Here is a 51,818-nt window from a genome sequence, read left to right as displayed (position 1 = left end):
GTTTGCTCCCTCCCTCCCAGTTCTTGGGCCTGGTCCCACAACCCAACCCCCCACCAAGGCCCCTCCTTTACATCTGAAGGAGTTAGGGGATGGAGGCCAACGTTGGCTCTGCAAACACCACCTCCACAGGCCCAAATACTGCAGGTCACGAGAGGCACTGATGGCAGCTCCTTCTGTGACGGGCTCAGGAACACCTGGTTGCTGCTCTCCATGAGCTGTTCCAACTGTGAAGCAAAAGCTTCATGCATAAAGGCATCCCAACGCAGTCAATGACGCACAGGAGAAAGAGGACAGAGATAAGCTTCTTGCCTGTTCCAGACACTGAGGATCAGGCAGAGAGAGAGGCTCCTGCCAGGCTGAGCTGTGAGTAGAATGGGGTGTGTGTGTGTGTGTGTGTGTGTGTGTGTGTGTGTGTGTGTGTGTAGAGTCACTGCCCTTCGTTGGGTCTCCGTTTCCATAGCTATGAAATGGGCGAGGTGTTGATGCCCTCTAGGGTTTCATCCTCTCCAAGGATCTTCCAATGTGCCCTTTCCAGGACAGGGCCTGGGGAGCAGGGGTAGGGGTCGGGGGAGTGTGAAGGGCCTCCCCGCTCAGGAGGCCTGGTACTTTGATTATCCAGGCTTCTGCCCAGAGCCTCCAGGAGGGTGCAAGCTGGTGTTTACACTCAGCAGGCAGGCCCTGGGTGGTGATAATAAGGTCACCCAAAGTAAACTTGTCTTGTTTGCCTGGGTTGTAAAGGGAAAAATGCTTTGGCACACTCTAACAGGAACTTCTGAGAAATGAAAACATATTCATCCTGGAGATTAGACTGACTTCCGGGGTGCAGACGGGGCCCTCTGTTCTCTAGCAGCTCCCTAAATTGGGCTGCATGGCTGCTTTCCCTGTGCCCCCCACTGGGGCTGGACATGGAGCCTGAGGTGGCACTCTACCAGGAGCAGGGTGGGTTTCAGAACCCCAGCTCTCACTTAGTTTAGGGCTCTCCTTTCCACCCCTTTGGCCTGTGATCCCTTTCCACCCAACCCTGAACCATAAAAATACCGGACATTTATTAGTACTTGCTTTGTGCCAGGCACTAAATACTTTTTATCATCTTGTTTAATTCTTGGAACAAGCTTGTGAGATAAGTATCGTCTTTCACTGATTCTGAGATGCACATTTCCTCAATGTTTTAACATCTCTGAAATCAGAATGTGTCTTATGATCGATGGTCTGTCATAGTTTAATGGATGATGTTTTTTCCTTCCTGAAGTACATAAAATAGTGGTGCATCATGTAATTGATGACACCTTAGAATCAACATGATATTATTATCATCCCTAATCTGCAGATGAGAAAACCAAGGCTCAGAGAGTTTATATGACTTGCCTCTTCTCGTTTTATAGAAAACCAAGGCCTGGGGCCATCAGAGGCTTGCCTTAAGTCACCCAGCCTCATGAGGCAGATAGGACTGAAACCAGGGCCTCCCGGCTCCGCACCCAGAGCCCTTTCCACTCACCCCAGTTGAACTGAATTTGCTCACTGGGCAGAGGCAGGACTGGAGGGGAGGGCCTTTCTCCAGGGCCTTCCACAGCAGCGGGTGAATCACCAACCACCCTGCCTTGGAGAAAGGCCTTAAGATAGATTTTTTTTTCCTCTTTAAATTCTCTGAAGACTGAAGTTCCTTAAAGACTAAGAAAACACTTGCCTCCCTTCCAGCTCCTTTTCCTGGTAATTATTTTTGCTTCTTTTTCCCTGAATTTCTGCTCTGCCGTCCCATCTTTGGACTGGAAGCAGGCCCGCCCCTTGGCCCTCTGTCTGCCTGCCATCTGGGAAACAGCTCCACCCGCTTCCTGCTTTGCTCTCCTCCTGTTCTCAAGTCACCCTTCTCCCCTCCAGCCTGAATCACCTGCTCCAACTCCGCTTCTAGACATCTCTAGAACGCAGCCACCTGGCTCCCTCCCCAGAAGACACGCACTCAGGCATACCACCACCCTCCATCTCCTCGCTCTTGAAGTCTCCAGTAATAGGAGAGAAACCAACAAAGCCACTTGTTTCCTCCTGCCTTGAGTCCTCATATTGTTGGGGACACTCCCCTGCAAATCCTGCCCCACCTAGGGCTGGCAGAGCTGGAACTATGGGGCTAAGAGGAAGGGCAGGGGCACGGAAAGTTGGAGGCCTGACTCTGCCTACGACCTCCTGCTCTTGCCAAGCCCTTATCCCCCCAACCCACCGTGAGCCTCAGATTCCCCAACCTCCAAGGCTGGTGAGACTGAAGTAGCTTGTCCCCAGGAAGGAGGGAGGCAGCATCAGGCATTTAAATCAAAGGCTTTGCTAAAATGCATCCAGTCACCATGTGCTTCACTGGGGACTGATAACAGTCAAGGTTAAGCCAGGGCCTCAGATTCTTCCCTGGAAAATGAGGGTCTTAGCTTGGTCTCTGAAATCCCATCCTCCCAGCTCTGAAATGCTATGATTCTGTCTCCCTCTGCCCAGAAAGCAAATACGGCCTTTGTGTGTGAGGAGTCTGAGTGTCCCCTGGGCAGTGATTGGCTGGGAGCTAGGTGTGCATACAGCTCCTCCCTCCCCGAGGATGTCTGGAGGTGTGAATCTAAGTGTGGGGCTTCCACATTTGCACATGTGTATGTGCCAGCTCACACCTAGGGGCGGGCTGCCTCTCTGTGTGCATCCATGCCAGCGCGTGCGGCTGCAAATCTGGTTTCCATCTTCTCCCGGTAGGCAGCAGGGCTCGGGGAGACTGAGTGGAATATTAATTGTGCTCTTGCACGTGGCCCAGCTCCATGAATGTGGTGGTCGAAGGGAGCAGCCTGGAGCTATGCGGGGAATGAGGGAGAAGCCACAGGAGCAGGGCTCCCTGGGGCTTAAAGCCATGCTGGGAAGGAGGCAGGGGCTGAGACCCAGAAGGGTGGGTGGCAGTGGGAGGGGGAGAGCTTCTGAGGCCAAGGATTTGGGGACAGCAGGGAAGATACCAGCTAGGTTGAGGAGGATTCCCACCTTTGCCTAACCCAGGTGTTCGATAAATGTTTGCTGAATGACTGAAGAGCTGAATCCTCCCATGCCTGTGAGATCAATGGATATCCCTTCCCTGGGAGCAGACAGAGTAGGAAGAAGGATGGAAATGGGCACATATTAAGCACCTACTGTATGCCAGCCACTCTAGGTGACACTGTCAAGCATTTCATTTTATTTCAGACTCACAAAGACCCTGGGAGATTGTATTACCCCCACATGGGGAGGGGCCCACTATACACATATCCTTCACCTCTACCTGCCACCTTGTCCCTTTAGGAAGGTCTGGGGAAGCATCTTTTCTTTTACTTCAGGGCCCATCAAAGCTGGCTGCTTCTGAGCAGCAGGCCTATTTTTAACTTGAGGGACACTCCGGGTTTTGTAGTTCATTGCATTACTTTCTTTACTTGAGCTGTGAGGAAGCTCAGAGATCAATTTGCTGAGGTCCACCTCTTGCAGCAGGAAGAGGAGGTTCATTCCACACACTCACTGCAGCCCGCCTTCATCTTGTGTTTGTTCTCCTTTCCTCCATATCTTTTTCCTCCATTAACAACCATCGAATTCCATTGTCTGTAGGGTTTCTCAAATGCCTTTAGAAGGGAGACAGAAATACACACATATTTTTGCCTTTATAGGTGAAGTGAGTGAGGCTCAGAGAGGTTATGTTATTTGTCTAAGGATTACACAGCCATTAAGCGGGAGTATTGGAAAGTTGATCTGGCCTCCGACTTCATCTTTCTGCTGCGTCAGACTCTGGGATTGGATAAATTGCATAGTAACCGGGGGGGTTTCCAGAGAGTTGGGAGGAGGCTGAGGCCTTTTCAGACTCAGCCTTTACCTCCCATTGGCCCTAACCCAGGTTCCTCTTTTTGAGGAGCAGGTCCAGGTGGGGACTTCCATCCTTTTCATGCACAGAAAGGGGGCCCCGTGGGCCATTCTCAGGGACCAGCTCCAGCCTCTGTGGCTGAGCAGAACTAACAGAAACCCAGCAGGCTTGGCCTTGGCAATCACTAGTTAATGCAAATATCAATTCCAGGTGCTCTGAGGAACATTTCGGGAGCCTCCAGAACTGAAGAGGGGGCCAACTCTCTGGAGAAAAATGAATGGATGTAGGCCCAAAGGAGCCGAATGTTTTCCTTGGCTGAATGGCAAGCAAGCACCAAGTGTCCACAGGTCAGGGTGAGGGGCCCCAAGGGTGTGTATTCTGCAACCCAGTCCCTCAATGTGTCCCTTCAGACCAGCCCGCCAGGATTCTCTGTCTTCTGGAATGAAGACTTAGGGTTTCCTGGGGAGGCTTTACTTGAACTCATTAGTGAATTTTTTTTTGAGACGGAATCTTGCTCTGTCGCCCACACTGGAGTGCAGTGTGAGATCTCAGCTCACTGCAACCTCCACCTCCTGGGTTCAAGTGAAGCTCCTGCTTCAGCCTCCCAAGTAGCTGGGATTACAGGCATGCACCACCACACCTGGCTAATTTTTGTGTTGTTTTTTTTTTTTTTTGAGATGGAGTCTTGCTCTGTTGCCCAGGCTGGAGTGCAGTGGTGCGATCTTGGCTCACTGCAAGCTCCACCTCCCAGGTTCACACCATTCTCCTGCCTCAACCTCCCGAGTAGCTGGGACTACAGGCGCCCACCACCACGCCTGGCTAATTTTCTGCATTTTTTAGTAGAGACGGGGTTTCACTGTGTTAGCCAGGATGGTCTCGATCTCCTGACCTTATGATCCACCCGCCTCAGCCTCCCAAAGTGCTGGGATTACAGGCGTGAGCCACTGTGCCTGACCTAGTTTTCATGTTTTTAGTAGAGACAGGGTTTCACTATGTTGGCCAGGCTGGTCTTGAACTCCTGGCTTCAAGTGATCTGCCTGCCTTGGCCTCCCAAAGTGCTGGGATTACAGCACTTTCTTGTAGGAGCTGGTATTACACACATACCCCACAAACTTGGGGACCTCCAGGGAAGACACAGAGAATGAGCCTCATCTAGAGTAAAAGGGAAGGTTGTTGTTCTGAGGGCTGCAGCTGGAAGCACCTAGGAGAATGATAATCTCTGACTACCCAGAGGAGACTGGTTAAGAGACACAGAGCCAGTGACAAAAGACTCTGCTCCTTGAGGGCTGTCCAGATGAGCCCCAAGGTCTTCAATGTGGGACCCCTTCAAACATCAGCATGCATGGCTTGGAGGAGAAATAATCAGAAATATATAGTGATTTTCACAAACTGCCATTTATTGGGTCTTGTTACTTTTCAATGCTCTGCCAGTTTGCAATGCATAACTCAATCTTCTGAATCAATAGAGCGCCTATAAATCAATAAGACAAAGACCAACAATCCAATAAAAATATTGGCAAAGAATATGAACAGTAAATCTTATATATTTATACAATATAGCATTGATCAAGTCCCAGGATATATGCTAAACACATCCTATGAGTTTTCTTTTTTTTTTTTTTGAATTTTTATTGGTGCCAAGATGAGTTTCCTCATTTACATCTTACCATAACCCTTGGAGGCAGGTACTAGGATTACTCTGTTTTATTGAGGCCCAGAGAGATGAAGTAACTTGCCCAAGGTCACACATAGTCCATGATCTGGAGGCACGAGTTGAGATGGCAGGACCGTTTACTGGAATCCAGGGTCTCAGGAAAACCTGGTGGGAGCGAGGGAGGGAAAACGACAGAGGGACAGCCAGCTGAGGTAGAATCACATTTACCCAGCAACTTGTGAAGAATCCAAGAATCCCCAGTCCTAGGTGGAAGTTTGTGTGTGTGTGTCTTTTTCAATTTCTTGAATAGATAATGCATTCAGATGGTTTAAAAAATAAAAAAAGAATACAACAAAAAGTAATCCCCCCATCTCTGCATCCTATATCCTAACCACTAAGTTCCCACCCTTTAACTAACATATAATCAATTTTATTACTTGCTTGGGCATCCTTCTATGGTGTGTGTGTGTGTGTGTGTGTGTGTGTGTGTGTGTGTGTGTGTTTAGATATTTCTCTCTCTCTGTTTTTTTTTTTTTTTTTGAGATGGAGTCTCGCTCTCACCCAGGCTGGAGTGCAGTGGCGCGATCTCAGCTCACTGCAAGCTCCACCTCCCAGGTTCATGCCATTCTCTTGCCTCAGCCTCCCGAGTAGCTGGGACTACAGGCACCCGCCACCATGCCCAGCTAATGTTTTGTATTTTTAGTAGAGATGGTGTTTCACCATGTTAGCCTGGATGGTCTCGATCTCCTGACCTCGTGATCCACCCGCCTTGGCCTCCGAAAGTGCTGGGATTACAGGCGTGAGCCACTCAGGGACTCAAGCAATCCTTCTGCCTCAGCCTCCTGAGTAGCTGAGCACTACAGGTGTGCCCAGCTAACTTTTTAATTTTTTGTAGAGACAGGGTCTCACTATGTTGCCCAGGCTGGTCTTGAACCCCTGGCCCCAACTGATTGTCTTGCTTTGCCTCCCAAAGTGCTGGGATTATCAGGCATGTGCCACAATACCAGGACTCCCTCTCTCTTTCTTTTTAAATTGAAAAGTATTATACACACTGTTCTGCATCTTTTCCCCCCACTTAATCTATTTTCAAGATCTTCCTGTATTAGCACACAGAGAACTTCCTCATCCTTTTTTTTAAAATAGCTGCATAGCCACCCATTGTATGAATGTACCATCATTTATTTACCTGACCCCAATTAATGGACAATTGGATTGTTTCTAGTTTTTTTACTGTAACAAACAGTGCTGCAAAGATAGGCTTGTTCAAGCACTGCATGTAGGATAAATTCTCAGAAGTAGGATTCCTGGGTCAAAGAGAACATGCATTTGTAATGTTGTAAGTATTCTCAAATATCTTGTACCAATTTACACTCCCATCAGCAATATACGACATTGTTGGTTGTTCTACAGTCTCTCAAAGAGAGGATATTATCAAACTTTTGGAGTTTTCTTTTCTTTTTTTTTTTTGAGACGGAGTCTCGCTTTGTACCCCAGGCTGGAGTGCAGTGGCGCAGTCTCGGCTCACTGTAAGCTCTGCCTCCCGGGTTCACGCCATTCTCCTGCCTCAGCCTCCAGAGTAGCTGGGACTACAATTAATTAGCCCAGCTAATTAATTGTATTTTTAGTAGAGACGGGGTTTCACCATGTTAGCCAGGATGGTCTCGATCTTCTGACCTCGTGATCCGCCCGCCTCGGCCTCCCCAAATGCTGGGATTACAGGCATGAGCCACTGTGCCCAGCCTGGAATTTTCTAATCTGATAAATAAGAAATGATTTCCAGTGTATTTTATTTATTTTTTTGGAGACAAGGTCTTGCTCTGTCGCCCAGGATGGAGTGCGGCAGTACAGCTATGGCTCACTGTAGCCTTGACCTCCTGGGCTCAAGCAATCCTCCCACCTCAGCTATATGAGTAGCTGGGACTACAGGCATGCACCACCATGCTTAGATAATTTATTATTATTATTTGTAGAGATGGGGTCTCACTATGTTGCCCAGGCTGGTCTCAACTTCTGGCCTTAAGTGATCCTCCTGCTTCAGCCCCCGAAAGTGCTGGGAGTACACTCATTTACACCTTACCATGTTTAGCAGAGATGGGGTTTTTACCATATTGGTCAGGCTGGTCTGGAACTCCTAACCTCAGGTGAGGAGACCTGACTTGGCCTCCCAAAGTGCTAGGATTACAGGCGTGAGCCATGGTGCCCAGCCATAGCCTCCAGTATATTTTAAATTTGCATTTATCTTGAGTAGGATTGAGCATCTTTTTAGATGTGTTAGGACAATTTATGTTTCCTTTTCTGTAGACTCTATTCACGTTCTTCAACCTTTAAAAATTGGTGGTTGGTCTTACTGATTTCTAGAAGCTAAACTTTACATGTTAGAGATACTGTGATGTGATTTGCAAGGGAAGTGGGGCCAGAATTTGCATCCTCCCTGGGAAAGTCCGTAGAGGTGGATTCTTCCTCACTTCTCTCACCATCTCATGCAAGCCCAACCATCTATTCAAAGAGCATTTATTTGCTGCACGCAGTGGCTCACGCCTGTAATCCCAGCACTTTGGGAGGCCAAGGCAGGTGGATCACCTGAGGTTAGGAGTTCCAGACAAGTCTGACCAGTATGGTAAAACCCCATCTCTACTAAAAATACAAAAATTAGCCATGTATGGTAGCATGCACCTGTAATCCCAGCTACTCAGGAGGCTGAGACAGGAGAATCACTTCCACCCGGGAGGTGGAGGATGCAGTGAGCCAAGATCGCATCACTGCACTTCAGCCTGGGCGACAGAGCGAGACTCTGTCCCCCATAAAAATAAAAAGTCTTAAAAAAAAACAACCAAAGAGCATTTATTGAATACTTCTTGTGTGCCAGGCTCAGTGCTGAGGCCCACGAGACCAGAGGTGAATAGACACAGCCCTCCGGCTGCTTGCAATCTAGTTGAGAAGCCAGATCTGCAATCAGGCAGGTTGTAGTATAGCGTGAGATAAACTGTAGTTCAGGGATTCAGAATGGGTGCTCCAGGAGCATGGGGGAGGAGGCAGTAGCCTCTGCCTGTCTCAATAGCTCTGACATCCATCTCTACCTGGGGCTGGCTTTGCCCGCCTTCCGTGTCTCTGTGGGTTCAGCCCTCAGACCCTGATTGCAGAAAAGCTCTGCTCCAGGAAGATATCTCCCTTGGAACATATGTACAGAGTGCTTACCACACGCCAACCCTTCCTGCACCTATCGTGTGTACTCTGCCTCCACCCAGCTTCCTTCCCTGCCCTGCACTGGTCCTCAGCAGGTGCCACTTTCCCTTCCATTGCCTGCCACCTGTTTCGAGTGGGCATTCCCCTGCTGCTTAGAGGGATCGTCAGCTCCTTGCTGACAGGAAGGGAGATTTTCCCTTGGGTCCCCTCCCCTGGGTGCTTGACATCTGGTGGCATTCGTCAAAGGCTTGTTGGGTGATTGATTGGCTGGTGTTGAGGAAGTCTGAAACCATGGCTTACCTGAACTGGGGTGTATATGGTGGAGGTGAGAATGGCGCATGTTAGGCACAGGAATGGATGCTGTGCCAAGCTGAAACCCTGGCATCCGGGCCCAACCAGGAAAGGGTTAAGTTTGCTGGAGTTTTGTATATGAAATGGCACCAGAAAAAAAAAGTGCAGACTAGCAATTGAGCCCTGTCTCATCCTGGTTCAAATGACATTGTCTGCGCTTCCCCAGCCTCGCCTCCTGCACTAATTACAGACCTTCCCTGGGGAGGAAGACTGGGGCCAGGAGGTCTTCATTACAGGCTCCCTTGCTGGAAAGAGCAAACCCCAATGACCAAACCCAATGACCAAACCAAGTCTCTTGAAGAGAGGCCCAGGGCTTCCTATCTTGAGCTCCCTGCTGCCGCCTGGCTGGGAAAGGGTTAAGAAGCGGGCATGGAATGGAGAGATGCATCGAGATTTAATCACAAGGAGCACCCCCTTTGCTAAGGTGTCCTCCTGGCTCCCCTTGCCGAGGACTGGGCCCCCTTCTCTCCTCTTGCCCCCCAAGATGGCCACTGCCAGGGCTGTGTCGGGGCCTCTCCGCTGTGGTCGCCTGCTGGCTGCCTCTCCCTGTGGCCTTGTGGAGACTGAGCCTTCTTTAATCTTCCATTTATCCTGAGGCCTCGCCCCTCCGAGATTGGCTTTGATGTGGGGCCTGCTCTTGGGGGAAATCACGGGTTTCTGAGGCCTGGGCTGGGCTCTGCCCACTGCCCCCAGCCCAGGAAGGCCCCAGAGAGAGGTCTCCCATCATCAGGGCCAGACCCAGAGGGTGACCTTGGCAGTCCAGATAAAAGTTTCAGGCCCTGCTGTTCAGGCAGATGGAGGGGCTGCTGCCCACACCCCAAAGTGGAGCAGAGGGCTCAGGATAAGAGCTTTATTATCACAAATTACTTATTTCCACACCTGTCTCCCCGCTTTGAGATGGCAAGCACCAAAACAACAACAGCATGAACAATGACAGTAAAACAGCAACCATTATTGCGTGTCACTAAGCTCCCCTGCACCAGGCAAAGCATCTTCCACTATGACATCATTTAATTTTTTTTTAAATAACGTTTTTGTTTGTTTGTTTTTTCATTTTTTTTTTTTTTTTTTTTTTTTTGAGACGGAGTCTTGCTCTGTCACCCAGGCTGGAGTACAGTGGCGTGATCTTGGCTCATTGCAACCTCCACCTCCTAGGTTCAAGCGATTCTCCTGCTTCAGCCTCCCAAGTAGCTGGGATTACAGGTGCCCACCGCCACATCCGGCTAATTTTTGTATTTTTAGTAGAGCAGGGTTTCGCCATGTTGGCCAGGCTGGTTTCAAACTCCTAACCTCAAGTGATCCGCTCGCCTCAGACTCCCAAAGTGCTGTGATTACGGGTGTGAGCCACTGAGCCCAGCCAACATAATTTAATTCTTATAACTATGTGGCTGTATGTATCATTTTAAAGGGGAGGAAAGTGAGGGTCATTGATTTATTTGTGTAACAAAAATTTGTTGAGCTCCTACTATGTGCCAGGCACTGTTCTAGGCACAGAGGAGTAAACAAAATGGGTGTATCTGTACCCTTGTGTACTAATAGGAGGGATAGGTCATTAACAAATGGTCGAATACAGGTAGTATCAGGTTGCATAATATAGAGACAGTGTTTTGAAGAAGAGTACAGTTGATAGTGACAGGGCCACTGTTTTGGATGCCATGGTCAGGGATTGGCTTTTTTTTTCTTTCTTGAGACAGGGTCTCACTCTGTTGCCCAGGCTGGAGCGTAGTGACATGATCATAGCTCACTGCATCCTCAACATCCTGTGCTCAAGCAATTCTCACACCTCAGCCTCCTGAACAGCTGGGACTATAGGCATGTGCCACCAGCCTGGCTAATTTTTTTTATTGTTTTTTTTTTTTTGAGAGGGAGTCTCACTCTGTCTCCTAGGCTGCAGTGTAGTGGCGCGATCTCAACTCACTGCAACCTCTGCCTTCTGGGTTTAAGCAATTCTCGTGCCTCAGCCTTCTGAGTAGCTGGGACTACAGGCACGGGCCACTGTGCCCAGCTAATTTTTGTATTTTTAGTAGAGACAGGGTTTTGCCATGTTGGCCAGGCTAGTCTCAAACTCCCGACCTCAAGTGATCTGCCCACCTTGGCCTCCCAAAGTGCTGAGATTACAGGTGTGAGCCACCATCCCTGGCCCATGCCTGGCTAATTTTTGTATTTTTTATAGAGACGGGGTTTCACCATATTGCCCAGGCTGGTCTCGAACTCCTGGGCTCAAGCCATCCGCCCACCTTGGTCTCCCAAAGTGCTGGGACTACAGTTGTGAGCCACTGCATCTGGCCAGGGATGGCCTCTCTGAGAAGCTGGAGACCTGAGTGGCAGGAGGGAGTTAGCCATGTGTCCATCTGGAGAAAGTGCATCCAGGAGAGGGAAGAGAAGGGCAAAGATCAAAGGTTGGAGATGCTTGTCTTGCTTTAGGCATAGCCAGGAGCCAGGGCATCTGAGGGTGGGAAGAGAGATGAACAGAAAGAGGAAATGAACTGGATATGGGAGCAGTGACTGGGTCATATGTGGATTTTACTCTGAGCTGATGCCTTTGGAGGGTTTGAGCACGAGGCTGGTTTGATCTAGGTTATGTTTTGAATCTGAGACTCAAAATGTGAGATGTGGAGGTTAGGAACCAGTTCAGGCTCACAAGGCTAGTCAGTGGGGAAGTCGAGATTCAAACACAGGTTCTGTCTGACTTGAGAAACTGTGCTTTTGCCATTATGCAGTTGGCCACCTTGAGGGGCAGGGACTGTGTTCCATTCACCTCAGTATCCCCTGTGCCTAGCAGAAAGCCTGGCAGAAGCTACATGCACAGTGCTTGGGAAGTGATGGATTCAGTTCTGGCACTTCTACAGTCCTGGAAAGTCATTTAACTCTCTCTGAGTCTCAGTTTGTTCATCTGAAAGTGGGGGAGAAAACAACACCTGTCTTGTTTGTAGGGCCCTGCCTGGTGAGGATCATATGAGCCCTAGTGTGTAGCAGGGCTTGTGTGGTGTGAGCAGAGAAATGCTCTGCTCTCTGATTTCATCTGTCCTTACTCCCATGCAGGGCTCTTAACCTGGCTGCTTAGAGGCTCAGACACGTTCTTTCTTTCTTTATTTTTTATTTTTTTGCAGACAGAGTTTTGCTCTTGTCACCCAGGCTGGAGTGCAATGACACGATCTTGGCTCACTGCAACCTCCGCCTCCCGGGTTCAAGTGATTCTCCTGCCTCAGCCTCCTGAGTAGCTGGGATTATAGGCATGCATCACCATGCCTGGCTAATTTTTGTATTATTAGTAGAGACGGGGTTTCACCACGTTGGTGAGGCTGGTCTCGAACTCCTGACTTCAGGTGATCCACCCGCCTCGGCCTCCCAAAGTGTTGGGATTACAGGCATAAGCCACCGTATCCGGCCTAGACACGTTCTTACGGTCCCCTGCTCTACCCTATGGAGCAAGACATGCTCATGCCACCTGTCTCGTGTATGTGTGTGCATATGCCTGTTCACTTGTGTCAGTAGCACCTAGACCACAGCTGTGTTAGAGACAGGGTTTTGCCATGGTACCAAAGCGGCTCAGAGGGGGCAATGATCTACTCTGCTTTTGAGGGGAGGACAGGAAAGTTTCACAGTATAGAGGGATCTTGATGCGGTCTTGAAGGATGAACAGGTGTTTTCTAGCTGGACAAAAAGAGAAAGGGCATCCTGGGTAAAGGGAAGAACATGGCAAAAATCCTGGAGGTATGGCAGAGCTTGGCACCTTGGAGATGCTGCTAACGGGTATGGCTGAAACTTATCAAGGATGGAAGGGTGTAGTAAGATACAGGGCTGGAGAGGGTAGCCAAGAGCTAGGTGGTCAGGGCCTTTAGGCACTCTAAGAAATTCTATGAGTTATCCTGAAGGCAAATGGGAGCCACTGTTAATTTTTTTTTTTTTTTGAGACAGAGTCTCACTCTGTTGCCCAGGCTGGAGTGCAGTGGTGTGATCTCAGCTCACTGCAACCTCCGCCTCTCAGGTTCAATTCATTTTCCTGCTTCAGCCTCCCAAGTAGCTGGGATTACAGGTGCGCACCACCATGCCTGGCTAATTTTTGTATTTTTAGTAGAGACGGGACTTCACTATGTTGGCCAGGCTGGTCTTGAACTCCTGGCCTCAAGTGATTCACCTGCCTTGGCCTCCCAAAGTGCTGGGATTACAGGTGTGAACCACTGTGCCTGGCCCACTGTTCAATTTTTAAGGAGGCTAATGACATGATCAGATGCATTTTAGATCAACCACTCTGCTGTGGTGTGGACAGCAGACTGGAGGTGAGCAAGACCAGCCTGTGGTGTTATGAGGCTGTTGCTGTTCTCCAGGTGGGATATGATGAGGCCTGAAGTAAAGTTAACAATGGCAAACAGTTACCCGGCACTGACTATGTGCCAGCCAGGCTCTGCACTAAACACTTGCAGATATTATCACATTTCATCCTCAGTGCTACCATGTGAGTGGTGCTGTCATTATTATCACACCTGTATTACAGACCGAGGAATGGAGGCTCAGCCACATAGCAGATAAGTGGCAGAAGGAGGACTTAAATCCATCCACCCTGACTTCAGCACCCACTGGCCTACCCCCTATAATATTCTGCCAAATAATGAAGGCAGTGGGTGGAGACAAGGGCTTGGAGTCCAGTGCTGGTTAGGAAGTGGGTCCACCAGGATATTGGCGCGAGGGAGGGGAAGAAATCAGAGGCTTCTTCTCAATCAGTGGGATCAACAGCGAACCCAGACAAACCAGTAGGTTTTATGGCCCCTATACCTGTAAGTCTAGGATTCAGGGACAGTGTCCAAGCCACAGAAGAGGATTCCAGTGTGTCATTGTTACTGTTACTGTGGGCCTCCTTATGGGGGGATGACACAGGCCAGGGTCCATCAGAAGTCTCTACCCACTCCCCAGCAGGAGGGGCGCTACCCATAAGTTTAGGCCATGTGAGAGCATTTTTGTGGCCTTTGTTGTCTTTCCAGGACCCTCTTGCTCTCAGAGGGCCAACTGGTTTCCCCTAGGACATTAGGAAGGGCACTCCTACTGTGTCACACGGCTGGGTGGTCAGCTCCGCATGGGCCATCTCAGGGCCAGGCCTTGACCTTCACTTGCTGAGGTTGGGCTGGGGGTGCCCCATTTCCTTGGGCCCTGAGGACTCTCAGAGAGGTAGAGTCCTTTGAGTCTGGTCTTTGAGCCAAAGCTGAGAAAATGGAACCTGCTTCCTATTAAGTGGTTTCCACCCAGCAGTGTGAATTCTGTTTGTATTTTCCCTCCTGGGCCATGGTTTGCGATGCTGGCCTCCCCACCTGCCCCTGTGGGTTTTTCCAGGCTCTGTGGTGGGCTGGGCCAGCTGACGTCAGGAGGCTCAGGGGCTGTGTGCCTCGCGGCCGACGCACCTGCTGATTCACGCTGTGGCCTCCACCTGCGGCTTCACTTTGCCCTTCACAGGTCGGGGCATTGGTTTTCTTTTTTAATAAATAAAGCTGAACCTGATTCACAACTCAAGAGAGGCCTCAGCTTGTTTGGAGCCATCAGCATTACCATGGCAACCATGCCGTCCATGAGCACTTGAAAATATCATTATCCACAGTGACCCTGCATCCTCCCTCTTGCCTCACAGCAGCCTCAGGCCTCCATAGCTCCTGGCCCTTGGAGTTCAGCCCAGGTATAGGCTCTCCCAAAAGCAGGGAGTTGGAAGTATAAACCTGAGGTTCCCACTCACCCTCATCTTACCCCCCTGCCACCTGCACATCCTTCTGAAAGGAGCTGAGAAAAATCCCTTTCATTTTGGGGCAGGCACTAGGAACAGACATTAAGCCGACATTTTGGAGCCGCCCCCCCTCTTTCTTTTTTGAGCTGGATCTCACTCTATTTCCCAGGCTGGAGTGCAGTGGCGTGATCTCGGCTCACTGCAACCTCCGCCTCCTTGTTCAAGTGATTCTCCTGCCTCAGCCTCCCGAGTAGCTGGGAGTGCAGGCATGCGCCATCATGCCCGGCTAATTTTTGTATATTTTTAGTAGAGATGGGGGAGGGTCTCACCATGTTGCCCAGGCTGGTCTCAAACTCCTGACCTCAAGTGATCTGCCTGCCTTGGCCTTCAAAAGTGCTGGGATTACAGGCGTGAGCTACCGTGCCTGGCCAGAGCCCCCAAATTAACAATATCTATCTATCTATCTATCTATCTATCTATCTATCTATCTATCTATCTAATCTCTATTTAGAGACAGGGTCTTGCTCTGTTGCCAAGGCTGGAGTGCAGTGGCATGATTACAATTCACTGCAGCCTCGACCTCCTGGGCTCAAGCAATCCTCCTACCTCAGCCTCCTGAGTAGCTGGGACTACAGATGCATGCCACCATGCTCAGCTAATTTTTAAATTATTTTTTTGTAGAGACCAGATTTTGCCATGTCACCCAGGCTGGTCACAAACCCCTGGGATCAAGTGATCCTCCCACCTCAGCCTCCCAAAGTGTCAGGATTACAGGCGTAAAACACCGCATCCAGCCATAATTTCTTTCCTTTTTCTTTCTTTCTTTCTTTTTTTTTTTTTGGAGACAGTCTAGCACTGTGGCTCAGGCTGGAGTGCAGTGGCCCCATCACAGCTTACTGCAACCTCTGCCACCTGGGTTCAAGCGATTCTCCTGTCTCAGCCTCCCGAGTAGCTGGAACTACAGGTGCGAGCCACCATGCCCGGCTTATTTTTGTATTTTTAATAGAGATGAGGTTTTGCCATTTGGCCAGGCTGGTCTCGAACTCCTGACCTCAAGTGATCCACCTGCCTCTGCCTTTCAAAGTGCTGGGACTGCAGGCGTGAGCCACCGCACCTGGCCATGATTTCTATGGGGAGGATAAAATTGTGTGTTAGATACAGATGCAGAGATAATAAGGCCTAGAGTTAAAAGGTATGTGAGAGTGTTCATAATAATAATAATAAGCATTTATTGAATACCCACCACCATGAGTCAGGCAGTGTACAAGATGTGTTACATACCTTGTGTCCAGTCTTCTGCTGTAATTACTCACGTAGAGGCAATTTTAATTAACAAATTAATTTTAATTAATTTAATAATACTATCTGGCATTTATTGAGTGCCAGACACTCTGCTATGCTCTTTAACATTTAATTTCACATGTGAAACACTATGATTATCTTCATTTTACAGATGAGAAGACTGAGGTTTACAGAGTACTAATGTGCCTGAGGTCATTCAGTTACCGAAGGATGAAGCTGCGATTTAAGTTTAGGTCTGCCTGACTGGTGTCCCCATTATTCTATAATAGCCTAAGGCTTAAATGAGGTTCAAGCTATCTACTGAGCAAATGGAGATTCCATGTTTGCCTGGCTTAGGAGGTTTCTTCCAAGGGCTTTGAGTGATATTTCTCCCCCTAGAATGGTCTGTCCCTGATCACCCTCATCAGGGTCACCTGGGGATATTTGAAAGTCTAGGCCCACCAACACCTACTGCATCAGATTTTTGGATGTGGTCCCCAGGATTCTGTATTTTAGGTAACTCACCAGGTTGAACTCTAATGAGAATTTAGAATTAGCTGCCCTCCTGAAGAGCATGAAAGGGACCACGTCTTCTCTGAGACTTCCCCACGGCCAGGCACATAGGCCACAGCCCTGTGAGGGGCTCAAAAGCATTTGTTGAACCCGAATAAAGAAAGAATGGGCCCCATTGAGTCCCCCAAGACTTTCCAGGGCCAGGGACTCCCTTGGTCCTGAGAGTCTGTAGTTTCCTCTTACTGCCCCACTCCCCGCTACTTCCTGAGGCCCCTGGACTCCCCGACCTACAGTGGAACTGCCCACCAGGCCCTGCCCTGTCCTATGACTTCCCCTGCAACAGGAGCAGCAGGGTATACCAGTTGCTAAAAAACTTCATTTGTTAACAGGAAGAAAATCAGCCAGCTTTCCAGGCAGATACCACCCTGACTCCCCAGCAAAATATCTGAGGTGGGCACCCACAGAGTGGAGAGGAAAGCTTGGCATCTCTTTCTCTGACAAGTTTTAAACATAAAAGAGGCTTATTTAGCAAGAGTAATAATAGTAATCTGAGTATCTCTTGATACCCAGAGATCAAGTAATAAGATCCATAAGTGATGCTACATATATATAACAGAATATTAAGCAGCCATTAAAAATTAAGAATTTATATATTCTTAACTAATAAGTATAAATCTTAACTGAGAAAAATTAAGAATTTAAATATTCGGCTGGGCGCGGTGGCTCATGCCTGTAATCCTTGCATTTTGGGAGGCCGAGGTGGGCGGATCCCTTGAGCCCAGGAGTTTCAGACCAGCATGGGCAACATGGCAAAACCCTGTCTCTACAAAAAATACAAAAATTAATGGGGTGTGGTGGTGTGTGCCTGTAGTCCCAAGTACCCTGGAGGCTGAGGAGAGAGAACTGCTTGGGCCTGGGAGGTCAAAGCTGCAGTGAGCCATGATCATGCCACTGCACTCCAGCCTGGGTGACAGAGCAAGACCCTGTCTCATTAAAAACAAAAGGAAAAAAAAGAATTTCAAAGAATATTTAATGATATGGGGAAATGTTCAACAAAATATAAGAAAGCAGGATACAAAACTATATACACTGGAAAGATGTTTGTGATGTGTGGTAGAGATACCAGTTGCTCCCCAATATGTGTTCTCCCCTTTTGCCATAGTAACAGAACCCCTACTTAGATAAATAGCCTATTTCCCAGTGGCCATGGGACTACATTCTGGCTAGCAGGATATAAGCAGAAGAGGTGCATGTGAATTCCAGGAAGTATCTCTCTTAGACTGTTCCTGCTGCTATAACAAAATTACCTTAGAGTGAGTAATTTACGAACAATGGAAATGTATTGCTCACAGTTCTGCAGACTGGGAAGTCCAAAATCAAGGTACCAGCAGATTCAGTATCTGGTGAGGGCCTGCTCTCTGCTTCCAAGATGGCGCCTTCTTGCTGCGTCCTCATGTGGTGAAAGGGAAAACAGGTCCCTTGTGCCTTTTTGATAAGGGTACTAATCTCATTCATGAAGGCTCTGCCCTCATGACTTAATCACCTCCTAAAAGCACCACCTACTAATACTGTCACATTGGTGATTAAGTTTCAACATATGAATTTGAGGGGGATGTGTTCAGATGATAGCAGTGTCCTTGGAGAGAAAAGCTGATCTCTTCTTTGTTTCTTCCTTCTTCAGTTTCCGGAGTGTGGATATGAACAGCCGTCTTGGGTCCTGAGGTGGAAGCCATGTGTGGAAGATGGAGGGCATCGGTTAGAAGGAGTCTAGTCCCTGATGGTCACTGAGCTGCAGAACCAGCCTGGGCTGCTTCCTGCTGGATGTCACTTACTAGAGAGCGAAATTAAATGTGCTTCAGCTACTGTTACTTTGGGTTTTCTGTCATTTGTAGCTGAAATAATCCTAATCAATATGAGATATATTAAGTAAACAAAAATGCAAATGAAAACGATTATGAATTGTATGATTCCAATTTTATCTTCTTTTATGTGATTTAAGTCTTTAACTTTTAACCCAGATGATTTTATTTTAAAATGTGTGTTTATATACATCCATATGTACATAGAAAAAAGACAGGAATGTTGAAAGCTAAAGTATTAGTAGAGATTATTTCAGGATGGTAGGTTATAAGGATTTCATGTGCTTATTTATTTACCTTTTGTTTGTTCATCTGTATTTGCTAATTTTTCTATTTTTTTATTTTTATTTTTTGAGACAGGATCTCACTTTGTCACTCAGGCTGGAGTACAGTGGCACAATCATGGCTCACCACAGCCTTGACCTCCTGGGCTCAGGTGATCCTCCCACCTCAGCCTCCTGAATAGCTAGGACTTGGTACCTGCCACCACGCCTGGATAATTTTTGTATTTCTTGTTGAGACAGGGTTTCGTCATGTTGTCCAGGCTGATCTCGAACTCCTGCGCTCAAACAATCCACTGCCTCAGTCTCCCAAAGTGCTAGGATTACAGGCGTGGACCACCATGCCCGGCCTCTAATTTTTCTTCAACAAAACTGTATTACTTTTTAAATAAGAAAAAATAATAAAAGGTATAAAGTGTATGACTTAATGAGATCCATATGTATTGCAGTAATAAAAAAAACCTGAAGCCAAGGCGGGTGGATCATTTGAGGTCAGGAGTTCGAGACCAGCCTGGACAACATGGTGAAACCTCGTTTCTACTAAAAATACAAAAATTAGCCAGGAGTGGTGGTATGTGCCCGTGATCCCAGATACCTGGGAGGCTGAGGCAGGAGAATTGCTTGAAACCAGGAGGTGGAGGTTACAGTGAGCCAAGAATCCACCACTGCACTCCAGCCTGGGCGACAGAGCGAGACTGTGTCTCAAAAACAAAAAAACAAAACAAAACAAAAAAAACCTTATTCTCAGAATGAAGATCTGAAATAAGAAACAAACAAACAAACAAAAAATATTTTAAAAAGGAAATAGAAAACAAATAACTTATTCATGATTCCATGGGAAAAAAGACTGAAAATAAGTGTTCTAAAGTAAATAAGGGCATGAGAAATTGTTCAAAATATAGTGTTAAAGAGAAAAAAGGTTATTCAACAATATGATGCCATTGTTTTTGATAAAAAGAATTAAACAACATAAATGTATGCTAGAAAAAGAACTAGAAGGAAATAAGCTGATATATTGGTGGTCTGGTTCCAGAGGAGAGATTTTAGTGATTCTTATTTTCCCCTTTATACTTTTGGTATTTTCTAAATATTTCTCTAATAAACCTGTGCTAATCTTATTTATTTCAAAATGTTTCTACTTAGAGAAATTTTAACAAGACAGAAAAGCATGTTATAAAGAATAATAAAAACACACACACATCGCCACTGCTCAAAATTAAAATGATTAATTTTTGTTATATTTAATTCCTGTCTTTATTTTAAAGAAATAAACAGTAACAGTAAAGTCCCATTTATGTATATCATCATGATCATTAAAAATATTTAAATTAGGCCAGGCACAGTGGCTCATGCCTGTAATCCCAGCACTTTGAGAGGCTGAGGCCCGAGGATTGCTTGAGCCCAGGAGTTTGAGACCAGCCTGGGCAACATAGCGAGACTGTGTCTCTACAAATAATAATTTAAAAATTAAATTAAATTAGACCTTGCCCTGTCTAGGATGGCCCAGGGTGATATTTTGTGAGGGTAGGGGATACCTGCTCAGGGATTTTAAATTCCTTTCTACCTTCAGCCAGAGGTTTGGCTCTAAGTGACTATTTCCAGGACGGGGGAGACCTGGGTGCAAGGATGCCAGATTTGTCTGGCACTTCCCCTGGAACATACAGTGGCAGGCAGGGCTGGAAGGGGAGGGTCTCAGTGGAGCACTTCCCTCCTGAGGTCAGTTGGTGCCCAACTGGTGTTTACGAAGAGGGTGGGGCCTGAGCCTCCTAGCTCTGCGGCCTTTGCTCTCGGGGGTGCTGGCCCACGGCAGGCCACAAGCAAAAGACGGTGAAACTGCTGTCTCCTGCAAGGCTCAGAGGCCGGGCCGCAGCCTGCGAGGGTTCTGGGAACTGGGGGCCCTTGCAGCTAGGTGGTAAAGTGGTCAGTGGAGGTTCTGGGGATCCAGAAAAAAGAAGGAAGAAAGGGAAGAGGCAGGAACACTCACATTTACGAGGCACCTACTGATGGGAAGGTATTATGGCCATTTCCCAGATGAGGAATCCAAGGCTCAAAGGCCTAATGACATCACTCTCCTGAGGCCTCACAGCTCCTGTGGGTCCAGGTTGAGATCCACGCTGACTTCATGCCTCATGCTCCTCACACCACACCAGGCTGCGTCCCATGGGGCTATGATGAGGCGGCCATTCTGCATTGCTCAGAGCCTACAGCAAGGCCTGGGATCATTTGGAGGTTGATTTCCAGGAGGTGGTGGGATCTGGGAATGAGATGTTCTGAGGCAGCCCATCTTCACTGGGCGTGAGTCACAAGGCTGTCAATCACCTTCTGGCAAGGAGGCTCAGAGAGGCTGGTAAAGTCTGAACTGATTTCGGAAGAGTTCTCTGGTATCCTCTTTTCTAGCCTTTATGGGCAGCAAGGGTCTCAGGCCCATAGCCAGCTCTCCAGGAAAATTTCCAAGCATCTCCTGGGATCTGAGAGGGGGATGAGAGTGGCCACCACCCGTCCCTTTGGACCTGACCTGCCAAATGCACAGCCCTGCGCTGTCCTCTCCTAGGCCAAGGCAGAGGTCGGGGTCAGGTCCGCACGTGCCTGTGTGCACTCACACATACATACACACACACGTGTGTGTTCCCCTTGGCAGGGGGCAACCTCCTGGTGGGTCCACCCTTTCCAAGACTGCCCCTTGCTTCCAGCACCTGGCAGACATCCCAAAGGAGGAACAGGCCTGGAGGCCTGGGCTGGACCACAGACTGGTTCTGAGAGTGATCTATTTATCTATGGGCTCCCCACCTTCTCGACTCAAACACCAGGACCAGTGCCTGCTCATGCCAGAGCCATGGGTGGAGAAAGACCCATGAATCCCTCCTGGGGAGCCTGGAGTTTTTTATAAGATAGGGTTGGCTGGAAATCTGGCTCTGTTCCATTCTGCCTATGTGACCTTAGGCAGATTCCTGAGCCTCTCTGAGGCTCAATTGCTTTATAAAGCGGGGATGTCAGCCGGGCGCAGTGGCTCATGCCTATAATCTTAGCACTTTGAGAGGCCAAGGCGGGTGGATCACCTGAGGTCAGGAGTTTGAGACCAGCCTGGCCAACATGGCGAAACTCCGTCTCTACTAAAAATACAAAAATTAGCCGGGTGTGGTCGTGGGCGCCTATAATCCCAGCTACTCGGGAGGCTGAGGCAGGAGAATTGCTTGAACCCGGGGGGCAGAGGTTGCAGTGAGCCGAGATGCCGAGATTGCACCACTGCACTCCAGCCTGGCGACATAACGAGACTCCGTTTCAAAAAAAAAAAAAAATGGGTATGTCGTCATTGATGATAACAGACACATACCTCTTCCAGTGGTTGAAGGATTAAACACAGTAGTACGCAGGACACGATTCCATGTTTTGCACACAGCCAGGCATAGAACAAACACTGAGGAGCAGTGCCTGGTGTTTGTGTAGCCCCAGTGACCTCTCCTGCCCCAGCCCCAGCTCAGGATCCAGTCTTTACTCTGATGTGGCAGGAGAGATGTAAAACCTCCCTCCCCTTCTTGGGTGCCCCTGCTCTCCAAAGGTCCTCTGGGACTGCCCAGGCTATTACTATTGTTAACAATAACAATGACTGCTGCTCCCATTTATTGATCACTGGCTCTGTGTCAGGCATTGTGCCAAGTTTTCTCTTCTTTCATCGTCATGGCAATAGAGGAGGTACTATTAGTTTCTGTGTAATCCAGGTAAGGACACTGAGGTACAGCGAGGTTAAGTGACTTGCTGGTGTCACACAGGTAGGGAGTGGCCCAGCTGGGAGTCTTTCGAGGCTGGGAGAACATGAGTGACAGAATGAAGAGATTCTACAGACTCAGCTGCAACAATTGCCAGGGCTCCTGGTCTGGGATCCAGTGGGGTTCTGCTGGGAGGCTGCTGAATTCTGTTCATGGTCACTGAAAGGGCACCCTGGTGGCCTGGCGGCAGGACTGGGCTTCTGCCTACACTCAAGCCCAGGTGCTTCCTGCCACTCTGCCCAGTGAGACTGCCTTGATCCACAGCTGCGGTAGGAGACGAGGACCGTGACTGTCTCCTTCCAGTCTGGGGTACCAGGCAGGGCCCAGACAGGAGACCAGGACCCAGGTTCAGCAGGGGAAATGGTTGGAAATGTTGAAAAGGCATCTGGGGGTGGGGAGGCCAACCAGAGAGGAGCAGCAGCAGGAAACTGTCACCCCTCCGCCCCCCTACCAGTGGGGTTGCTCCCAGGGCTGGAGAAACAAAGGGAGGGAGCCCAGAACCTGGACTGCCCAAGGGAGCTGGAGCCATGAAGCAGATGGACTCACAGCCAGAGCTGCCACCCAGATCTGGAGATCAGGAGGAATACCCAGACTTCTCTTCTTCCTCTGCCCTCCATCTTCCTCCAGAAACTTTCATTGGGTAAAACTAATCAGAAGCCAGTTGGCAAGAGGGTCTGGAGCATGTGATTTGCCCTCCAAGATACTGAGCAGAACACAGGCAAGGAACAGATGTGACAACAAACCAAACAAATGACCAGGACACAGACCTCTCCAGGGCTGCCTCCTGCTCCTGTGGCCACCCCTCACCTGCTTCAGGGGTCCTGCTGAGTAGGGGACAGTGGACTCTCGATGCTGGTGATCACACTCCCTCCTGGAGTCCACCTGGGGCTGTGTCTCTTCTCCTAAACCCCCACTTGTTGGTGTCAGGAGACCCTAAGCGACAGAGCTGGCCTCTCCCTTCACATACTTGACCTGGATTGCCTGGTGGTCTTCACTGCCCTGCACTTCACTTCAGTGACTGTGTTTCTCTCTTGTCCTAGCCTTCTCTCCATCAGTACTGACCTTACGGGGCTGGGGCCTCACCATGCCCTTCCCCTATGCCTGCTTAAGTTATAAGACCACAGATGATGCCGCCAAATTCCAAAGGTTTCCCACCAAGCACTCTAGTTAAGAGTCCAGGCTGGGGGGACTCTCAGACCTGAGGTCAAAGCCAGCTCTGTCACCTACCAACCTTGAACAAGTGATTTTACCTCTCTAAGCCTGAATTTGCTCATCTAAAAAAAGGGGAATAGCAGGAAGAATAGCAATAATACATACTTGCAGGGCAGAGGAAAGAGAAAGGCTTACAGCTTATCTGTGAGGTAGTCGTTGCAGGTACAAGAAGAAAAATAGCAACTGAGCATTCATTCCACAAATATTGATTGACACTTTCTGTGCATTGGGGTCTGTCTAGGAACAGCAGGGATAGGAAGAGGAGTGAAATATTGTAAGGTAAGACATGAGGAAACCAACTCGAGCTGGCCTCAATGGAAGGATATTTGTTGGCTCACTTAGTTGGAGGTTGGGGGTCCAGAGGTAGGGTGATGTTATGAACTGAATTATGTCTCCTCCACACTTGTATGTTGAAGCCAACAAATGTCTTTCTGTGACTACATTTGGAGATAGGCCCTTTATGGCAGTTGTTAACGTTAGATGAGTCATAAGGGTAAGGTCCTAATCCAATAGGACTGGTGTTCTTATAAGAAGACAGAGAGCTCTCTGGTATCTCTCCCTCTTCTTAAAAGGATAACAGTCCTATCTGGAAGAGATGCCAGAGAGCTCTCTCTTTCTCCACACATACACAGAGAAGAGGCCATGTGAGGTCCCAATGAGAAGGCAGCCATCTGCAAGCCAGGAAGAGAGGCCTCACCAGAAACCAACTTTGATGGCGCCTTGATCTTGGACTTTTAGCTTCCAGAACTGTGAGAAAATAAATCTCTGTTGTTGAATCCACTCAGTTTATGGTATTTTGTTATGGCAGCCCAAGCTGACTAACACTGTAGGCTTCCAAGTTGATGAGTCCAGAAACTGATTCCATTTCCCTGCAATGCTCTTAACTTTGCCCTCCTCTGTGTGTGGTGCCATCCTTAGGCTGGTAGCAAGAGGACTGCCCTAGTTCCAGGCTCTGCAATGTCTAGCGGAAGATAAAGAGAGAAGGTTGTCCATGAAGCTGCCTGATAAAAACAAGCATGCTCTTTCCTAGAAACCCAAATCAAACCTTCCTGGCATCTATTGGCCCTAACTAGGACACATACCTATTTTGGAACCAATTCCCAAGATTTGGGAAAGCCAGGCACGTGTATTTTGTACAGCATAGGAAAAGCTGTAACACAGAGACCCCACATACGAGTGTAAGCAAAATAGAACGTATGTCTCTTTCATATGAGAGTTCAGAAAAAAAAAAAAAAAGCAGTTGAAGACTGATAGGAGGGCTTGGCCATCATTCAAATGTGGTTTCCCTCTCTAGGTCCAAAGAGACAGCTTCAAATTTCTATCATCTCCCAGGGAGGGAGAAGGGCAGAAGGGTCAGGGAAGCACATGCACAGTGCTTTTGAGAGCCCAGCTTAAAAGTGGTCCGATTATGTCTGCTCACTGTTCACTGGGGGAGCACGTAGACTCCTGGCCACATTGAACAGCAAGGGAGGTTGGGAAATGTAGTCTTTAACGAGGCAGCCATCTGCTCGCCAAAAATCAGGAGTTCTGTTATTTAAAAAGGGGATGGTGCATATGAGTAAACCAGAAAGGTCTCTGCTGCACTCAGATTAGTTAGGGCCAGGTTCCTGAATCAATTATTGGGAAGGGTCAGTTTCCACAGAGCCCCATGGGCTTGCTTCTTCAGTCTCTATACTTTGGGTCTGTCACAGCAGCTTAGCTCATACTCTAAATACTGCACTGCGCCTTGCGTCACCTTGGCTTCTCTTAGGAAGCTGGAAGGGGGAGAATGGATGTTGGGTAGCCAGCCAGCAGTGTCCACTACATTATCTGCCCTTGAGGTCCTGAGATGCTGAGGGAAGAGATGGGTTTAAATAGATAACTATGGTCAACATGACAACTGGTAAACTCACAACAATATATAAAGCCCAGTGAAAACAGAGGGAAGAATTAAGAGGAGGCTTCTTAGAAGGAATGGAAGAGAATCATGAGTTCATTTTGGCTGGGTTTTAAAATAGGTATGGGAATTTCCCAATGGTTTTGGTTGAGGAAGGGCATTTCAGACAAAGAGAATGGCAAAAGTATGGAGGCCTATGGGGTGTGGCTCGTGATCTCAGAGTGGAGAACTGGGGGTACGTTGGGATCAGGTAAAGAAGGGCATCTGAAGGCCATGAGAAGGAAGCAGCCTGTCCCACAGGCCTCTGGAAGCCATGGAGGGGTTTTAGGCCTGGGAAGACATGATCAGATCTGTGTCTTTCTCTGAGGGAGGGACTGGAGGATGACTCGTTAGGAAGCTATTTCACAAATTCGGCTGAGTAATAAAGAGCCCGCATCAGATCAGGGCTTTGGTGGTGGGAAAGGAGACAAGGAGACAAGGAGACAGTTTGCAGAGAGATTTTGGTGGGAGAATGACAGAACTTGGTAACTGGGTGACTAAGGGGGGTTGACTGAGAATGGAGGGGGTGGTGGTTTAAATATGGTTAAATATGATCCTGAGTGTACATGCCTGCGCTACAAACCTAGAGAAGGAGTACAGGAAATGCAAGTTTTGGGGGTGAGAGGAGAAAACGCCTTCCCACTGTCCTGAGCTTGGTCCAAGACAGACTTCTTTGGGTTTCTGAAATGTTTAACAGTCTCTTGGTCGGGCGCGGTGGCTCACGCCTGCAATCCCAGCACTTTGGGAGGCCGAGGTGGGCGGATCACCTGAGCTCGGGAGTTCGAGACCAGCCTGACCAACATGGAGAAACCCTGTCTCTACTAAAAATACAAAATTAGCCCGGTGTGGGGGCGCATGCCTGTAATCCCAGCTGCTTGGGAGGCTGAGGCGGGAGAATCGCTTGAATCTGGGAGCAGAGGTTGCGGTGAGCCAAGATCACACCACTGCACTTCAGTCTGGGCAACAAGAGCAAAACTCCGTCAAAACAAAACAAAAACAAAACAACCAAAAAAAAAAAGTCTCTCTTAACTCAAGGCATCTGAACACTCAGTCCCTCCTCTACAGAATACACCCTTACCCCCAAATCTCCAACTGGCTAATTCCTTATTTCCTCTAAGAGCCTTTCTTGATCCCCTCACCAAAGTCAGAAACCCTCTCCTGTGGTCTCATGGCATCCCATTTTTTTCTTTCCCCACCTCTCACTGGTGGTTACTGAATGCCCGTCTTTCTCCAATACACCTGTAATTTCCATGAGGCAGGAACCATGTCTGTATTTTCCACTGCTTCATTGTCAACAATGAAGTATAGTGCCTGGCACATGGTAGGCACTCATGCTGAGTTTGAGGAATCTAACAGTGGCCATTGGAAATACGAGTTGGCTAATCATTTGGATCTAGGCCCATTTGGATAGAATGCAAGGTAATGGCGCCACCATGGGGACAGGTGATGTGACTCTCGTGTAGGCCTGGATGTTGTGGTTTTTCAACAAGGGCTGATTTTTGCCTTCCCAGGGACATTTCTGATTGTCACAACTGGACGTGAATGTAAACATGTATGCTATTAGCATCGAGAGGGTAGAGGCCAGGGATATTGATAAACATGCTATAATACCCAGGACAGCTCCCCACAACAAAGAATCATCCAGCCTAGACTGTCAATAGTGCCAAAGTGGAGAAACGCTGCAGAGATGGGCGAGCCAACTGGCACGGCTGAGTTCCAATTTGGCCTACTGGCTCCTATGGCCCAACCAAGTAAGAGCAAGAGAAGCTTAGCGGCTGTCACAAGAAATATGGACTTGTGATGTGCAGCCAGGAACCATCTTGGATCAGGCCTCAGTCAGAGGCCCCAACACCTTGGGCAGTTTCCCCTTAACTGAACTCCCAGCCGTAAGCCCAGCCGGCCCAGCCTGGCACTCGTCTCTCTGACTCATTCTGTTGGGTTTCTCTCGCTCTTTGGTGGAAGGGCACCACACTCTCTTCCCGCCCCATCTGCCTCGCTGATTATTTTCAGCTTGGCTTGCAGAGGTCCAACACTGCAATTACTCCCCAACCTCAATGGCTCCTTCTGAAAATAACATTTGGGTCGAAGAAAACCTCAGTCTGGTGGGCTGGATTTTATACTAAACAGTTAAAGAATGGGTGTGGGCAAGGGGGTGGGGGTGGGGACAAGGGAGTGGCACGATGGTACAATTAAGAGAAGAATCTGGAAGAAGGGGAAAGGAAAGGAAATGGAGAGAGGGAAGAGGTGGTGGTGGTAAGGGCTGTTGCAGAAAGAAAATAGATGGGCAGGGGTCATCAATTTTCTAAAAGTCTTACACCAAGTCTTTATTTCTGCCTCTAATTGAAGGTTTTGTTTGCTGTAATAACCCATCCCCACCCCCAATCTTTGAGGCCTGGGAAATTCATGTCTGCCTGGGGCCAGAAGAATTAGTCTATGGGCATACCAATCTTTATCCAAGTTAGTGACCAGATTTTCCAACCCCAAAATAGAAGACACATGGTCTGACATAGGCTTTTTGTTCTCTTTCCAGATGAGAATGGCAGTCTGGGAAATGTAGTTTTAATGTGGATAAGGGGAATTTCTAAGTGTTTCCATGGTCAATGGAGGACAGTAGATAGGATGTTCAAAATAGGGATTGTCACGGACATCAGAGATTTATGGGTTACTTTAGAGAAGAAAATGATATTATTCTAAGTGAAGTAACTCAGGAATGGAAAACCAAACATTGTATGTTCTCACTCATAAGTGGGAGTTAAGCTATGAGGATGCAAAGGCATAAGAATGACACAATGGACTTTGGGGACTCAGGGGAAAGGGTGGGAAGGGGGTGAGGGATAAAAGACTACAAATTGAGTGCAGTGTGTACTGCTTGGCTGATGGGTGCAACAGAATCTCACAGATCACCACTAAAGAACTTACTGATGTAACCAAACACCACCTGTTCCCCAATAACCTACAGAAATAAAACAATAATAAAAAATAAAAAAAGAAGAAAATGAAACATGGGAAATGAGAAACTTTGTCCCATCCAGGTAAAGGGGAGGAGGGGGATCTAGGGAGTGTGGAAAGAAATGCCTGGAAGCACCCTTTGGATTCCAAAGGTGCTTTTAAAAAAAAGGTGCTTTAAAAAATTTTTTTAAAAAATTTAAAGGCTGATTGACCTACCTTCTATGACTGTCGTGAGAATGAACTGAAGTTTGCAAAACGTAGGCCCTTGCACTTAGCACTAAGTAACCAGTAGTTCATGAGTGCTGAGAGAGATTCTTGAATGCAGTTCCTTAACGCTTGTTGGCATTTCTGCCTGTTCTGTGTCACTAACTCAACTTGCCCTGTGGAGACCTCTCAGGGTCAGCCCATTGACCTCTTTGGGTAGTGATGCCAGTGCTGCCCACTGTTACAGAATGTGCCCTCGGAAGGAGTCCTTAGAAGGCTAGAGGGTCCTTCAGCCTTCCATGTGGATGGCTCCATCAATCTGGAGGGGAAAGAAAAGGCCTTCCTCTATTCAGGGCCCACTTTGTTCATTCATTCAATACTATTTTAACGGGTGGCCACCATGTGCCAGGCACTGGGCTGGGTACTGGAGATACAGCACTGACCAAGGCAAGACTCTGTGCTCAAGGAGCTTCTGGTCTAGTGAGGGAAGCAAGTATTTACAGTACGGTGCTATTCAGTGCTAACATCCCGGTAAGTATCAAGTGCCAGGAGAGCACATGGGAGGGGCCCAAACCGAGCCTTAGAAGGAAGAAGAGAACTCTAAACTGGGACAGATGTCCTGAGTTGGTTGGATCAAGGGTGTATGAAGAAATTGATTCTGGGCTGGGCATGGTAGCTCACACCTGTAATCCCAGCACTTTGGGAGGCCAAGGCGGGTGGATCACGAGGTCAGGAGATCGAGGCCATCCTGGCTAACATGGTGAAACCCTGTCTCTACTAAAAATACAAAAAATTAGCCAGGCGTGGTGGTGGGTGCCTGTAGTCCCAGCTACTTGGGAGGCTGAGGCAGAAGAATGGCATGAACCCGGGAGGTGGAGCTTGCAGTGAGCCGAGATCGTGCCACTGCATTCCAGCCTGGGTGACAGAGCGAGACTCCATCTCAAAAATAAATAAATAAATAAATAAATAAATAAATAAATAAATAAATAAATAATGATTCTGCTTATTTTACAGATGAAGAAACTAAAAGCTTCAGATCATAAAATTAGTAACAGCAAAACCAGTACCTGAACCCTGGCTGACTGGATTCTCATGCTCCCCTATGCCAGTACCCTGTGTGCCCATCTCCCAGGTAGCCTTCATCCAGGCCCTGACATTTGATCTTGGCCTTGAAAGAGGGGTAAGATTTGGAGAAACTGTGGGTCCTCCTTGGATAGGGCAGCCATGTAGGCTCTGGAGACAGGCTAGTGGAGTTTGCATCCTGGCTCTGTGATCTTAGGCAAGTTACTTAACCTCTCTGTGCCTCATTTTTCTCCTTTAAAATGTAAACAACATCCACCTTCTGTGGTGTCATAAGGAGTAAGAACATGTAAAGTGCTTAGAATAATGCCTGAGACATTGACAATCACTCAATATGTTAGGTAGTATTACCTCCAGAGTTTTTGTTTGTTTTTGAGACAGGGTCTCACTGTCACCCAGGCTGGAGTGCAGTGGCACCATCATAACTCACTGCAGCCTCAACCTCCCGGGCTCAAGCAATCCTCCCACCTCGCCTCCCCGGTAGTTGGGACTACAGGCACGCGCCACTATGCCCAGCTAATTTTTGTGTTTTTAGTAGAGATGGGTTTTACCATGTTGCCCAGGCTGGCTGACCTCCCAAAGTGCTGGGATTACAAACATGAGCCATTGTGTCCAGCAATTACCAGAGTTTTTCACCAAATGTGGTAGACGAGACAATTTAGCATATATATATATATATATATATATATGGCTGGTCAAGTGAAGCAGTGTGAGTGGAGAAGAAAAGAAAAAAGAAAAGAAAGAAATCTGTAACTGAATGTGATCAGTTAGTTGCAAACACCACTGCACTCGGACCAGCCCATATATATATTTTTTATTTTAATAGTTTTGAATTTATTTTCAGCCTGTAGCTTTGCTAATGTTATTGCTTAGGGCAAAGCTATCTAAAAAAGGGAAACGGTTTAAAGTTAAAGAAAAAGTTAATAAAATAAAAGTCTATTAAAATATATAATAGTGGTGGAATGTGGACATGGAAGCAAACCGTGAAGGCAATATCCGAACAGCTGAAAATTTTGGAAAATAATCGGTGACGTCTCCTGCTCATAAAACCTAAAACAGATGAGCGAGGCAGAGGAGATACTGACAAAGGAGGTATCAAAATCTTGCCTCCTTTCCGCCCCGTAGCCACAATGCCTCCCTTCTTAAGAAAGTGTGTGGTGTGAGGGCCCAGACCCGCGAGGCTTGACTGTGCTTCCGAGCTGTGGATCCTGGACAGTGCTGCGGATCGGGGGCGCAGGAGAGGGACGCCGAATCCAAAGGCCCAAGTCTGGAAACCGAAGCCAACTTCCCAACTTCGCTCTGCCGGTGCGTTTGGGGAGATTTGGGCCTCTCTGATTTTTTTGGATCACTGGGTCAATCAGTCAGCCAATGCCTCGGGAGAAGTTTAATTAAGCTCAGATCGCAGGCGCGAGCTGCCAGAGGTCTCCCTGGCCGACCGGCCCCGCCCCCCGCACATCTGGTGAAAAGCTCCCCCTCCGCCCTTTGGGGCGGGGCCGCAGCCCGCGCATGCGCGTCGGCCCGGTTCCCGGCGCCCCGCAGCAGGACTCAACTCCCAGAACAGCGTTGCAAACTGTTGCATCAGACAGCAAGCAGCCGGTCGGGCTGCCAGGGTTTCTAGGAAGATAGGAAGGGTTTGAGATCCTCTGTGGTCGCCTGGGAGCTTTGGCTGTCACTCACGGTGTTTACATGCCGGTAACGCGATCCCCTAAAATATCAAGCTTGCACCCATCAGAGGAGGGCCATAGCCACAGGTGAAATTCCCTGAACGCCATTGCTCCTGTCCTCACTCCACGCCCTGACCCAGGCGGGACTAACTGAACTGGACTTCGTCTGCTTTATTAATGGCAAGGGCCCTGAAGGAATCAGCTGGGTTCGATTTCTCTTCCCAAGTACAAGAATGCCCCCTGAGGAATTTCTCACTCTGTGAAAGTGCAGAACTAATTTCCCCTGACAAGTGCTATTGCCGGTTCCCAAAAGGGTTTGGAAGGATCCCAGCAGAAATGTTCAGTGGTTTCCAAATCTCTTTACCCCAGCAGCTGGACACACAGACCCTGAGCTAGGAGCCCCTTTGGGCATCCAGAACTTCTTGGTGGGTGGACACACGTCCTTGACACATAGGTCTTCCTTTTGTCGTATCTCAGGCCCCTTGTTATGAAGACTTTGGATATTAGCCAGAAAATGCACAACCACAAATTCATGCACACATATATATTGAGCAGCACACATATACAATGAGTTCTCTGGGTCCAAATGGCTTTAGCAACTCAGGTCAGTGGAAAAGTCGTTCTTACGTTCCCTCACTCTTCCGGCCTCTGGGCCATTCTTCCTCAAAGAGAGAAAATAATGCTGTATCTAGAAGGGATAGGACAAGCTAAGCTGGTGGGTGGGATATTCAAGAAGAATGAGAGCACTGATTTGGAATCTAGTTTTTAAAGGGATTTTCAAGGACATAATCTGAATCCCATGGCTCAATCCTCTTTTTTTTTTTTTTTTTTGGAATGGGTCAAGACCAAGATCATTCAGTATTAATGGATTTTCCAGAAAGACAAAAACTGGCAATTTACCTTGAGCATTCTGCATCTTTAGGGTGTTGATGGTGAAAGTCTATTCCCTGTGAATAATTCTGAGAACTAAAACAGGCCTAATGTCTTCCTTCCCCTTCATTATTATCAATCACTCGATCCCAAGATTAAAAAAAAAAAGACCCAAAAGACTCATAAGCATTATTCGATGCGTCCCTTGCCAGACAGTCACTGTTGTTTGTTTTAGCTAGCATTTTCCTGTGAACAGTGGAGTATTATGTCACTATGGGATTCTCATTGTAATAGATGTTTCATAAATATGACCTGAATTATTTCAGTTGTCACAGTGTTCTTATGAATGGAAGGAAAGCCAACTAGGAAAGGATGGGACGGCATTGGCAGGTCCTGGAGCTAGAACATTCCCAAGTTCTGCTCCTGAAGGTCCATCAGGATCCAAACCTGCCAAATGGGTACCCCCAAGGTGGGGTTCTAAAGTCAGCAGGTATGGTCTCAGGAAGCTGCCCGGAGCTGATAGAATGTCAGATGTGTCTGGTCAGGCATGGTGGCTCATGCCTGTAATCCCAGCACTTGGGAGGTGGGCGGATCATCTAAGGTCGGGAGTTCGAGACCAGCCTGACCAAAATGAAGAAACCCTGTCTCTACTAAAAATGCAAAATTAGCCGGGTGTGGTGGTGCATGCCTGTAATCCCAGCTACTCGGGAGGCTGAGGCAGGAGAATCCCTTGAACCCAGGAGGCTGAGGTTGCGGTGAGCTGAGATGGTGCCACTGCACTCCAGCCTGGGCAACAAGAGTGAAATTCCGTTTCAAAAAAAAAAAAAAAAAAAAGTGTCTGAGTAGTTGTTCCCACATGGAGAAGCAAGTCAGTTACTATGGTGGAGCCAAACCTGAAAGTTGGAGCCATGAAGAAAGGAGCCAGGTGGAGGTGGGAACAGGAGAAGGTGAGCCCATGAGCTCATGCTAGGTTCTCTGCTGTCCTCCCAGCACCTACATATAATGGGCTCTCAATACATGTCTGTGGAGTGAAGGTACTGAAAGAAGGAGGGAAGAAGAAGCAGACTGAGGAAAGGGCAAAGAAGTCCAATAATTTTGCAGGAGGCCACCTGGGATGGCCAGGGTATTGGGTGAAGAGGGGGAATTCTTCCAGTTTAAAGGCACAGGGCAATACAGTCAGAACTATTAAGTGACAAGTCCCATGACTTTGTTTTCCTCGTTTGGAAAAACCTCCAGTTGGTGGTTCCAGAGCTGAGCAGTCATTCTACTTCACCAAGCCTAGTGACATCATCACCTATTGCCTCACCTTGATTGAATTTCCAGAGCAAATTTCTGGAAAAGGGAGGGGTCTGAGGAGTGACTGAGATCTAGAGGACAGGAATATCACCCCAGAAGCAACACTTCAAAACCATAAGCAGGCCGGGCGTGGTGGCTGATGCCTGTAATCCCAGCACTTTGGGAAGCTGACGTGGGCGGATCACCTGAGGTCAGGAGTTCGAGACCAGACTGGCCAACATGGTGAAACCCCATCTTTTCTAGAAATACAAAAATTAGCCGGGTGTGGTGGCAGGTGCCTGTAATCCCACCTATTCGAGAGGCTGAGGCAGGAGAATCACTTGAACCCAGGAGGCAGAGGTTGCAGTGAGTTAAGATTGTGCCATTACACTCCAGCCTGGGCTACAAGAGTGAGACTCCGTCTCAAAAAATAAATAATAATAATAATAATAAATAAAACCATAAGCAACGTGGTAGCCCAGATGGTCAGATGATGCAAGCATGTACTAAAAGGGTGATTTGTTTTACACATTCATTGGGCACTCACAGATTCTAGACACTATACCAAGCCCAGACCCAGACAAAGCTTCTGCCCTAAGGGCTTATGATCTAAATTCCTTGTGGAAAGTCTGTTTTTGAAATGTTTAAGGCATCTCATTTAATCCTCATTTCCATTTCAAGTCATGTACCTCCTTCCTGAGAAACCCACCACATTTTAAGTTTGTAGCTGGCTTTCCTTCTGTTTTTGCTATTTATGTGCCAATTTAAAGGGTGGGGAGAGCCACATTAATTTTAAAATAAAACACAAATAGCAAAATGAGGCTTGGTTAAAGGAAAAACCACAAAAGGGATTTTTTTTTTCTTTCTCCCATACTTTTCAGATTTTCCTAGAACCACCTTTATTTTCTCAGAGCCCAGACATAGAAAGTGAGTGGGCCTCTCCGGATGCTCTTCCAAGCTAAAGCCAAAAGCCTCATTCTTATTCTCTCCTTGCACCTTTAGGTTTTGTTTTTCTGTTCAACATCTGAGTCCCACATTGGGGACTCAAGCTGGTCAAGCCTCCCATGACATGTGGTATTTCTATGCACTCTCAGCGTAGATTTTGATTTGTTTTTCATGATTTGCATCTTACCTCTTCTGTTCAGTTGTTTCAGCGTGTACATTCTGGGTGATGAGAACATAGCTTTAAAGTCAGACACTCCTGGGAAGAATCCCAGCTTTGCCACTTACCAGCCTTGTGACCTCATCCATCAAACAGCAATCATCATCCACACCTCTTAGGGCTGTAGTGAGGATTAATGAGTCAAAGCACATAAAGGGCTCAGCGCAAAAGAAGCACTCTGTACTCGGTAGCTATTATGAAAATAGATCCTTTCATCTGTGTGCGCCTACTTAACCAACCCTCCCCATACCCACCGTATTTTGGAGAAGAGAAAAATTAGTCATTTATTCCAAGTAGATGATGTATCCCTATTTTAAATCACCAGAGGGCGAGAAGGGGAAGCAAGGCTGAATTTGACTTGCAGACATCTAGGCCTTTTAATGGGATGGGAATCAGTGTCCGCGCCTCTCAGCAGATGACAAAACCCGCTGTGCAGGGACTGGGGAAGTCTTGAAGGCCAGTGGTGGGATGGCAGGAGCACAGAAGATGGGGAAAAGTGGTCAGGGAAAGCAGGTCCAGGGCTGAAATGGTGGGCCTGAGGGATGGCAGCCACCAGGAAGGGAAGCTTCTTGCTTCGGGGTTCTGAGTCCAGGCGTCTGCAGGCCGACGTCAGCCTGCCCCGAGGTCCCAGTGACAGTGAGATCCAAGGCGTGTGCGGCAGCGCCCTCTGCCGGCCGCGCGGGGCAGGCGCCCAGCCCAGAGCCCGGCCCCGCAGTTCTGCAATGGGGACTCCAGTTCCCTCCGGCTGCCTCCGCCCCCGCTCCATCCCGACTGAGGACCGCGGACCCGTCCCGGAGTAGATTCCCGGAGACGCCTCCCTATCCTACGCCTGCGGGCTGAGCGGGGACGATGCTCAGACACACCCAATTCACCAGCGGATCGGAGGCCGCAGGAACCCATCCAAACCCCGCAGGGGCTGCGCCTCTGGGACCCAGGGCCAGACCCTGCTGGGCTGTCGGAAGTGGCATCGCCTATGGCCAAGACCGCGGGTTCTGCGTACAGAAAGGAGCCCTGGGTTCGCTTTCTGTCTCGTCCATTTTCCAGCTAGGTGACCTTGGGCAAGGTATTATACTTAAATTTCCATGTGCCTTAGTTGCCTCATCTTTAAGATGGACAGAAGGATCCCGTCCTTAGTGGGTTGACATGAGGATGGCATGGGGTCCGACAGCCGCGGTTGGAATTCTGGCACTGACATCAGCTAGCTGTGTGCCCTGGGGCAAGTTACTTAACCTCTCTGTGCCCGGGTTTCCTGCAAAATAGGGATGATAATGGTACTTACCTCCGAGGGTTGTTGCCTGCAAAGCGCTTAACACAGCACCTGGCACAGAGTAAGCGCTCAATAAATGGTGGCTACTATGGCTGTGGTCGTTATTATTGTTCCTAAAGGCGCTGAGCACACGAGTGGAGCTCTAGCTGGCAGCTATTATTAGTCTGTTTCTTAGGTCCAGCTATTTCTTTCCGGGCATTGTTCAAATCTTTTACCAAGAGCTCGCGTCCTTATCAGTAACCGAAGGACAGCCGGCCTTCCAGAGTTTGGAATGAACGAGGTTCCCCCGGAGGAGGGCCAAGGACGCGGCCGCGGGCTGCCGGGACCGGGACCTCCCGGAGGAAGCCCGCGCCGCGCCGCCTCCGCCCGGGCCTCCAAGAGCGCGTCAGAGCCGCAGTGACGTCGCCGGGCCTGCACGTGCGGGGAGCCTGGAGGGGGCCGGGAGGGCAGGAGGTCGGGCCGCTGGCAAGAGGCGCCTCGGGCCGCGCTGGGACCCTGCCCTCCGAGGCGGCCAGAAAAGCTGCGGGAAGGCCCGGCCTGGGTCCGCTGTTCCGCGCCTGCTCGCGCGGGGTGCGCTCGGGGCGCCGCCTGCCTGCAGCCCCGCGGGGAGGCCGGAGATGCCGACGCCCGCTCCGGGCCCCGGGGCCCGCTCAACCTGGCCGGGGGAGCTGAATTCCCGGCAGCCATGCGGCGTCGGCGCGGTCCTTTGCGCCCAGTCCCACCCGCCCGGATCCCACTCGTCGCCGTCCCCCAGCGACTCCCTCCGTTTCTTCCCCCTCTGTCCTCCGTCCGGACCAGCTCGTTTGCTGTCAGCGGTGGAGAGCCACTCTCAAGAGGCACCTCCCACCTCCGGCTCCCCGCCTGCAGCCCGGGCGCGCCCATCCTATCGCCCTCCCGACAGCTCCACGCGGTTGGCCCCGCGCGCACCGCCACTCGCCGCGTGTTGACCCGATTATTGTCTATCGCAGAGATGGCGCGACCGCCCAGCCCCTCGTCCCGATGCCTCGCCTTCCCTCCTGAACACTTCTCCAGGCACTCTGCACTCCATCCTCATTCCCACTTCATCCAGACCTCCCCGGCGCCCCGCCCCCCTTGGCTGTTGACACATTCCCCTCAAAGGTCTCCCCTGCATGCCTGTCTTCTTCAAATCCATCCTCCTCGCTCTGCCAGAACAGCCACCTGCAACCCCTGTTTTGCCATGCCTCTCGGCTTGGGGCCGCCCGGTCTTCATGGATGCCCTAGTCTGCCATTTTCTACACCACGCCTCCCGAGCTAGGCTCGGAGGCTGGAGCCCGCTGGGGCCACACTCTTGAAGGTCCTCAGGTCTTTGCTGCAGTTAGGCCCTATCCAGAGAATTTTCCCCTTCCTCCCTTCTCCCCCTCCCCCTACCGGCTTCCTCTTACTCATCCTCCAGAACTCAAGATGTGAGTCACCTTTTCAAGAACGCCCTCCCTGTTCCGCTATCTGGCCGAGTGAAGTGTCCCTGGGCCGCCTGCTGATTTTGTCATATTTAGGGGAGAGGCTTGAGCCTTCAGGATGGCCTGTGGGGTCCTGCATGGTCTGTGCACACCCCCTTCGCCTCCCCTCCCCTCAACATCAGCTCCTTTCTTCCCCTGCTCTGGCCACACAGGGGGTCTCAGTCCCTGGCCCCTACCTCACCTTCCCAGTCCAGCCTCTTAGCGCAGGCTTCTCTGCCTGAAACACCTTGCCGCCCTTCCTCTTCTACTCAATTTTCAGCTGTCATCTTAAGTAAGACTCAATTCGTCTGAGAAGCCTTCCCTGACCCACCCACCCCCAACTCAGTGGAATTCGCCTTTAATAGGTCAAAGTGCAATTCAAAAAAATTTAAAGCATACCAAAAAACTATAGCGAATAATATAATTAATCACTATTCTGTGTGCCTTCCCCTCCCCTAGCCACGTCTTTGTCAAAGCTTAACATTTGCTCTATTTTCTTCAGATCTTTTTTAAAGGACATAAAACCTCACAGATCTAGTCTTCTGAACTCATTTCTGTCCCTCCCCTATGGTAATCACTTTCTGCCTTTGAGTTTTACCATTCCTATGCATACTTTTGTATTTTTGCTACATATATTTGTGCCTGTAAGCACTTTACAGAATTGTTTGGTATGTTTTTAAACTCTGAAGAAATACCATTATACTGGGTATATAATTGTGCAACTTGCTTTTTTCACCCAGCAGGATAATCTTGAAATGTGTTCACATGGATACACGTAGTTCTAGATTATGCAATTTTCACTTCCTATTTGGGTCCCATTATATGAGTTCACCATACTTTATTTACCAATGTCCTTCTGAAGGACATTCAACTTATTTTTAATTTTTTTTCTGTTAGAAACAATATTGTGATTAGTATTTTTTATACCCATCCCCTTGTGTGAAAGTAAGTCTTCCAGTAGCCACTTGGGTGCAGAATTGCTGGATTCAAGGCAGAGGAACTGGCAGCTTTACTCAGCATGACTAAAAGTTTTTTCAAAGTGGTTGTACCATTCACAGTCTGATAGCAATATATGGAAGTTCCCATGCTTGGCATCCTCAACAACATTTGGTATTGTCAGACTTCAAAATTTTTGCCAAGCTGATGGGTGTGAAATGGCCTTTCAGTGTTTTAATTTGCAATTCCCTGTTAACAGGTGAGACTGAGCACACTTTCATTTGTTTGTTGGCCATTTCCTCATTTTTAAGTTGCTCATTGGTTTATTTGACAGTGCTTCTGTTAGATTATCTCTTACTATGAGTAGGAGTTCTTTATATATTCTGAGTACTAATCCTCTGTCAGGCTGTGGCCCATCTGGTGTCTTTTATTGCACTCAATTGCAATTTTAAACATGTATAATTATTTGATGAATGTTTGACTTTCTTATTAGATGGTAAGCACCAAGAGAAGAGGAACTATCCACTGCAACTAGTGCAGTGTCTAACACATACCAGAAACTCAATAAATACTTCTGGACTGAATTGTATTGACATTATTATTATTATTATTATTATTATTATTATTATTATTATTATATGTTTGCCTCTTCAGCTGTCACCCTCAATGTCCCACAAGGCTATCAACTCCTTGAGAGTGATATTTTATTCATCTTTGTATCTCCAACACCTATTATAACACAACACATCTGGCACATTTTATATACCCAATACTTTTTAATTAATTTCCTTTGAACTTTCTCTTCTTTCCCTCACCTTTCTCCTCATCCCATCTTCTATCTCTGAACCCAGTTATATTACCTATACAATGAATGATAAAGACCTCCTAGGGTGTTGGTGAGAATCACCCGATACAGTGGATGCGTTAAGTAGAGCAGTGCTTGGCACATAGTTGGTGCTCAATAAGCAGTGACTTTCAGTATTCCTACAACAATCATTTTGGTGACTAAGGATACACTCTGCTTAATTTTAACAGACAAAATTCTTTCAGAGAGAGAATAAAAGTGAACCTTCTAAAGATCTGGTGACCATTTTTTTCCCCGTTACTGGCATTTGACCCACAATATAAGGCTCAGTCCCAACGTGATCTCTGAAAAGCATCAAATATCATTCTTCTCCTTTTCTTTTATAAATTCCAGAAATATCAAAGGCATATGAACCATACATAGAATTCAAACCTTTAAGTAGAAACACATAAAGGCCAATTCCAAGTCTTTGGCCAGAAGTTGGAGAGCAGAAAGGAGGTCTGTCGGGGATACTAGAGGTGGGATTTAGTGGCTGCAGCCGAAGACAAAAGCAGAATTCTTACCTCTGTTTCCGACATCTGTCATTGATTGTGTGACTTTTGACCTATTTATAAAATGAAAATAATAATTCTTGCTTTTTCTAGACATTGAAATTCACTAATGAGTCATTTGAAAATGCTTTGTGACCCTCAACGTGAAAGGCAGTTTGAGTATATTTAAACATAGCTCCTCCAAGGTAGATGGGCCAGCAACATCTGTCCCTACCACGCAGGAACATGATCTCTATTCTGCCAGACAGGGAGGCCCAGGAAGGTGGATTTTGTCCGCCCAGACTTGTAAGTTACCGACAAGCAGGGGAAAAACCCAAGAGGGAAGTCCTCGTTCTGTGCACGCACCCCCTTCACCTGCGGCCTGACATTTGCAGGAATGATAAATCTCAGGGCAGTCTTATTTGATCAAGATGTAATACTAGGCAGAGGCCTGTCATCTCTAGGGTTTCAGCTCCGCGGGAGGAAAGCAGGTGGCTGCACTGGGTCTGTTGCAACGTGAGCCCACCAGAGAGAACAATTAACGCAGTGACCGCTGGCAGCCGCCTCTCCCCAGAAGGGCCGAAAGGAGCTTTGCTGAGAGATGTAACAGGAGAAGGTGGGCTGAACCCAGAAAGCCCCTCTGGAGGCTGACCTTCTCCTCAACTCAGAGACCTACAAAAGGGCCAGGAAAAGCAGTAGAGATGGCTGTTTGACAACTCCATGTCGTAGCGTCCTAGGGTTAAGCTGACCCCTACTGCTGTGGGAACCAGCAACAACACTGGAGCTGGAAGACCAAGCTTTGAAATCCAACTGTGAAACTTACTAGCTGTGCAATTTGGTCACTAACCCTCTGTGACTCAGTGCCTCAACCGTGGGTATCATAAGAACACTGACCCATCAAGTTTGCTAAGGAAGATTAAATGAGAAAAGGTAGGTGATAGTGTGCCACACAGGGAAGGGGCTCCATCATTACTTATTAAACTGATTCAAACACTAAAAACTCATTTAAGACTGAGCACAACTCCCTCCCTTAAACATTTTTTTGTCTTTTTTTTTTAAATTCTTAAAGCAATGCTTGAACATGATAAAACAAAAACAGAAACAAAAGCCACAACAGCACGAAGTGGGACACAGTGAAAAACAAACATCTCTCCCATGGGAAACCCTTGTCACCCATTTCTCTTCCCCTGGTGGCAATAAATGTTACCAGGTTCTGGTGAATCTTTCCGAAGATATTCTATGGATATACATAAAGGATCTATGTAGGTTTTAAACTGTGCCTCTTTTTATACAGCTAACATGCTATGTACATTCTTCTTATAGTTTGCATTTTACCCCCACTTAATGTAGCCTGGAACTAATTCCATGTAAATTTATATAAAGCTACATCATTCTTTTTGAGGCCGCAGGGTGTTACACTGCATTTATTTACCAGTCCTCTACTGGTGGACATTTAGGTTTTTATTAGTTTTCTGTGTCAGCTGTAACAAATTGCCATGAATTCAGTGCCTTAAAACAATATAAATCTATGATCTCACAGTTCCGCAGTTCAAAAGTCTGAAATGAGACTTGCTGGGCTAAAATCAAGTTATCTGCAGGACTGTGTTCCCTCCTGGAGACTCTAGGTGAGAATCTGTTTTCCTGTGCTTTGCAGCTTCTGGGACACCTGCATTCCTTGGCTTGTGGCCCCTTCCTCTGTCTTCAAAACCAGCAACAATAGGTTGAGTTTTTCCTCCAATCACATCACTCCAACTCTCCTTTTCTACCTCACTCTCCCACTTTTTTTTTTTTTTTTGAGATGGAATCTCACTCTGTTGCCTAGGCTGGAGTGCAGTGGTGTGATCTTGGCTCACTGCACCTCCATCTCCCAGGTTCAAGCAATTCTGCCTCAGCCTCCCAAGTGGCTGTGATTACAGGTGCCTGCCACCACACCCAGCTAATTTTTGTATTTTTAGTAGAGATGGGGTTTCACTGTGTTGGCCAGGCTGGTCTTGAACTCCTGACCTCAGATGATCTGCCCACTTCAGCCTCCCAAAGTGCTGGGATTATAGGCGTGAGCCACCTCGCCCAGCCTCTCCCTCTTCCACTTTTAAGAACCCTTGTGATTGCACTGGGCTTACCCTGATAACCCAGGATAATCTCCCTATTTTAAAGTCATCTGTTTAGCAACCATAACTCCATCTGCAACTTTAAATCCCTTTCCCATGTAACATAGCATATTCACAGGTTCTGGGGATTAGGATATGGACATTTTTGGGGGGCTATTACTGTGTCTACCAAAAGATTATTTCATATCTTTTGCTATTACAACAGAACTGATGAATATCATTATATAAACGTTGTTTCTACCTGTGAGTCTATATGAAAGATAAATTCTTAGAAGTGGACTTATCTGGGTAAAAAAAAGTGTGTTTCTTTAAAATGTTTGGTATACTGAGAGTGACACTGTAAAAAAATTTTTTTGGTAGGTAGGTATTGTCAAATTTTGCTCCAATGAAATGAGGTTGTAGCAATTTACACAACTACCACCAATATATAATACCATTTTTTTGGTTTTAATCAGTAGTCTTTATTATTTTTATTTTTTTTGTTTTTAAAATGTGCTTTATTGGAACTTTTATTTATTTTATTTTATTTATTGTATTTTGTTTTTAATCTTCTTTAAGTTCCAGGATGCATGTGCAGAATACGCAGGTTTGTTACATAGGTATACGTGTGCCATGGTGGTTTGCTGCCCCTATTAACCCGTCATCTAGGTTTTAAGCCCAGCGTGAATTAGATATTTCTCCTAATGCTCCTCCTCCCCTTGCTCCCCACCCCCCACCTTTTTTTTTTAGCAGTTTTATGTTAACAGAAAATTGATCAGAAAGTACAGAGAGTTCCTGTACACCTCCCCCTCCCCCCTATAGTTTCCTCAATTATTTACATCTTTTATTAGTGTGGTACATTTGCTATAATTGATGAACCAATGCTGATACATTGTGATTAACAGAAGTCCATAGCTTACATTAAGGCTGTTTCTCAGTGGTGTACATTCTGTGGGTTTTGACAAATGTATAAAAGGCATGTATCTACCATTACAGTATCATACAGAATAGTTTCACTGTCCTAAAAATCTCCTGTTCCAACTATTTATTCCTCCCTCTCTCCCCACTGCAACCCCTGACAATAACAGATTTTTTTTTGGGAGGGGGATGGAGTCTTGCTCTGTCACCAGGCTGGAGTACAGTGGCGCACTCCGCTCACTGCAACCTCTGCCCCCCGGGTTCAAGTGATTCTCCTGCCTTAGCCTCCCGAGTAGCTAGGACTACAGGCATGCTCCACCATGCCCAGCTAATTTTTGTATTTTTAGTAGAGACAGGGTTTCACGATGTTGGCCAGGATGGTCTCCATCTCTTGACCTCGTGATCCGCCCGCCTTGGCCTTCCAAAGTGCTGGGATTACAGGCGTGTGCTTCCGCTCCCTGCCAATAACAGATTTTTTTATTGTCTTCATACTTTTGTCTTTTCCACAATGTCATATATTTGGAATTATACAGAATATAGCTTTTTTTTTTCTAGCCGGGCGCAGTGGCTCACGCCTGTAATCCCAGCACTTTGGGAGGCCGAGGCGGGCGGATCACAAGGTCAGGATATCGAGACCATCCTGGCTAACACAGTGAAACCCCGTCTCTACTAAAAAATACAAAAAATTAGCCGGGCGCGGTGGCGGGAGCCTGTAGTCCCAGCTACTCCGGAGGCTGAGGCAGGAGAATGGCACGAACCTGGGAGGCGGAGCTTGCAGTGAGCCGAGATTGTGCCACTGCACCCCAGTCTGGGCGACAGCGAGACTCCGTCTCAAAAAAAAAAAAAAAAAAAAAAAAGATAGGCTTCTTTCACTTATCAATGTGCATTTAAGGTTACTCTTTTTGTGGCTTGTTAGTTCGTTTCTTTTTAGCACTGAATAATATTCCATTGTCTGGATGACCATAGTTTTTTAATCCAGTAACCTACTGAAAGACATCTTGGTTGTTTCCAGGATTAAGCAATGATGAATATAGCTGCTATGAACATCTCCATGCAGATTTTTGTGTGGACCTAAATTTTCAACAGTGGGGCCAGTTTTTTTTCTCTTCACTTTTCTTTTCTTTTTTCTTTTTTTTTTGAGATGGAGTCTTGCTTTGTCACCCAGGCTGGAGTGCTGTGGCACAATCTCAGCTCACTGCAACCTCTGCCTCCCGGGTTCCAGCGATTCTTCTGCCTCAGACTCCCAAGTAGCTGGGATTACAGGTGTGCACCTCCACTCCCAGCTAATTTTTGTATCTTTGGTAGAGACGGGGTTTCGCCATGTTGGCCAGATGGTCTTGAACTCCTGACCTCAAGTGATCCGCCTGCCTTGGCCTCCCAAAGTGCTGGGATTATAGGCGTAAGCCACCACGCCCAGCCCTTTTTTTCACATTTTTGAACATGCACTTTTTTAGCAGACTTGTTTTATTTTGGCCAATCTGATAGATGAAAAATGGTATCTAGTTGTTGTTTTAATAAGCATTAATTACGAATGAAGTTGGACATCTTTTCATATTTTTATTTTTATTTCTAGAAATGGTCTGTTTAGGTTTATTTTTCTTTTGGTTTGTTTTTTCTTAGGGATACATGCAGCATTTTTATATAATAAGGAAACTGAAAGTTTGTAAAAATGAGGTCATATTTTTATAATTTTTTTTCAGTTTGCTATTTGTCTTTTTTTTCCATGTAGAAATTTGAAACATTTATAAGTCAAATTTATGCATTTTTTTTTCTTTGGGGTTCTTTGTGTTTTGTCTTTCCCACTCTGAGATTTTATAAAACTCACCTGTTTATCCTAGCATTTTTATAGTTTTACTTTTTACATTTAAGTCCTTCATTCATCTGAAAGGAGCAGATTAAGGTTCCAAATACCACCTTCCCCCATGGATAACTTATCAAGGAATGTTTCGATATAATTTTCAGAATAATAAATCTTTCCTCTTACTTGAAATGCCACTTTTATTATGTACAAAATTCTGGTCAGTAATTGCATCTATTCTGGTCTTTTGTGCTGTTTTGCTTACCAAAGTTTTATATTATGTCTTAAAAAATAACAGCTTTATTAGCCGGGAGCGGAGGCTCACGCCTGTAATCCCAGCACTTTGGGAGGCCAAGACGGGCAGATCACGAGGTCAAGAAATCGAGACCATCCTGGCCAACATGGTGAAACCCCGTCTCTACTAAAAATACAAAAATTAGCTGGGCGTGGTGGCATGTGCCTGTAATCCCAGCTACTCAGGAGGCTGAGGCAGGAGAATCTCTTGAACCTGGGAGTCAGAGATTGCAGTGAGCCAAGATCGCACCACTGCGCTCCAGCCTGGCGACAGAGCGAGACTCCGTCTCAAAAAAAAAACAAAAACAAAAACAAAAAAAATACCCAGCTTTATTGGGATATAATCCACATATTATAAAATATAAAATTCACCCCTTTAAGTATACGATTCAGTGTTTTTCAGTATATTCACAAAGTTGCGTAACTATTACCACGATCTAATTTCACAACATTTTCATCATCTCATATAAAAACGCGATACCCATTAGCAGTCACTTCCCATTCCCTCCACAGCCCCTGGCACCCACGATTCTACTTTTGGTTTCTACAGATTTGCCTTTTCTGGGTATTTGGTAAAAGGAGAATCAGCCGGGCGCGGTGGCTCATGCCTGTAACCCCAGCACTTTGGGAGCACAAGGTCAGGAGATCGAGACCATCCTGGCTAACACGGTGAAAACCTGTCTCTACTAAAAAATACAAAAAATTAGCCGGGCGTCGTGGCGGGCGCCTGTGGTCCCAGCTACTCGGGAGGCTGAGGCAGGAGAATGGCGTGAACCCGGGAGGCGGAGCTTGCAGTGAGCCGAGATCGCGCCACTGCACTCCAGCCTGGGCGACAGAGCGAGACTCCGTCTCAAAAAAAAAAAAAAAAAAAAGGGGAATCATACCACACGTGGCTTTTTGTGACTGGCTTCTTTCACTTAGTGTAATATTTTCAGGGCTCATCCATGTGGTAGCATGAGTCAGTACTTCATTCCTTCTTATTGCTACTTGATATTCCATTGTATAGATCCTACCATGTTATACCACATTTTGCCTCTCCATTTATCAACTGATGGACATCGGGGTTGTTTCCACTTTTTCGCTATTATGACTCATGCTGCTGTTGAACATTAATGTACATTTTTTGTGTGGACCATATATTTTCAAATCTCTTGGAGAATATCTGTCTATCTATCTATCTACACACATACATATTTATATGTATACATATATACATATAAAATTGCTGGGTCATATAATGACTCTTTTTTTTTTTTTTTTTTTTTTTTTTGAGACGGAGTCTACCTCTGTCGCCCAGGCTGGAGTGCAGTGGTGCAATCTTGGTTCACTGCAACTTCTGCCTCCTGGGTTCAAGCGATTTTCATGCCTCAGCCTGCTGAGTAGCTGGGATTACAGCCGTGTGCCACCACACCTAGGTAATTTTTGTATTTTTAGTAGAGATGGGGTTTCACCACGTTGACCAGGCTGGTCTCGAATTCCTGACCCCAAGTGATCCGCCTGCCTCGGCCTCCTAAAAGCACTGAGATTATAGGTGTGAGCCACCACACCTATCCTCTATGTTTAACATTTTGAAGAACCAACGATTGCCAGACTGTTTTCCAAAGTAGTGCATGTTTTACATTCTCTTTTTCTTTTTTGTTTTTGAGACAAGATCTTGCTCTGTCACCCAGGCTGGAGTGGTGTGATCATGCCTCACTGCTTTGAGCCTCCCACCTCAGCCTCCTGGGTAGCTGGGACTACAGGCACCTGCCACCACGCCAGGCTATTTAAAAAATTTTTTTTGTAGAGATGGGTTTCGTTATGTTGCCCAAGGTGGTCTCAAACTCCTGGGCTCAAGCAATCTGCCTACTTCATCCTCCCAAAGTGTTGGGATTACAGGCGTGAGCCACCACGCCCTTGGCTGTTTTTCTTTTTGCCTTTTTTTTGAGACAGAGTCTCGCTCTGTTGCCCAGGCTGGAGTACAGTGGCATGATCATAGCTCACTGCAACCCCCACCTCCCAGGTTCAAGCAATTCTCGTGCCTCGGCCTCTTGAGTAGCTGGGATTACAGGCATGTATCACCATGCCTGGCTAATTTTTGTATTTTTAGTAGAGATAGGGGTTCACCATGTTGCCCAGGCTGGTCTTGAACTCATGACCTCAGGTGATCCACCCACTTCAGTGTCCCAAAGCGCTGGGATTACAGGTGTCAGCCACTGTGCCCCTGGCTGTTTTACATTCTTAACAGCAATGCATGAGGGTTTCAGTTTCTCCATATCCTCCCCAACACTTGGGAATGTTTGTCCCTTTGATTCTAGCCTCCTTATAGGTGTGAAGTGGTATCTCATTGTAGTTTTGATGGGTATTTTCTAATGACTAATGATGTGGAGCATTTTTTTCCTGTGCTTATTGCCATTTGTATACCTTACTTAGACAAAAGTCTATTCAAACTCTTTGCCCATTTTAAAAGTGGGTTGTCTTTTTGTGGCTAAATTATAAGAGTTCTTTTTATATTCTGAATAGTAGCTCCTTATCAGATATAGGACTTGGAAATATTTTCTCCCATTTTATGAGTATGTGTTTTCACTTTCTTGATGGTATCCTTTGAGGCACAAGAGTTTTTAACTTTGATGAAATTCAATTTATCTATTTTTTTTTGTTGTTTATGGTTTTGGTGTCATATCTAAGAAACTACAGTATGTTTCAATGTTCAGTAGGTAGTCTATCCTCACTGTCTTTCCCTCCCCACCCCCATATTTTTTTCCTGGCTATTCTTGCATGCTTATTTTTCCATGTGAACTTTAGAATCAGCCTATCTGGTTCCAAAAGCAATTCGTTTAGCATGTTTTAAAAATTGGAATCATTGTAAATACCATGATTTGTGAAACCGACATCTTTACAATAGTACATCCTCCTATTCAGAAGCAGGATATGTCTTTCCATTTATTCGGACTATCAAGTCCCTCAGCAGCATTCAAAGGCATTCCTCTTCCTTTTTTTTTTTTTTGGAGACAGGGTCTTGCTCTGTCACCCAGGCTGAAGTGCAGTGTCGCGATCATAGCTCACTGCAGCCTCTAACTCCTGGGCTCAAGCAATCCTCCTGCTAAGACACTCCTCTTATACATTTAGCACATCTTTTTTTTTTTTTTTTTTGAGATGGAGTTTCGCTCTGTCGCCCAGGCTGGAGTGCAGTGGCGTGATCTTTGCTCACTGCAACCTCCACCTCCTGGGTTAAAGCGATTGATTCTCCTGCCTCAGCCTCCCCAGTAGCTGGGATTACAGGCACCCACCACCATGTCCAGCTAATTTTCGTGTTTTTAGGAGGAATGGGGTTTCACCATGTTGGTCAGGCTGGTCTCGAACTCCTGACCTCAGGTGATCTACCTGCCTCGGCCTCCCAAAGTGCTGGGATTACAGGCGTGAGCCACTGTGCCCGGCCCATTTAGCACATTTGTATTGGTTGTGTTTTGTGTCATCACTCATATGAATGGAAACTTTTAAAATATTTCCTAACTGGTTGATTGCATGTAAGAAAGGTACTAACTTTTGTATATCAGTCATATAAACAGTCATCTTATTTTATTGATAATTGACATCTAATTATTTCATTGTGAATTCCTGAATTACCTTGAGTTAGAGGTTTACAGTCATATCATCTAAAGATGATAATTTGTCTTTCTCCTTTCCTGTTTTCCTACATCTTGCTTCTTTCGGTTGTCTCACTGTATAGTATAGGCCAGCACTTCCAGAATAATGTTACGTTTAACATTGTTAGTGGTGTGAGTAGAAATTCTCATTTTGCTCTTGACTCTGGGAAATGCTTCCAGCATTTACAGATTTACTGAGCCTTTTTTTCTATGGTGCTCTCTTGTCAGGTTACATACAGCGTTGTGCTGGCTTCATAAAAAGAATTTGGAAATTTTCCTGCTTTCTCTTTGCTCTGGAACAATTTAAATAGCAGGTAGAATTCACCCATGAAACCATCTGGACCTGACACTTTTTTTGGGTATTGCTCTTTGAAAATATTCTCAATTTATTCTACAGTATTTGGTAGGTTTCTTTTTTGGTGCGTGTGTTTTAAAAAACTCTTTTGGAATTAGTTGTAATATTTTCTATTTCCCTAGAAAATCATCTATTCTATCCAGAGTTTTAAACATTTTTGCCTAGGTGGATCGAGGTAAATGTTTATGATTCTATTAATTAGATTGGTGTGTATGGTTATTTCCCAACTGTCATTTCTTGTGTATTTGATCTTTAGAAAGCTGCTAGTGATAGGGGTGGGAAAGGAGTCTTCTGCTGCAGGACAGCCTGTTTCTATGACCAGTCTGAGACTGAGGGCTCTGGATCACAAAATCCCCCAATGCCCAGCCAGTTTGGTTTCGTTTGCGATGATGGAAGACAAACATTTCTCCTCTACCTGGCTTTAGCTGTGATTGAGTGTTTGCCATGTGCCAAGCTCTTAGCTTTTACATTCTCGTTTAATTCTCACAGTCCCATGAGATAGGGAGTACCGCATTATCCACAGTTTACTGGCAGGAAACAGAGACTCAAAGAGTTACAATACTCCTCTGAAGTCACATAGCTAGTAGCTGGCCAGGGTGGGATTAAATACACGGCCCATTCTGCACTTACCTTTACCTCGCCTGGTGTCAGCAACATGGAAACATCCACAGTTGATGACTTTTTTTTCCTTTTAATTGAGATGGAGTCTCGATCTGTCGCCCAGGCTGGAGTGCAATGGTGTGATATTGGCTCACTGCAACCTCCACCTCCCAGGTTCAAGCGATTCTCCTGCCTCAGCCTCCCAAGTAGTTGGGACTACAGATGCGCGCCACCACGCCCAGCTAATTTTTTTGTATTTTTAGTAGAGACAGGGTTTTGCCATATTGGCCAGGCTGTTCTCAAACTCCTGACCTCAGGTGATCTGCCTGCCTTGGCCTCCCAGAATGCTGGGATTACAGGCGTGAGCCACCATGCTGGGCCCACGGTCGGTGACTTCTAACTCAGGCCCATGTTTCTCGGATCTATAAGGTGCCTCACGGTGTGACCTCCCCACTCTTTCCTGTACATTTCTTAGATATTGTTTTGAGGCTTGCTCTGTTCCTGACATTGTGCAAGGTACTCGGAAAACGGCTGTGAAGTGGAGACCACGGACCTCGCTCTCAGACATGGTGTTTATCATCCTGTAGGATGATCATTTAAGAAGCAGAACAATAATTTTTTTTTCTTTGAGGCAGGGTCTCACTGCGTCACCCAGGCTGGAGTGCAGTGGTGCAATCTTCCCTCACTGCACCACGCCCGGCCAATAATTTTTTTAAAAAAACAAACCATCAAGCCAGGCATACTGGCCCATGCCTATAATTCCAGCACTTTGGGAGGCCGAGGTGGGCAGATTGCTTGAGCTCAGGAGTTCCAGACCAGGCTGGGCAACACGGCGTGACCCCATCTCTACCAAAAATACAAAAATTAGCTGGGCGTGGTGGTGCATGCCTATAGTCACAGCTACTCAGGAGGCTGAGGTAAGAGGATCACTTGAGCCTGGGAGGTCGAGGCTGCCATGGGCTGAGATAGCACCACTGCACTCCAGCCTGGGTGACACAGCAAGATCCTGTCTCAAACAACAACAAAAAGGCATCAGATCACAGTGCCTTAAGGTACAGTTGGTTTTTTTTTTTTTTTTTTTGAGACAGAGTTTCTCTCTTGTTGCCCAGGCTGGAGTGCAATGGCGCGATCTCGGCTCACTGCAACCTCCGCCTCCTGGGTTCAATTGATTCTCCTGCCTCAGCCTCCTGAGTACCTGGGATTACAGGCATGCACCACCACCCCGGCTAATTTTGTATTTTTAGTAAAGACGGGGTTTCTCCATGTTGGTCAGGCTGGTCTTGAACTCCCGACCTCAGGTGATCCACCCGCCTCAGCCTCCCAAAGTGCTGGGATTACAGGCGTGAGCCACTGCGCCCGGCTTAAGGTACAGTTTTTGAGGGAGCCCAGGACTAGCTTGAATCACACACATCTGACTCTTAATTGCTTTATGTCTGGGACACGCCTCTTCATTTCTGAGAGCCTTTGTTCCCACATCTGCAAAATGTGGATAACACCACACGTTTTTTTTTCCCACTTGGTAGGGATGCCTCTTACAATTGATGGTGTCTCCCAACGATATCTGGCAGTGTTTTTCTCTTTCCTATTGTTGAAGAAAACAGTGGTATGTCCCATTGATGGCCTTAGGTTGGATGACATATGGTAATAATCACGTGGTGGTTATGAGGACCAAATGAGATAATGTAAGGTGAAAAGCCCTATGCAAATTCAGGTGAAACAGTGCGAATTCAGGTGAAACAAGCATTGGCCCAGATTCTAAACTAAAGTCTGTCATTGCTACTTTGTTGATGACCTTAAGCAAGTTACCCCCGGTGTGTGGTCCCCAAATTTCCTTCTCTGGCCTTCCTTCTCAGCAAAACGAGAGATTTATTTAATTCATTAATTCAGCAAACACCTACTAAGCACATTTTCTGGGCCAGGCACAGTGGCCCTGGGGATGTAAGGACGTGAGACAGGGTGGAAGTGCGTTGTTCAGCAGGATGCAGACAGGGGACAAAGTTCTTCCTGTGAGCCTGCTTCAGTTAAGGTAGAGACTGAAAGCTGATGTCAAAGGTCTCCTCCAGCTTTAAATTCTGTTATTCTGGGACTAGGAGGCGGGACAGACAGGGCAAGCATGTTTGGGGAGGCCGTATGGTATAAGGGTTAATGTAGTGGTCCTGGTGTTGGACAGCCTTGGGCCAGCTCTGTCGCTTTTAAGCTGTGTGACCCTAGGCCAATGACTTAACCTTTCTGATCCTCTGGAGCCTTATCTGTAAAATAGGAGTGACAACAGTCTCCTCTCATAGGGTTCTAGTGAGTGCTGAAAGAGATACAATGTGTATAGTTCTTAGCTTAGTGCCTGGTACATAATAAGCAATGAATGAATGATAGGTAGCTTCCCTGCTTCCTT

The 51,818-nt window shown here is 47.1% G+C and overlaps 1 protein-coding gene and 1 long non-coding RNA gene across 2 annotated transcripts, besides 10 other annotated features; one reads left to right on the top strand and one right to left on the bottom strand.

Moving 5' to 3' along the window:
• Positions 317 to 19,877, top strand: LINC02489 (long intergenic non-protein coding RNA 2489). The gene is made up of 3 exons (NR_183622.1): positions 317 to 363; positions 4,043 to 4,179; positions 18,203 to 19,877. It is a non-coding gene; the product is annotated as a long intergenic non-protein coding RNA 2489 (long non-coding RNA).
• Positions 26,800 to 27,144: a transcriptional cis regulatory region, noted in NCBI's record as "candidate enhancer chr11.2129 targeted for multiplex CRISPR interference". NCBI's record gives its function as "positively regulates MDK gene expression in K562 cells {active_cell/tissue: K562}" and the evidence as "EXISTENCE:mutant phenotype evidence [ECO:0000015][PMID:30612741]".
• Positions 30,451 to 31,384: an enhancer, noted in NCBI's record as "NANOG-H3K27ac-H3K4me1 hESC enhancer chr11:46264911-46265844 (GRCh37/hg19 assembly coordinates)". NCBI's record gives its function as "activates a minimal SCP1, AML or CMV promoter by ChIP-STARR-seq in naive and primed H9 embryonic stem cells {active_cell/tissue: H9 hESC(naive and primed)}" and the evidence as "EXISTENCE:reporter gene assay evidence [ECO:0000049][PMID:30033119]".
• Positions 30,451 to 32,318: a biological region, named in NCBI's record as "NANOG-H3K27ac-H3K4me1 hESC enhancers GRCh37_chr11:46263977-46264910 and GRCh37_chr11:46264911-46265844". NCBI's record gives its function as "regulatory_interactions: MDK".
• Positions 30,816 to 31,698: a transcriptional cis regulatory region, noted in NCBI's record as "candidate enhancer chr11.2128 targeted for multiplex CRISPR interference". NCBI's record gives its function as "positively regulates MDK gene expression in K562 cells {active_cell/tissue: K562}" and the evidence as "EXISTENCE:mutant phenotype evidence [ECO:0000015][PMID:30612741]".
• Positions 31,163 to 31,372: a silencer, noted in NCBI's record as "silent region_3300". NCBI's record gives its function as "represses an Ori minimal core promoter by ATAC-STARR-seq in GM12878 lymphoblastoid cells {active_cell/tissue: GM12878}" and the evidence as "EXISTENCE:reporter gene assay evidence [ECO:0000049][PMID:35858748]".
• Positions 31,385 to 32,318: an enhancer, noted in NCBI's record as "NANOG-H3K27ac-H3K4me1 hESC enhancer chr11:46263977-46264910 (GRCh37/hg19 assembly coordinates)". NCBI's record gives its function as "activates a minimal SCP1, AML or CMV promoter by ChIP-STARR-seq in naive and primed H9 embryonic stem cells {active_cell/tissue: H9 hESC(naive and primed)}" and the evidence as "EXISTENCE:reporter gene assay evidence [ECO:0000049][PMID:30033119]".
• Positions 35,015 to 37,355, bottom strand: LOC124902669 (translation initiation factor IF-2-like). Its single transcript, XM_047427965.1, has one exon. It carries the CDS (start codon positions 36,903 to 36,905, stop codon positions 36,195 to 36,197), a length of 711 nt encoding a protein of 236 aa, XP_047283921.1. The 5' UTR covers positions 36,906 to 37,355; the 3' UTR covers positions 35,015 to 36,194.
• Positions 35,340 to 35,549: a silencer, noted in NCBI's record as "silent region_3299". NCBI's record gives its function as "represses an Ori minimal core promoter by ATAC-STARR-seq in GM12878 lymphoblastoid cells {active_cell/tissue: GM12878}" and the evidence as "EXISTENCE:reporter gene assay evidence [ECO:0000049][PMID:35858748]".
• Positions 36,376 to 36,695: a silencer, noted in NCBI's record as "silent region_3298". NCBI's record gives its function as "represses an Ori minimal core promoter by ATAC-STARR-seq in GM12878 lymphoblastoid cells {active_cell/tissue: GM12878}" and the evidence as "EXISTENCE:reporter gene assay evidence [ECO:0000049][PMID:35858748]".
• Positions 36,806 to 36,855: a silencer, noted in NCBI's record as "silent region_3297". NCBI's record gives its function as "represses an Ori minimal core promoter by ATAC-STARR-seq in GM12878 lymphoblastoid cells {active_cell/tissue: GM12878}" and the evidence as "EXISTENCE:reporter gene assay evidence [ECO:0000049][PMID:35858748]".
• Positions 37,441 to 37,490: an enhancer, noted in NCBI's record as "active region_4675". NCBI's record gives its function as "activates an Ori minimal core promoter by ATAC-STARR-seq in GM12878 lymphoblastoid cells {active_cell/tissue: GM12878}" and the evidence as "EXISTENCE:reporter gene assay evidence [ECO:0000049][PMID:35858748]".

Source organism: Homo sapiens, chromosome 11, assembly GCF_000001405.40.
Source record: "Homo sapiens chromosome 11, GRCh38.p14 Primary Assembly".
In the NCBI taxonomy this organism is placed as follows: domain Eukaryota; kingdom Metazoa; phylum Chordata; class Mammalia; order Primates; family Hominidae; genus Homo; species Homo sapiens.
This window is presented reverse-complemented; position numbering and strand designations above follow the sequence as displayed.

Bases quoted from the DNA above. Each gene is read 5' to 3' on its own strand.
- LOC124902669 (XM_047427965.1), bottom strand. From the start codon at position 36,905: ATGGGCGCGCCCGGGCTGCAGGCGGGGAGCCGGAGGTGGGAGGTGCCT.